This window comes from Hemitrygon akajei, chromosome 6 (genome assembly GCF_048418815.1).
Source record: "Hemitrygon akajei chromosome 6, sHemAka1.3, whole genome shotgun sequence".
Lineage (NCBI taxonomy): Eukaryota > Metazoa > Chordata > Chondrichthyes > Myliobatiformes > Dasyatidae > Hemitrygon > Hemitrygon akajei.
This window is the reverse complement of record NC_133129.1, coordinates 3,477,340-3,549,428: the sequence shown is the minus strand read 5'-3', so window position 1 is coordinate 3,549,428 and position 72,089 is coordinate 3,477,340. Positions and strand designations below refer to the sequence as shown.

Below are 72,089 nucleotides of genomic sequence, written 5' to 3'. Positions count from 1 at the left end.
TCCAGCATTTTATGTTGCTCTGGATTTCCAGCATCTGCCAAATCTTTTCTGTTTGTGCTTTTGCATGGAGCCAGCCTGAGGTCAATGGGCAGAATGGCCTTTTAAAAGGGCTACAACCAGCGCACAATGCCATCAAGCAGTGAAATCACATGTTTCAATGCATTTCAGTGGAATCTGTGACAGTTTTGCAAACATCAATGTTTAGCTTCCCCCGATCTAACCGCACGCCTGGAGTTCTTGCATCCTTTACAGATAGGGTAAATGCAAGCAGGCTTTTTCCACTGAGGATGGGTGGGACTACAAACAGAGGTCACGGGTAAAGGGTGAGAAGTAAAAATTTTAAGAGGAACTCAGAGGGTGGTGAGACTGGAATGAGCTGACAGTATAAATGGTGCACAGAGCTCGATTTCAACATTTAAGAGAAGTTTGGACAGGTGCACTGAAGGAATATGGAGCGTTATGGTCCCAGTGCAGGTCGATGGGAGTAAGCAGATTAAATGGTTTTGGCATGGCCTAGATGGGCCAAAGGGCCTGTTTCAGTGTTGTACTTCTCTATGACTCTATAAACAACAAGGCTTCATTGGAAGGTTGAGATGGGGGTCAAACTATGACCATGTCCAACAAGACAGAGTTACTTACATTCCCAGAGCAGAACTGGCTAATATGAGAGGGTCTAATTTTAAGGTGACTGGCAGAAAGTATAGGGAGTAAGTTTTCGACAGAGAGTGGTGGGTGTGTGGAACATCCTGGTGGTCGTAGAGGCTGAGATATTAGGGACACTTAGATAGACACACTGATGGAAGAGAAATGGAGGGTTATGTGGGAGGGAAGGGTTAGATTGATCTTGGAGCAGGATAAAAGATTGGAGCAACATTGAGAGCTGAAGGGTCTGTACTGTGCTGGACCGTCCAGTGTTCTCTGTGTCCTTTTGGTATTCAATAGATGGCCACAAGTGTGAAGCAGAACAAAACCATTGTTACTCTGGATCCAATGCAGCACAAAAATATAATAAAATAAAGAGCACAATAATAATAACACAGTAAATATGTACATATGATAGTTTCTATACATAGATTGATATATAGATTGACAGATAGACTTTATGTCCATAAAGTGACTCCAGGCTCAGGAGTGTCTGTACTTCAGGTGACTGACAGGAAATGATAAAGTTGTCATTCATATGGAACTTTATGTATATACAATCAATCCACGTATATAAGCTGTCTAATGTACTAATACTTAATGTGTTCTTTCGTATTATAAATTATTATGTTATTCTTATTCAACATCAATATAACATCCCAACTCTGTACTCAATATGTCTTCACCAACATCTTGTACAACTACAACATCACACAACCCAGGACAACAGTGACCACTTGAGCACCCAGTCAGTACTCCCTCCTTCCACCGCCAGTGCACAGTGGCCGCGGTGTGCGCCGTCTACAACACGCAACGCAGTTACTCACCCTGCTATTCCAGCAGCCACCACCTCTCCACATCAGGGTATCGGGTGGATGTGAACACCACCACCCGCAGGCTCCCCTCCCAAGTATATTCATTTACTGAGACACAATGCAGAATAGGCCCCCTCCGGCCTTTTGAGCCGTGATGCCCAACAACCCGAGCCTAATCACGGGACAATTCACAATGACCAGTTAACCCACCAACCAGTCGTGGCTATCCCTCAACGTCGAGGATGATGGTCTTTGTTCTGTTGATCCACAGAGCAAAGACGCCTGTGCATGTATTTGTTTAATGTAAACTTGATGTTGCACTCCAAGAAGCACACGATACTTCACAAATCAACCAACTGATTCCAGTGGCATGGAAACCACGACGATTGGAGCTGATGGATTTGTTACAGCCTTCATCCGCCTTCACAGCCATTGAGTTTGAAGTAACTTCATCCGCCTGTTCTACCAGTGAGCTCTTGGTTGAACCGTTCTTTGTCAGAGACCTCACCCTCGACCTTACCACCACGGGTGACCCTACCAGGAGCATAGCTCCAGATGGCATCGCTCTCGGGATCTCAGGGCCACACAAGCTTCTCCACCACGACAAGGTGACAATCCATGGAGAAGCACCAACCAGTAGGCTGTGGTTATTAGGTATTGCATTGTACTGCTGCCACAAAGTTAACAAGTTTCACAACATATGTCGGTGATATTAAGCTTGATTCTGATTCTGAAGACCGTCGAACAGCCAACGTGCAAAGAGGGAAGATCGTGAAAACAATAAAAATAAGCAAATAGCATTCAGAACTGAAGAACGTACAGACAGCGGCGAGAATTGAACCTGGGTCACAGGGAATGTAAAGCATCACGCTAACCACCACACTACAGCTTCGCTCCAAATTCCATACCACCCAGGCTTGGAATTGTGCCTGGCCTTTAACTGGGCATCAAACTTGGACGACTCTTCCCAATAGTACTGGGGTTCATCGTCACCAGAAGGCAGTCCACCCCAGCACTCAGGGAAGGACAGGGTCCCAACGCCAACCCTCCACTGGCAGAACCAACGTCCAAATAGATCGCGCTGCACCACAAAGTAAAATGAGCCTTTAGGAGAGAGACAACGGGGAGATAGGGGACAATGGAAACCACCTACTGTATCCCCGGACTGAGACGGACAACAGGACCGTGCAGAGACAAACCCGGAGAGAGAGCATTTCCAGCGCTTCAGTGTGGAGTCCTCTCACACTTCAGTTCTTTCTTTATTCTCTCGCTGAAATACAGAAGCTGCTCGATTTGCTGCTTCACTTCCTCAGAAAAGTTATCAGGAACTGTTGAAATTGGTGGCTGGCAGGAAGTCATTTCAAACACAGTGCATTTTCTCATGATGGTAGTTACAAACTCTTCGCGTTTACTGGAAGCAAATTTTATGCAAGTACGATGCTGTGGAAAAGTCTTAGGCACATACATATGTATAGCTCAGTGCCAAAGACTTTTGCACAGTCCTGCAGTAATTTGCAAACAGCAGATTCTGCAGATTCTGCAAGTCCAGAGCAACACACACAAAATGCTGGAGGCACTCAGCAGGTCGGGCAGGAGGGGAGTGAACAGTCGATGTTTCAGGCCGAGACCATTTCATTTCCATCCTGAAGAAGGGTCTCGGCCTGAGATGTTGACTCTGGGCTCTTCTCACTAGATGCTGCTTGATCTGCCCACATTAGGGTTAAGGTGAGGGTTGAAATGTCTAATACCAGAAGACATTGAAGGTGAAAGGGGGCTCGGCTCAAGAGGGCCGTGAGGGGTAAGTTTTTTACTCAGAGGGTGATGGGTGCCTGGAATGCCCCCCCTGGTAGGGTGGTGAAGGCAAATACATTGGAGGCTTTTAAGAGACGTTTGGATAGGTGCACGGGTGTGAGGAAGGTGGAGGGATGGTGGGGGGGGGGGTTGATTTACTTTTTAGTTGGTTCAGTGAACATTATGGGCCGAATGGCCTGTTCCTTCACTGTACTCTTCAATGTTCTCTGTTCTATGGCATTTGTGAGTGATGATAAACCTGATGCTGATAGGGGTCTCGATTGTGGACTGAGAGTGGGAAAGGGGACAGGGAGGGGGCAATCATGGCTGGGAAAAGGGGAAGGGAGCGGGAAACACCAGAGAGACATCGTGTAATGATCAGTAAACCAGTTGTTTGGAATCAAATGATCTTGGTGTCTCAGGTCTAGTTAAACTCGTAATTAAATGTTTAACTAAACCAACTAACTGCTTCTGCTACACCAAGTCTATATCCCAAACCACAATTCATGCATCAGTCCAAGAGTCTCTTAAACGCCTCTACGGAATCTGTCTCCCCCTCATCACCCCGACAGTGCGTTCTGCACACCCACCACTCTCTCTGTAAAGATAAATTTATTCCCACACCCCCTTTGAACTTACCCCCTCCCAGCTGAATCACACACCCTCTGGTATCAGACATTCTTCAGCCAGACAGTCGTGATTCTGTGAAATTCATTGCCACAGACGACTGCGGGAAGCCAAGTCACCGCGTATATTTAAAACGGAGTCTGATAGTTTCTTCATTAGGAAATGTATCAAAGGTTACGGAGAGAGGGCACGAAAATGGGGTTGAAGGGAAAACTATATCAGCCATAATGGAATGGTGGAACAGACTCGATGGACCAAATGGCCTAATTCTGCTCCTATATCTTGTGACCTTACGGTCCAATTCCTAGAGTGAACAGGGATAAGATACATGGATCTGGCAATTGCAATTAGTGGGTGAGGTCAAAGGGAAAGAGACCATAAAGTAGGGGACTGGAGGGGGAGAACTGACCAGGAGGAAGAGGTCCTGCAGGTAACTGGACACAGGAGGAGTTAGTGTCCAGGGTTTCACTGAAGGCAGTGTGACCATCATCACGGGGGCACAGGAGACTGCAGATGCTGGAAACAAAACACACTGCAGGAACCCCGGATTCAACATTCAACATTCAAATTGTTTCATATCATTTCCAGTAGACAAGTGTAAAGGAGAATGAAATAATTGTTACTCTGGGTTCGAAGCAACACAGAAAAAACACTGAGATAAAGAACACAATAATACAAAAATCCACAAAATTAGTATAAACGCATCAGATAGTTTCTATACACAGATCAATTGTGTGTCCATAAAGTGACACGAGACACAGGAGTGTGTGTACATAAGGTGACTGTCAGGAAATGATGAAGTGGTGGTGGTGGGGGTGTGGAGAGGGGAGGGGTTGATCAGACTTGCTGCTTGGGGAAGGTAACTGTTTTTGAGTCTGGTGGTCCTGGTGTGGTGCTGATGGGAGTGGGACAAACAGTCCATGAGCGAGGGGGGGGGTGGGTGTGAGATCATTCATGATGTTACCTGCCCTTTATTGGCACCTTTCTGTGTATATATGAGTTTGATGCTGGGTAGGCTGGTGCCAGCGATGCGTTGGGCAGTTTTGACTACCCGTTGTAAAGGGTTAATGTTGTTATAGCTGAGGGTGGTAATACGGACAAGCTCCCACTACCTATTAAACGCTCCCAATGGCGTGTGCCTCAAATAGCCTCTGACAACCAAGTCCAGCTCCTGGCCTTCACGTGTGGCTCAGCTACTAAACCCAGAGGAACCCTTTCTAATGACAGGAGAAGGGGCATATGTGGGTTACTGACTCTTTAAAACCAGTCACTTTGGGCAGATGGGGCCCGTCAGCCATTGTTGGCAGCTCATCTAGGAGAGGGAAAACTCTGATCTCACATCTCCACCCCTTGTGGCTGTACTCACTCATGAGGAAGGCTTCGGGAGTAAACCCCCAAGGTGAAATTCTGGAGCTGGAGTCCATCAGGCAGCTCTACATTAAGTTCAACACTGACTGGCAACTCCTGCGATGCAACTGGTGCCAAACTGTACCAGTCTCTGCCATTCCTTTGGGTTCATCAGATGCTTGGAGAGGGGGAACAAACCCCCTCTTAAATATACATAATGACTCGGCCTCCATAGCTGCCAATGGCAACATATTCTACAGATTTACCACTCTCCGGCTAAAGAATTTCCTCCTCATCTCTATTCTAAAAGGATGCCCCTCTATTCTGAGGCTGTGTCCTCTGGTCTTAGACTCCCCACCATAGGAAACATCCTCTCCACATCTACTCTATCGAGGCCGTTCACCATTCGATAGGTTTCAATGAGGTGACTCCTCATTCTAATGAATTCTGGTGAATACAGACCCAGAGACATCAACCACTCTTAATGTGACAAGCCATTCAATCCTGGATTCATTTTCGTGAACCTCCTTTGAACCCTCTCCAGTTTCAGCACATCCTTTCTAAGATAAGGGGCCCAAAACTGCTTCCGATATTCAGAGGAACAAACAGAAGATTCTGTGGATGTGAACAGAACACCCAGATGCTATGTTGCCTCCCAGGTGCCAGAGTCAGGGGCATCACGGATTGCGTCCACAGCTTTATGTAGAGGGAGGGAGAGCAGCCAGACATTTTGATACATATTGGTACCAATGACATCGGAAAGATAAGCAAAGAGAGAATTTAGACAGCTCGGTAGAAAGCTGAGAAGCAGGACCTCCAGGGTAGTAATCTCTGGATTGCTGCCTGTGCCACGCGGCAGTGATGGTAGAAACGGGATGATTTGGTAGATCAATGTGTGGCTGAGAAGCTGGTGCAGGGGGCAGGACTTTGGTTTTGGATTATTGGGATCTCTTCTGGGGGAGGTATGACACTGTTCAAAAGTGACGGGTTGCACCTGAACTCAAGGGAAGCCAATATTCTCACGGGCAGGTTTGTTAGAGCTGTTGGGGAGAGTTTAAACTAATTTGGCAGGGGAATGGGAACTGGAGTTCAGGGACTCAGGATAGGATGGATGGTAAAAAAGCAAAGATTGCATGCAGTCAGACTGTCAGGAAGGGCAGGCAGCCATCAGGGTGAGTGTCAGTGCATTAGGGGTGCAGAATCAAAAAGGGTAGCAAATACAGTAGGCAGCCGTCAATCCCAGGGGATGATGGGTTTGTGCCTCTGGTGGACTGTGTCCTCTCCAGGGTGTAAGCCTGGGTGGGAAGATTTGAAGAACTGGCTGTTTCCCATGCAGCGGGTTCCCCATCTCCACGTCACTGATGGAGTCCAAGGGAAGGGCAAACCTGATACAGCCTGGCACCAGTGTCATCACAGGGGTTGCCAGAGTGAAGTTGTAAACAACATCAAACTGCTTTAAGGACCCCGGCTACAGATTTCTTCCTCGGGGTTTACTCCCGAAGCCTTTCCCATGGGTGGGTACGGCCACAAGTAATGAAGGCTTAAAATCAGAGTTTTCCTTGTCCTCGGCAGGCTGCCGTCCAAGGCTGATGAGCCCCACCTGTCTGAAAAGCAAATACAGAACTCAAAGTGTTATATCACAATGTACTGAGAATAAGAAATAAGGTGGATGATCTTGTTGCACAATTACAGATTGTCAGGTATGATGTTGTGTCCATCACTGAATCATGGCTGAATGATGATTGTAGTTGGGAGCTGAATGTCCGAGGTTACACGTTGTATCAGAGGGATAGGAAGGGAGGCAGAGGGGGTGGAGTGACTCTACTGGTAAAGAATGGCATCAAATCAATATCAACATGTGACATAGGATTGGAAAATACTGAATCCTTGTGGGTTGAGTTAAGAAACTGCAAGGGTAGAAGGAGCCCGATGGCAGTTATATACAGGCCTCCGAATAGTAGTTGGAATTTGGACGAGTTTCTGGGAAAAATGAGGAAGGTGCAGGGTAGATGCATTCCAAAAACAAAGCAAATCTCAAACAGCAAAATAATACAATTGTGGTTGACAAGGGAAGTCAAAGCTAATGTAAAAGCAAAAGAGAGGGCAAGAGGCTGAGTACAGAGGAATGGTGGACAACTTTGTTGAGTGGTGTGGGCTGGATCACCTGCAGCTCAACATCACCAAGACAAAGGAGTTTGTGGTGGAGTTCAGGAAGGTGAAAGCACCCTGCATTCCCATCTCCATCAGGGGAACAGATGTGGAGGTTGTCCAAGATGACAATAGAAAATTAGGAAGTTGTTAAATACCTGCAGAAATCAACTAAAAGAATCATCGGGGGGGGGGGGGAGACGAAATAAAACAGCAAGCTAGCAAACAGTATCAAGGTGGATAGAAAAAGCTGTTTTCAAATACACAAAACATAAAAGAGAGATGAGAGTAGATACAGGACCGCTAGAAAATGAGGCCAGAGAGATAATAAGGAGATGGCAGGTGAACTAAATGAGTATTTTGGAAGACACTAGCAGTGAGCCAGGTGTTGAACAGTGTGAGGGAAGAGAAGCGAGGGCAATTACTATTACCAGGGAGAAGATGTTGAAAAAGCTGAGAGACCTAAAGATACATAAGTCACGTGGACCAGATGAACTGCACTCAAGGGTTCTGAAAGGTAATGGTAAAGATTGCAGAGGCATTTGTAATGATATTTCTGGCATGGTTCCGGAAGACTGTAAAATTGGAAATGTCACTCCACTCTTTAAGAAAGGAAGGGTCAGCAGAAAGGAAACAATAGACCGTTTAGCCTGACCTCAGTGGTTGGGAAGATGTTGGAGTCAATTGTTAAGGATGAGCTTATGCAGTACTTGGTGACACAGGACAAGATAGGACAAGGTCAGCATGGTTTCCTTAAGGGACAATCTTGCCTGACAAACCTTTTGGAATTCTTTGAGGAAATTAGATGTAGGATAGATAAAGTGGATGCAGTGGATGTTGTATATTTAGATTTTCAGAAGGCCTTTGACAAGGTCAAACAGTCCTTCCAGGTGAGGCTACGTTTCACCTGTGTGTCTGTTGGCATCATATACTGTGTTCGATGATCCTGGTGTGGCCTCTTGTACAACGGTGAGACCCGATGTAGATTGGGAGACCACTTTGCCGAGTGTTTACACTCCATCTGCCAGAACAAGTGGGATCACCCAGTGGCCGCCCATTTTAAATCCACTTCCCGTTCCCATTCCGATATGTCAATCCACGGCCTTCTCCACTGTCATGATGAGGCCACACTGAGGTTGGAGGAATAACACCTTATATTCTGTTTAGGCAACCTCCAACCTGATGGCATGAACATTGATTTCTCAAAATTTCAGTAATACCCCCCCCCCTTCAACATTTCCCAACCCTTTTCCCTCTCTCATGTTATCTCCTTTCCCACCCATCACCTCCCCCGGTGCTCCTCCCCCTTTTTCTTTCTTCCATTGCCTTTTATCTCTTTCACCAATCAACTTCCCAGTTCTTTACTTCATCCCTTCCCTCCATGTTTCACCTGGTGGTTCTCTCTCCCTCCCCCCACCTTTTAAATCTACTCCTCAGCTTTTTCCCTCCAGTCCCGCTGAAGGGTTTCAGCCTGAAATGTTGACTGTACTCTTTCCCATAAGATGCTGCCTGGCCTGCTGAGTTCCTCCAGCATTTTGTGTGTGTTGCTAATAATTGCAGCAGTTCTGTCAATAGCTGATAATGTCCCTGCTTGGTTTCAATCTGCAGGAATAGATCTTCTATGTACTGTATCAAGCACTCAGGTTTTGAAAAACTGTTTAAACCTTTCCGCTGAACGCTGGTGAAATATACATGGGGAATTATGGAACCCCTGTGGTAGGGTAGTCCACGTATACTGCTGTCTCTGAAAGGCAAATGCAAACTTGACCATGACCAAAATCCATTATTTATGTTTAAAACTGTGAACCATTGTGCAATTTCATTCTGTTTGACCACAGTTTCCGGGTTAGTTGCTACAGTTGGGGCTATTAACCGAGTTACTTTATTCACCTCTCGATAATCAACCTCCAACTACCATCTGGTGTCCTCACGGGCAATATGGGTGAGTTATTAGTGGAGGCTACTGGCCTCAGTACCCCTTGTTGTAGCAAACTCTGTATTCCCTTACCTACATCTTCCTCTGTTTTTTTTGGAAACTCATATTGGTTCTGTGCTTTGGGGTCTGGACCTTGGATGCACACACTGCCGACCATCTTTCCACAGTCATGCTTGTGCCTTGCAAATGCCCCCGAGTTCTGTGCAATCATTTACTGCACCTTCTGATCATTGCTCATCTCCCCCGGTTTTATCCACATTTCATCCATTGTGCATATTCTATCCAATATTCTCCTGCCGGGATCTGTATGTGGTGTATGTTATTCATGACAATTGGCATCTGACAAATCATACAATTAACTGGATCAAAGCAAAGCCCCACTTTGACCAAGTAATCAGTCCCCAGTAAATGTTCCTGCTCCCTGGGTAATTCCATCAGCACTGTTGAATGTTTCGATGCTATGTCTCCTATCCTTAACTCCAATGGCACACTCACACGTCCCACTTGTGGATGTTTGAGAATCCAATGAGGATAACTCTATCTTGTAGCTCCCAATTTACGTTATTTACATTAGTGGTGTTGACTGTGGTTTGGGATCCTCCAGTGTCCCATAAAAGGTTAATAGGGTGGCCTCCGACCCTACCAATCACTCAAAGTCTTCCGGTTTCATTCCACCTTGTGTCACACACCCATGTTGGTGAGGCCTGACACCATCATTCAGGCTCAGGGTACAATTCCCTGGATGGTGGTGTCTCCACCATGTTATTTTGTGGGCTCCATCTTTCTGGCCCCTCCAAAGACAAACTGCATTGTTCTGCTCTTTCCTGTCTCAGGTTTGGATATTCTGTCTTCATGTGTCCCTCTTGGCCACAGTTACAGCATTTAATTACTCCACCTTCAGTTCTCCCTGTTCCTGGCCCTGTTCCATTTCCTCTGCCCTTCCTTGCCCCTTGATGGTGTGGCAGGGAGGCCCTCGGGGTGGGTCCCCTACCCTTATTTCTCCAGGCAGGTGCCTGACTTTTAACAGGCATCACCTTCCCATTAGGGAGTTTAGATGGTCTTTGTATCTCCTTTTCACTCGCTCTACACATTTTCCTCAGTGACCGTGCCTCAGTATGTGTGGGTTCAGAAGGATCAAACATTTCCAGTGCCTTTTTAGATTCAATGGTATAGTGAGATGCCAGTATCTACAACTGTCTAAATGGCTGCACTCTACTGCTGTTCCTACACTCCTTGGAACACAGTCCATAAATGGGATGCAAATGCAGTGGGATGTTCACCTCTCCTCTGGTAAGATCTGTCTAGAGCGTCGACTGGGTCCCCTCTGTTAACACCCATATCAGTCAATATTGCGTTCTTCAGTTCCCCACCATCTCATTGTAGATCCGGCAAAGCCGAGTGCATATTTGGATGGGACACATTATAATCAATCTCCTTTCCTTGAAGCTCTCTCTGATGGCTAGTTGCTTGGAAAAGCTCTTGAGTATCGTCTCTGAGCACACGTGTCCTGATATCCTCAGCAATATCTTTAAGTTGCTATACACCGAACAGTGTGATGTATGTTACAGTCTGAGTTTGATTTGCTGTCCTGCTCCCTCCTCTCTGAGAGTAATGAGAGGTGCCAATCGTGCAGACAGTAGCACTGGCTCCCTATGGTAGGGGGTCGGTGAGAATTCCTAGGGAAATGGTATTTTATAATTATCCTAACCATATCTAGTAGCTTCATCTGCTGATTCATGCCAATCACTACCTCCATATTCACCTTCCACTCCCCCGCCCCCCCCCCCGGGACTGGGTTTGCTCTGAGGTGAGATCAGAGAGAGACTGGCTTTGTTTTCTGGAGTGACTGAGGTGTTTTCAGAGAGTGAGTTTGTACTGATGAGAGACTGTGGAGAGATCACAGAGACTGTGTTTGTTCTGAGTGAAGATCGGACAGACTGGGTTTGGTCTGAGGGGAGATCGGACAGACTGGGTTTGGTCCGAGGGGAGATCGGACAGACTGGGTTTGGTCCGAGGGGAGATCGGACAGACTGGGTTTGGTCTGAGGGGAGATCGGACAGACTGGGTTTGGTCTGATGGGAGATCGAACAGACTGGGTTTGGTCTGAGGGAGATCGGACAGACTGGGTTTGGTCCGAGGGGAGATGGGACAGACTGGGTTTGGTCCGAGGGGAGATCGGACAGACTGGGTTTGGTCCGAGGAGAGATCGGACAGACTGGGTTTGGTCCGAGGGGAGATCGGACAGACTGGGTTTGGTCTTATGGGAGATCGGACAGACTGGGTTTGGTCTGAGGGGAGATCGGACAGACTGGGTTTGGTCCGAGGAGAGATCAGACAGACTGGGTTTGGTCTGAAGGGAGATTGGACGGACTGGGTTTGGTCTGAAGGGAGATCGGATGGACTGGGTTTGGTCTGAGGGGAGATCGGACAGACTGGGTTTGGTCTGAGGGGAGATCGGACAGACTTGGTTTGGTCTGAGGGGAGATCGGACAGACTGGGTTTGGTCTGAAGGGAGATCGGACAGACTGGGTTTTGTCCGAGGGGAGATCGGACAGACTGGGTTTGGTCTGAGGGGGGATCGGACAGACTGGGTTTGGTCTGATGGGAGATCGGACGGACTGGGTTTGGTCTGAGGGGAGATCGGACGGACTGGGTTTGGTCTGAGGGGAGATCGGACAGATTGGGTTTGGTCTGAGGGGAGATCGGACAGACTGGGTTTGGTCTGAGGGGGGATCGGACGGACTGGGTTTGGTCTGAGGGGAGATCGGACAGATTGGGTTTGGTCTGAGGGGAGATCGGACAGACTGGGTTTGGTCTGAGGGGGGATCGGACGGACTGGGTTTGGTCTGAGGGGAGATCGGACAGATTGGGTTTGGTCTGAGGGGAGATCGGACAGTCTGGGTTTGGTCTGAGGGGAGATCGGACGGTCTGGGTTTGGTCTGAGGGGGGATCGGACGGTCTGGGTTTGGTCTGATGGGACATCGGACAGTCTGGGTTTGGTCTGAAGGGAGATCGGACAGACTGGGTTTGGTCTGAGGGGAGATCGGACAGACTGGGTTTGGTCTGAGGGGGGATCGGACAGACTGGGTTTGGTCTGAGGGGAGATCGGACGGACTGGGTTTGGTCTGAGGGGAGATCGGACAGACTGGGTTTGGTCTGAGGGGGGATCGGACAGACTGGGTTTGGTCTGATGGGAGATCGGACAGACTGGGTTTGGTCTGAGGGGGGATCGGACAGACTGGGTTTGGTCTGATGGGAGATCGGACGGACTGGGTTTGGTCTGAGGGGGGATCGGACGGACTGGGTTTGGTCTGAGGGGAGATCAGACAGACTGGGTTTGGTCTGAGGGGGGATCGGACGGACTGGGTTTGGTCTGAGAGGAGATCAGACAGACTGGGTTTGGTCTGAGGGGAGATCGGACAGACTGGGTTTGGTCTGAGTGGAGATCAGACAGTCTGGGTTTGGTCTGAGGGGAGATCGGACAGACTGGGTTTGGTCTGAGGGGGGATCGGACAGACTGGGTTTGGTCTGAGGGGAGATCGGACAGACTGGGTTTGGTCTGAGGGGAGATCGGACAGACTGGGTTTGGTCTGAGGGGAGATCGGACAGACTGGGTTTGGTCTGAGGGGGGATCGGACAGACTGGGTTTGGTCTGAGGGGGGATCGGACAGTCTGGGTTTGGTCTGATTGGTGATAATAATAATGCCAAATAGTTTCACAGCTGAAAAGACTGAACTTGCCTTTTGGGGATGTGGAAGAACAACACAGAACTATCAGTGACTTGTGCAAGATAAAGTTACAGATTGGCTTTACTTGTCACACATTCATCGAAATAAACAGCTTCTTGTGTCACAGACAGAAATGTACCACATCGAGCTGAAATGCACCCAGACAGGGTGCTGTCTATGGTGTTTGAGGTCAGTTATGTGGCAGCCTACCAAATAGGAAAGAAGAAGCAACAGAGTAAATTCGGCTTTGACTCAAAAGTCAGTCCCATGGAATTATACACATGACAAAGAGTGATGACTAGAATACACCAACCCACTCATTGTTAAATCCAAAGTTTGCAGGGCCCTGTGAAATTATAGAGAAATCAAACCCTTCAGTGTACAGTGCTGACTCCTCATGATAAAAGTGGGTGGTACCATATCAACCAGCTGAAATTGGTGGGGGAGAAACAGGAATGTTATCACCATCAGCACATAACAATTGATGTACATGGTAGTCCTGATTTGGGGGACTCGAGGATGGAACAACTGTTCCAAGAAGATGGGAACATGCCCACTCAAGGAGGTGATTTTCATTTTCCACATCCTGAGAACCAGGGGAGTTTTGTCAAAAAAATCAAAGGGAAAGGAAGATATGCCAGTGTTTGTCTCTCCTATCCCAAAACAAAATTGGATGTGGAAAAATGGGTGCCTTGAATCCAAAGACAACTGGGAGTCTGGACTGGTTTGTCTAGAAAAACAAGTAGAAAATATGCACAAAATAATTTAAATATTATGAATATTTAAATATTACAGTTTTTGTCAGTGGCCAGGCCCTTTCCAGGTTTTCAAAACTATTAGAAAAATCACTACTCCTTACCCACAGGTGATGGAAACTACACCAGAGCCTAAATGTAGTGAGACCCAGCGTAACACAAATGGGACAGGCTTAGTGTTAGGAGATACAGGGGAATTTGACACTTTGGTACCAGGGTACGAGCATTTGTAGATAATTTTTAATCTAACTGAAATAATGGTGCCTGAATAGTGCTCACCTACAACAAAACAATTATTTACTCACCCTTATGAGAGACAACTAAGCAGAGCGAGGTTAGGTCAGTCAAAAACAGTAGGAAAAGATGACTACTGGAATTAATGGGAGTAGGTTATGCATCAGGGGTAGCAACAGTCAACAGCCTCGATATAGCAGAATTAGAAAACCAGACATGGTCCCTCCAGCAGAAAATAAGGGATATTACTGGAGAGAATTACAGAGATCGGGTACAAACTAATCAGATTGGTTGAGTTGCATCCAGGTAACCCTGATACTGGTAAATTTCTGTAGCCCCTTCATGATACAACAAATCCGATTACTGACCACATAGACCTCACGTCTAAGGAAATGCAGAAAACTGAGATCCGTGCTACGTATGCTAGTTGGTTGCTCACCATGACTGGCACTAATTTGTTGCAACTTGATTCACATCAAGGAGCAAACTGGGTCTCAGATGAGCATCTAAAAGAATGGGTTGGAGAAAGGGTGCCATTGTATCATATCAGAAGCCTCACGGTAACCAACAGAGAACTCGGTACCCGTGATGATGGTAAAGGAAGGTTTTTTAATGTCAGAGCGTTATTCCATATTTTCCCGAAATGAAAATAAATCAATGTACACTTTGAAAAAATGTTCACAATGTTGGAAATTATCATCAGAATACATAGATATCCTTAAGTAACCCACTGATATATGCTACTGTTATGAATGGTACTGGGAAAGGGAGCGATTTATCAAGATGCCATCAAGGGGGAGACAACTGGTCTTGTCCAGAAGAAGTGACAAAGCAGAAACTTAAAAACTGTACTTATCAAAATTATTCATTGTCTACTTTGCCTGTGAATAACTAGGCTTTCTTACAATATGCATTGGTGGGACAGATGTATTACATAGCAACAGGGGCCACAAGTTATACCAAGGGATGGAAACAATGCCCTTTGGAAAGTCCCAATATCACGAGAGGGAATGTGACTTTAGACCTGGCCATTGGAGGATGAACTTTGCCTCAGCCAGGGGGAGAACTTCAAGACTCGATGCACAGATACAGATCAATATCTGTGGGACTGTGTTGTTACTGAGTTGCCACCAATTCCTCACTTGACTGCAGACTGGACACGTGTTGTGGCAGAGGAAACGGAGATAATCCATCGATGGACAAAACACACTAAAGTAATTAAAACACACGCTGGAGAAGCAAATGAAATATTGAGTCACCAGGCTTTTGGAGTAAGTTTTGGAATTGGAGGACAAATGTTCAAATACATCCATGGGTAAGAATTGTATCACATACCGCTGCAATACTAACTTTATGTCCCCTGATAATTGTATTGCTCAATGTATATCAACTGAGAAGATGCAATAATGGAAAAAAAATCGAGGATAAGGTTTTCATGAAAAAGCAGAGATGATTGTCAGTATAAAGTGGGTGAAGTTAGTAAATGTTAATATTATTTATAGAATGTAAGTGTTACACACCTACAAGGCAGTCCTATGGGCAGTCATCTGAATGAGAGGAGGATAATGATCTCAAGATAAATATCTTTGGATGAAGAGGAGGGAGATGTTGGCCAGAAGAAACGACAGTCTACAATTAGTGGATTTGATGAATCAAGGTCAGGGGAAGGAGACAGACCAGTTGTCTTTGTTCCCTCAGCCCCCATTTTGTGGATTCTGAACTATATTCTTGCTCTTGGATAATCTAATCAGAGCAACTGAAAGTGGACATGAGAAACATCAGGACCCGAAGGACCTGCTGAACCTGAGCCCATTCTTGGAGGAGTAGCTACTTATTATGTAAAATGCCGGACCTACCAAAGAATCAATCTGTAATCTCGTTAGACTCTGTCTGGGTCGCCTAGTTTAATGGGTTTGGACCAGACAGAGTTGAAAGACTCAAATACACAAGTCTGGGGTGGGCAGGACCAGGAAACAATGTTGGTTGTAGCCCTGTATAATGAGCAGTAAGAAGGTGACCCACCTAGGTCAGGTGACCTTGAGCCAAAGAGATGGAGATCCACCAGTTCAATTGATGAGGAACAGTATAAGATTCAGGAGCTCCAAATACGTAGGAGCCATAACTCTACTGCAGTCAGAGAACAACCATCACGGATAAGGAGGACATGTGGAGATCGAGACCATGAGGAACACCTAGCCAGCGTGGACTCATTTCCCAGATAATTGCTTTCCTCTTCATTCACTATTCATGGAGGGTCAGGGATCCCAGTAGGGTGCACACAGGTAGTTAGTTGGAGAACCCACATTCTTTTCAGTTGTGAAGTTGCTCATCAGTAAATGCAAATTCTCTGTACCACACTGATCATCGTTACAAGTGGTGCTTCGTGTAACAGTCCGTAGAGTAGACCCTGATTCTCCAGTCTCACTTCACTTCTTCCTCAGAAAAAGAGAGGGCTATGTGGAAGGGAAATTCTAGGCAGTGCTTAGAGTAGTTGACATAGTCAGCACAACATTGTGGGCTGAATGGCCTGTAATGCGCTGTAGATTTTCTATCTTCCTATGTTTCCAACACACTTTCCTCAGAACAAGCCCAGTCTGTCCAACCACTCAACAGAACAAAGCCAGTCACACTAATCTCCCCTCAGAACAAATCCAATCTCTCTAATCTCCCATAAGAAAAAAGAAATTGTCTCTGATCTCACCTCAGAACAAACCCAGATTCTCTAATCTCCCATCAGAACAGACCCAGTCCGACCAATCTTTCCTCAGAAAAAATAGTGTCTGCGATCTACACTCAGAACATACCCAGTCCCTCCAATCTCCCATCAGAACAAATCCAGTATTAAATTAATTCCTTCAGCGGTTTGATCGGGGCACGAGTGCGCAAGCGCGTGGACGTCAGCCAGTGAGAACAGCGGGAAGAGTTTAAAAGGAGACAGCTTTACAGAGCAGGCACTATAGTAGAGGGAAACAGACGAGGAAGGCTTTGACTCAACAGGGCTTCGGCAGTAATGGGTCGAGGCCAGGTAGGTTATCTGTGTAGAATACAGACAGGAAGAATGTGTGTGAAGCCGGTGTTCTGTGCTCGGTGTCAGATGTGGGAGTTCCTGGAGACTCCCAGCCTCTTGGACGGCCACATCTGCACCAGGTGTGTCGAGCTGCAGCTTCTTAGGGACCGTGTTAGGGAACTGGAGCTGCAGCTCGATGACCTTCGCATGGTCAGGGAGAGCAAGGAGGTGATAGAGAGGAGCTGTAGGCAGGTAGTTACACCAGGGCCTCGAGAGTTAGGTAAATGGGTAACAGTCAGGAGAGGGAAGGACAAGAGCCAGATGCTAGACAGTACCCTTGTGGCTGTTCGCCTTAACAGTAAGTACTCCTGTTTGAGTACTGTTGGGAAGAACAGCCTACAGGGAGAAGCAACAGTGGTCGTGTCTCTGGCACAGAGTCTGGCCCTGTGGCTCAGAAGGGTAGGGAAAGGAAGAGGATGGCAGCAGTGATTGGGGACTCCATAGTTAGGGGGTCAGATAGGCGATTCTGTGGACGCAGGAAAGAAACGCGGATGGTAGTTTGCCTCGATGGTGCCAGGGTCCAGGATGTTTCTGATCGCATCCACGTTATCCTGAAGTGGGAAGGAGAACAGCCAGAGGTCGTGGTACATATTGATAACAATGACACTGGTAGGAAAAGAGAGGAGGTCCTGAAAGCGGACTACAGGGAGTTAGGGAGGAAGTTGAGAAGCAGGACCACATCTCGGGATTACTGCCTGTGCCATGTGACACTGAGCACAGGAATAGAGTGAGGTGGAGGATAAATGCATGACTGAGGGATTGGAGCAGGGGGCAGGGATTCAGATTTCTGGATCATTGGGACCTCTTTTGGGGCAGGTGTGACCTGTACAAAATGGTCGGTTTGCGTTAAAACTGTGTGGGGAGAGGGTGTTGGGTTTGGTGTTGTCGGCACTGTATTTTTTGAGAGGGAGGGGGTTGGGGTCTTGGGGCTTTTGATCTTCTGACGATCGTCTTCCAGGTGAGCAGTCTGTTGGCTTTTGTGCAAGGGAGGGAGGTGGGGGGTTGAGGTTGTGAGATTTTTCTATTTCCTTTTCGTGTGGGTGGTATTGAATCCCATGGTTTTTCTGGATATCATGATTATCTGCAGAAGATGAATATCAGAGTTGTATTCTACATGCAAACTTTGACAATAAAATGAACCTTTGATCCTTTCCCCATAGACGCTGCCCGACCTGCTGAGTTACTCCAGTATTTTGTGTGTGTTGCTCTGGATTTCCAGCAATGGCAGATTTTCTCCTGTTTATGACCATGATTGTTCTTGGCAATTTTTCTACAAAAGTGGTTTCCATCACCTTCTTCTGAGCAGTGTCTGTACAGGATGGGTGACCCCAGTCATTATCAATACTCGTCAGAGATTGTCTGCCTGGTGTCAGTGGTCGCATAACCAGAATTTGTGATCTGCACCGGCTGCTCATATGACCATCCACCACCTGATCCCATGGATTCACGTGACCCTGATTGGGGGCTAAGCAGCGGCTACACCTTTCCCAAGGGTAAAGTGAAGGCTAGCGGAGGGTAAGTGTGTCTTACACCTCCTTTGGTAAAGACGTATCTTCACCCTGACACCCTGTTATACATTGCAATACATATTAATTAAAAACTGTAAATTTCAATAAGAAATATATACCTACATGTATAATTTTAAATTAAATAAATATCACAAGAGGGGAAAGGACTTCCGGTAAGATGGCGATTGCTTAGTCGCTCTGAACTTTTGCTCCGTTATTCTTCTTACCTTTGCACCATGTGTCTCCCTTCTTAAACCTTAGTTAGGTATTTTATTAGTTCTCTTCTACCTGCCTGCGAACACATCTATCTTATAATGGCTACCAAAAGTACTAAAACCGGGAAAAAGGAAACTTCTACGGCTTTGTCGGCTGACATTCTCGCTGTTCTGGAACAACATCGACAAGATACTTTAATGGATTTTAGAAATGAATTCAGAACTTCTTTCAACCAGCTGAATGCCAAACTGGATCAGATTAATGCTAGAGTGGATGATCATGATGAACATTTATCTCGCATTGACGTAACTTCTGAAGATTTAAAACGCCGTGTTCAATATCTTGAAACTCTCTGCTCCAACCTAGAGGAGAAGAATAGCAAACTTTTTTCCAAAATGGTGGATCTTGAAAATCGGAGCAGACGTTGCAATCTACGAATTCTTGGTTTGCCAGAGGCCACCGAAAAGGGCTCTCTTGTTGAATTTTTTTTCCAAGTTTCTCTGTGAGATTTTCGGGAAAGAATTTTTTCCGACTCCACCTGAGCTTGAAAGGGCACACAGGATCTATGTACCTCGAGCAACTCTGGGTTCCCGCCCACGGCTGATTATTTTATGCTTTCATCAATACCAGGTGAAAAACCGCTTGATGATGGAGGCACGTTGCAGAGGTACTTTTGCCTTTCAAAATACGGTCATTCGTTTTGTGGAGGATTTTGCTCCCCAGGTTCTGAAGATGCGTGCTGAGTTTAAAGGTGTAATGAAAGTGCTTTTTATTCGCGGATTCAGACCCTTTCTTCGAAACCCAGCCGATCTCCGAATTACGCTTACTACTGGGGATTATAAGTGGTTTAAATCAGTGAAGGAGGCTGAGGCGTTTGTTGGAAATCTTCCAGCCACCTCGTCTTCTTCAGAACCGGCCTGACCTTCTAAAACGGTTGATAAGTACTTCTCGAAGTAAAACTATCTTTTCCGAACTCAGACTTTACTTGAATAATTCAGTCATTATCTATTGAAACTCTTAAGGGCTGTAGTCAATCTCTCCCTGGACTTGGTGCATTTTTTCTAAATAGATAATTTAAGTTTAATGTTTCCCTGTGAACTTTTAGATTTTACCTGTGTAATGTATTTTATTTTTGTATAACCTTATCTATAGAGAACTACAATTGTCTTTAACTTGTTTTGGAGGTTTGGAGTTTTTATTGAAGGCCTCCCTGTTGGTTGATTCATAGTTTAAGTTTTGCTTTTTTTTTCTGTAAATGGTTGATAAGGACTCTCTTTGAATTTTATAATTTCCCCCTTTTCTCCCTCCTTTTTTTTCCTTTTAATCTTTTATAATTTTTCGCGGGTAGGTTAGTTTTAGTTTTCTTCTGATTTTCTTTGTATTAAGTTTTATACTTCTGTTGAAGTTGTTCCTATTTATAATTCTGTTTTCTAGTGCATAAATTAGTTACTATTTGCTATATTATTTATACAGAACTTTTGTTAACGACACAGAACTGGAAGTCATACTTGGGTTAATTTTTTTGGTAGAGCTAGCTGCTTTTTTAGGTAGCCGTCTATTTTTGGGTTGCGGGGGGGAGGATTCTCCAGTTCCAACACTACTCACTGTTTCTTTTGTTTTCCTTTGTTATTCAGGACATGTCTCTGTTTTGATTCTACGGATCTATGTTTACATTTTTGCTCCCAGACTGTTATTGTACTGTTTGATTTTTTTATATGCCTGCTACCTTCTATGCACTAACAATTGATAATGGTTAATTCACTTAAATTTGTGAGCTGGAATGTAAAGGGACTGAATCATCCTGTTAAAAGAAGGAAGGTCTTCTCCCATATTAAACAACTCAAAGCTGACATTGCTTTCCTTCAAGAAACTCATATTCGTAGTTTTGATAATTCTCGGCTTCTGTCAAAGTGGGCGGGTCAGCATTCTCATTCATCCTTTGCTGCCAAAGCTAGGGGGGTCTCCATCCTTATTAATTCAAATATTCCTTTTGAACCCCATAATAAGATATCTGATACAAATGGCCATTTTATTATTGTTTCTGGTAAATTATACAATACTAAAGTTGTACTAGCAAACCTGTATGCTCCCAATTTTGATGATGTTAATTTTTTTGAACGTTTTTTCTCCTCGCTACCAGATTTAAACTCATACTCTCTTATACTGGGTGGCGATTTCAATTGTTGGTTAGATCCTAATTTGGATCGATCGTCCTCTGTTACTAGACTACTTACTAAATCTGCCTTAGCTATTCACTCTTTTCTCTCTAATTATGGTATCTGATATATGGCGTTTCCTTCATCCCACTGAGAGAGACTACTCTTTTTTCACATATTCACCATACCTTTACTAGAATTGACTACTTTTTACTCGATAATCAATTTATTCCATCTGTCTATTCTTGTGACTATCAGAGTATACTGATTTCTGACCATGCCCCAATTACTTTGTCCTTAAATTTTCCTGGTCTCCCTCAGAGGAATAAACACTGGCGTTTTGACTCGACTTTATTATCGGATGATGATTTTCTAAAATTTATTAAGGATCAGATAACCTTTTATTTTAACACCAATACATAATCTGAAATGTCATCCCAGATTGTCTGGGATGCCATGAAAGCATATTTGAGGGGTCAAATAATCTCCTATACAGCAAATCTTAATAGTAAGTCCTGTGCAAATTGATTAGACCTCATTAATCAGATTAAAGAACTGGATCAACTGTATGCTCAAACTAATAATCCTGAATTATACAAGAAGCATGTAGAACTTCAAACTAAATTTAATCTTCTGTCTACTCAACCTGTCGAACGCCAACTTCTTGAAAGTAAGAGTCACTTCTATATTCATGGTGACAAATCTGGTAAATTTCTAGCCAATCAGCTGAGACGTTCCAAAGCCAAACAACATATTACAAAGATCCGGAAGGAGAATGGAGACTTTACTTCGGATCACTTAGAAATCGATGACGCATTTAAAAATTTCTATTCTCGGCTTTATTCCTCTGAATCTTTGAATGACAATATCTCTGTTGATCACTTTTTAAATAATCTGAATATTCCTTCGCTTTCGTCTGATTTTAAAGCCAAACTTAATGCGCCTATTTCATCAGAAGAAATATCTTTTGCAATTTCTGCATTGTCTTCAGGGAAATCTCCTGGACCTGATGGGTTCCCCGTAGAATTTTATAAATCATTTTCTTCACTTCTTTCCCCTCAGTTATTCTCAGTATTATCTGACTCGTTTAATTACGCTAAATTGCCACCCTCTTTTAATGAGGCATCTATTATTCTTTTATTAAAAAAGGGTAAAGACCCAACAGAGTGTTCCTTGTATAGGCCGATTTCTTTGCTCAATGTTGATGTTAAAATCTGGCCAAAGTTTTGGCTTATAGATTAGAAACTGTTGTCCCCTCTATTATTTCTGATGATCAAACAGGTTTTATTAAAAATCGTCTTTTTTTAACATTCGGCGTTTATTTAACATTTTATATTCACCTTCAACTGGGATTCCTGAATGTGTTATTTCCCTCGATGTGGAGAAAGCATTTGATCATATAGAGTGGAACTACCTTTTTGCAGTTTTAGAAAAATTTGACCTCGGTCAAAATTTTATCTCTTGGATCAAATTGCTGTATTTGTGTCCTACTGCCTCTGTTTTGACTAATTTTCAGAAATCCCAGTTATTTAACCTCAAACGTGGCACCCGCCAGGGATGCCCTTTAAGTCCCTTTCTCTTTGATTTGGCTATAGAACCTTTGGCGATAGCATTTTGAAATTGTCCTGAATTGACCGGGATTTGGAGAGGGGGTGTTGAGCATAGAGTTTCTCTCTATGCTGATGACTTATTACTTTTTCTTTCAAATCCGTCTACATCCTTAGTTCCAATGTTTTCACTTCTTGATCAGTTTAGCCAGTTCTCTGGCTATAAACTTAATTTACATAAGAGCAAACATTTCCCAATTAATAAAGAAGCACAAGAACTAACATTTCGTCATCTCCCTTTTAAAGTAGTTCATAATCAATTTACTTATCTTGGGATTACAGTCACAAGGAAGTTTAAAGATCTCTTTCGTGAAAATTTTGCCAATCTTTCCTATACTATAAAACAGAGTCTGTTACAATGGTCACCTCTATCTATGTCTTTGGTAGGTTGTATCAATGTTGTTAAAATGTATGTTCTCCCTAAACTTTTATATTTATTTCAATCAATCCCAATTTTTATTCCTAAATCTTTTTTTGATTCCTTAGACTCTATTATTTTGTCATATCTGTGGAAGAATAAGTGCTCTAGAATTAATAAAGTTTATCTCCAAAAATCTAAAAAAGAGGGTGACATGGCTTTACCTAACTTTCGTTTATATTATTGGGCAGCCAATATACGCTGTGCTACCTTTTGGTCTTTTTTCCATGGCCAACCCAAGTGCCCTAATTGGGTGGCAATGGAGTTGAGTTCCACTAAAGATTTATCTATCTCTGCACTCCTTGGCTCTGTACTCCCTAGTAGTTTGTCCAGACTAATTGTTAATCCTCTTGTTAGACACACTTTGCGTATATGGGCTCAGTTTAGGAAGTTTTATGGTTTCCATGGTTTTTACTTTTCTAGCCCTATCTTACATAATCACCTTTTTTTACCTACTACGTATGATTCAGCATTCCATGATTGGTATAGGAAGGGCATTAGACATTTTGAAGATCTTTTTATTGATAATCGCTTCGCATCTTTTCAACAGCTCTCTGCTAAGTTCAATCTGCCCAATGCTCATTTTTTTTAGATATCTCCAAATTAGACACTTTATTAATCCTTTAATTCCTAACTTCCCTGAAATGCCTGAGAAAAATGTTATGGATTTCTTTCTTTCTATTAATCCACTAGGTAAAGGTTTAATATCATTTATTCATGATAAATTAGCATCCTTACGGCGTGCCCCTGTGGATAAAATTAGAATGGCTTGGGAGCATGATTTAAATATCTCCTTATCTGATGAGACTTGGGATTCGATTCTCAAATCGGTTAATTCAACCTCTCTTTGCGCTCGCCATTGCCTTTTACAGTTTAAGATTGTTCATAGAGCCCATATGTCTAAATCTAAACTATCCCGATTTTACCCTAACATTAGTCCTCTCTGTGTTAAATGCAAAAGGGGCGAGGCCTCTCTCATTCATATGTATTGGTTTTGTCCTAGCTTGGAGAAATTTTGGAAAGACGTCTTCATAACGTTATCTTGTATTCTGAATCACCACCTAGAACCTAACCTTTTAATTGCTTTGTTCGGTTTTTTGGGTGAGACAGATTTACGTCTGAGTTCGATTAAGTGTCGAATATTATCTTTTGCTTCTGTCCTGGCTAGACGTTTAATCCTCCTTAGATGGAGGGATGTTGCCCTGCCCAGGCATGCTCAATGGCTTAATGATATTATGTCCTGCTTAGACCTTGAAAAAATTCATTATTCAGTTCTTAATTCGGATACAAAGTTCCATAAGGACTGGGGACCTTTTATTGAGTATTGTCATAACCTTCCTCTTAACTAAGGTTTTTTTTTTCGGTCCCTTGCTTTCAGCTCCTTTTCTGTTGGTAGTAGGCATTAATATCTTCTGTTGCCAAGTGTATTTACAGTTTTGGGGGTTTGAATGTCCTGATGTATACTCTCTAGATTGTGTTGTGGTTGGTCTGGAGTTCTTTTTTGTTGCGGGGTTTGGGGAGGATACTAATTTTACATATCTTCAATTTGGGTGCTTTCTCAATTATCTTCTTTTGTATTATATTATTATTGTATGTTTATTTTTGCACTGTATTAATGTTCTTCATTTCGATCTGGGTTTTATTTTAATCTGTAGCAATGTAGAAAATGTATAGAAAAACTAATTAAAAAAAAAAAGGGGAAAAAAGGAAACAAAGTGAGCTGGTCCTCACTTTTCTGATTGTCCATTGAGAAATCTGACAGCAGAAAGGAAGAAGCTATTCATGAAACGTTGAGTGTGCATCTTCTCTGGGAAGCTTCCTGATCCTCCGTTAGAACTCCACTCATTCCTCCCAGGCTCAGACAAGGCCCTGGAGGGACGCTGTTTTGTTTTGCTGTATGTACGTGTGGCTGATTGACAATTAAACTTGAACTTGAATGTGGCGACGGGTTCTTTTCCGGGTCTGAGCTACAGTCAGATCTCACTCGGGGACAGACAGATAAACAGGGGAGTGGGGTTGATTAGAGAAAGGATAATGGTAGCAGGCTTCACTTGCTGCCCCCAAAACCCACCCTGTCCCCTCCAGAACGTATCAATGGTCTCTTACCTGCAGCCGGATCTCACTCTGGATCACATGGTTAAATGGGGGTTTGACGTAGGATGAGTAATCATGCTTCCCTTTCCCGAACTCAGCCAGACGCAGGTGGCTGTGACTGTCTCCCTCACTCAGCTGCTTTATCCTGATCAAGATGTTTCCCCCCTCTGGGTCCCTGACAAGCTTGTACCGAGTCACTCCATTTTCCGCTGCCCACGATCCATTTCGAATACGCCCGAAGGTGACGATGTGTCGGTAGGGATTCTTCCTCATCCACGTCACCGTGTGTGCGGTGAGGCTCTGCTGAGGCCGTGTGAACACACAGGGTAACGTGGCCGAAGCTCCCTCGGTTCCAGTCATCACAGAGACACTCTCACTGGGAGCTGAGAGAAGGACAGGCGATCTTCCGTGAGTTATATATACACATTCCTTATGGACTGTTTGTCCAACTCCCATCTTTAATTTTTTACCATCCATCCTTTCCTGGGTCCCTTTAATCCGGTTCCCACTCCCCTACCAAGTTAGTTTAAACCCTCCCCAACAGCTCTAACAAACCTGCCCATGGGAATATTGGTCCCGTTCGGGTTCAGGTGAACTCATCAATTTTATGCAGGTCCTGCCTTCCCCCAGAGGAGATCCCAATGACCCCAGAACCTCAAGTCCTGCCCCCTGCGCCAGCTTCTCAGCCACACATTAATTTGCCAAAACATCTTGTTTCTACCCTCACTGGTGCATGGCACAGGAAGCAATCCTGAAATTATTACCCTGGATGTCCTGCTTCTCAGCTTCTACCTAGCTCTCTAAATTCCCTTTTCAGGACAACTTTGCATTTTGTTCCTATGCCATTGGTACCAATATGTACCAAGACATCTGGCTGCTGTCCCTCCCCCTCCAAAATGTTGCAGACGCAATCCGAGATGTCCCTGACCCTGGCACCTGGGAGACAACGTACCATTCAGGCATCCCGTTCACATCCACAGAATGTTCACCTGTTCCCCTGACTAATGAGTCCCCTATCACTACCGCTGTCCTCTTTCCCTTCTGCACCACAGACCTATGCTCAGTGTCAGTAACCCGGTCTCCGTGGCATTCCTTGGGAAGTCGTGTGCCACAACAGAATCCAAAACGGTGTACTTACTATTGAGGGGAATGGCCACAGGGGTGCTCTGCACAAACTGCCTGTTCACATTTCCATTTCTCCTGACAGTCACCCAACTACTCACTTCCTGCAACCTAGGGGTGGCTACTTCCCTATAACTCTCAAACAAGAGAAAATCTGCAAATGCTAGAAATCCAAGCAATGCTCTCAAAATACTGGAGGAACTCAGCAGGACAGGCAGCTTCAAATGTCTAGTTGACATTTTGGGCTCTTACTCTATCCTGCAGCCACCTTATCAGGGATAGGGTTCCTCTTGTCCTCACCTACCACCCCACCAGCCTCTGCATCCAGCATATAATTCTCTGGAACTTCTGCCACCTCCAACAGGATCCCACAACCAAATATACCTTTCCATCTCCCCACCCCCCCACTATCCAAAGGGATCAATCCCTACATGACTCCATTGTCCATTCATCCATCCCCACGATCTCCCTCCTGACACTTATCCTTACAAGCAGAAGCAGTGTTACACCTGTCCCTACACTTCCTCCCTCACTACCATTCAGGGCCCTAAACAGCCCCTCCAGATGAGGCAACACTTACCTGTGAGTCTGTAGGGGTGATATACTGTGTTTGCTGCTCCTGATGTGGCCCCCTACATAACCTGACGTAGATTGGGAGTCCGCTTTGCCGAGCACCTATGCTCCATCTGCCAGAAAAAGCAGGATCTCGCAGTGGCCACCTATTTTAATTCCATTGTGTCCATCCATGGCCTCCTCCACTATTGCAATGAGACCACACCTAGATTGGAGGAACAACACCTTATATTCTGGTTGTGTAGCCCCCAACCTGATGGCATGAACATTCTGCAGTGGCTCCCACCCTACCCCCTCCTTCACTATTGCCCATCCCCTTTTCCCTGCCTCACCTCATCTCCTTGCCCGCCCATTGCCTCCCTTTGATGTTTCAGGTTCTTGAATCATTGGGATCTCTTCTGGGGGAGGTATGACCTGTTCAAAAGAGACGGGTTGCACAGGAAAGAGGAAGAAGAGGGCAGCAGTAGTGATAGGGGACTCATTAGTCAGGGGAACAGGTGAACATTCTGTGGATGTGAACGGGATGCCTGAATGGTACGTTGTCTCCCAGGTGCCAGGGTCAGGGACATCTCGGATTGCGTCTGCAACATTTTGGAGGGGGGAGGGACAGCAGCCAGATGTCTTGGTACATATTGGTACCAATGGCATAGGAACAAAATGTGAAGAGGAGGTCCTGAAAAGAAAATTTAGAGAGCTAGGTTAGAAATCTGGATTAAATCTGGATATAATTTCTGGATTGCTGTCTGTGCCATGCGCCAGTGAGAGTAGAAACAGAATGTTTTGGAAAATTAATGTGTGGCTGAGATGCTGGTGCAGTGGGGCAGGACTGAGGTTCCTGGATCATTGGGATCTGGGGGAGGTATGACCTGCATAAAAGTGATGAGTGCACCTGAACCCAAATGAGAACAATATTCTCATGGGTGGGTTTGTTAGAGCTGTTGAGGAGGGTTTAAGTTAATCTGGCATTGGGGTGGGAACTGGAGTGAAGTGACTCAGGAAAGGATGGATGGTAAAAAAGCAAAGATAGAATTCAGTCAGGCTGTCAGGAAGGATAGGCAGATGATAGGATGTAATTGTAGACCAGCAGAGTGAGTATCGGTGCATTTGGGATGCAGAATCCAAAATAGTAAATATGATACTCAAAGTGTTATATCTCAATGCACAGAGCATAAGAAATAAGGTGGATGATCATGTTGCACTATTACAGATTGTCAGGAATGATGTTGTGGTCATCACTGATTCATGGCTGAAGGATGGTTGTAGTTGGGAGCCAAATGACCAAGACTACACATTGTATCAGACGGATAGGAAGGTAGGCAGAGGGGGTGGTGTGGCTCTGCTGGTAAAGAATGGCATCAAATCAATATAAACATGTGAAATCGGATCAGAAGATGTTGAATCCTTGTGGGTTGAGTTAAGAAACTGCAAAGGTAAAAGGACCTTGATGGTACTTATATACAAGTCTCCCAACAGTAGCTTGGATGTGAACAACAGATTACAATGGGAAATAGAAAGAGTATGTCAAAACAGCAATGTTATGTTTATCATGGGAGATTTCAACTTGCAGGTCAATTGGAAAATCAGGTTGGTCATGGATCTCAAGAAAGTGAGTTTGTTGAACACCTAAGAGATGGCTTTTTAGATCAGTTTGTCATTGAGCCTAATAGGGGATCAGTTATACTGAACTTGATGTTTTGTAATGAACTGGAGGTGATAAGGGCGTTTAAGGTAAAAGAACCCCTCGGAGACAGTAATTACAATATGATTAAGTTCAACTTGACATTTGATAGGGAGAAAGTAAAGTCTGATGTAGCAGTCTTTCAGTGGAGTAAAGGAAATTACAGTGGTATGAGAGAGGAGTGGGCCAAAGTAAAGTTAAAGAATTTGCTAGCAGGAATGACAGCAGAGCCACAATGGTGTGAGTTCCTGGAAAAATGAGGAAGGAGCAGAATAGATGTATTCCAAAAATGAAGAAATACTTAAATGGGGAAATAGTACAACTGTGGCTGACAAGGAAAGTCAAAGCTAAGGTAAAAGCAAAAGAGAGGACATACAACAAAGCAAAAATGAGTGGGAAGACAGAAGATGGGGAAGCTTTTAAAACCCTACCAAGATCAACTGAAAGAATCTTTAGGAGGGAAATGATGAAATATGAAAGCAGGCTAGCAAGCAATATCAAGGTGGGTAGTGAAAGCTTTTTCAAATATGTAAAAATTAAAAGAGAGATGAGAGTGGATTTCGGACCGCTAGAAAATGAGGCTGGAGAAATAATAACGAGGGATAAGGAGATGATTGATGAATCATCAGGCTTCACTGTGAAAGACACTCACAGTGTTCCAGATGTTGAAGGGTGTGAGGGAAAAGAAGTGGGTGCAGTTACTATTACAAGGGAGAACTTGCTCAAAAAGCTGAAAGATCTAAGGGTATATTAGTCACCTGGACCAGATGAACTGCACCCTAGGGTTCTGAAAGAGGTAACAGTCGAGATTCTGGAGGAATTTATAACGATCTTTCAAATCAATCATTGGACTGGCATGGTGCCAGAGGACTGGAAAATTGCAAATGTCACTACACTCTTTAAGAAAGGAGGAAGGCAGCAGAAAGGAAATTATAAATCAGTTGGCCTGACCTCAGTGGCTGGGAAGTTGATTGAATGAATTGTTAAGGATGAAGTTATGCAGTACTTGGTGACACAGGACAAGAGAGGACAAAGTCAGCATGGTTTCCTTAAAGGAGCGAGTGGGAATAAAAGGATCTTTTTCTGGTTGGCTGCCAGTGACTAGTGGTGTTCCACAGGGGTCAGTGTTCAGACCGCTTCATTTTATGCTGCATATCATTTTTTTTTCAATCTGGGGTGCCTTAAGGCAACTTGTGTGGCAGCAGAACTCTCATTGGATACGATTAAATATTCTCTTTTCAGCCTGATACAGCTAAAAACACAACCGCTTCCACGGTCAGTGTAGTCAACAAAGATGTCTTAATGCGGTTAAATGAACTATTGCTGCTTGAAACAGACAGAAACAATACCAATTGTGGATGCATTCCTCGCTGGATTCCACACAGGAAATGTGGCTGCAGGTCAGGAACACAAGTACGTTTAAGGAAACGGGGATTTAAACACCCTCTACCGACCATCTTGCTGGTGAACGTGCAGTCTCTGGTGAATAAAATCGATGATCTCAGAGTTAGGGTACTGAATCAGAGGGACATTAGGATCGTGTGTGTCCTTTGTTTCACAGAATCCTGGTTAACCCTTTCTGTACTGGATGCAGCGATCCTGATTGATGGGTTTCCTATACACTGTCAGGATAGATCTGTAGAGTGTCTCAAAAGCAGAGGTGGAGGAGTATGCCTCATGTTGAACTCCTCTTGGTTCACAAATATATCAGTGCTGTCCCAATTCTGCTCACCAGACCTGGAATAGCTAGTGGTTAAATGTTATCCATTTTAGCTACCACAGGAGTTCTCCTGGGTCATTTAGTTAGCAGTATACATTCCACCTCAGGCCAATGTCAATCAGGCTTTAGATGATCTGGGCATTGGGATTAACATGCATTAAACAGCACACCCTAATGCCTTCACCATCGTTTTGGGGGATTTTAACCAGGCCAGTCTAAAAAAAACACTCAACAATTACCATCAACAGATCACTTGCAATACCAGAGGAAACAACACACTGGACCATTGTTACACCACCATCAAGAATGGTTACGGTGTTATTCCATGCCCTCACTTCGGGAAGTCTGATCACCTGGCTGTACTACGACTCCCTGAGTACAGGCAGAGGCTGAAGACTGCTGCACCAGTAGTGAGGACCAAGAAGGTACGGTCAAGGGAAGCCCAGGAGCCTTTGTAGGACTGCTTTGAATCAGTGGACTGGACTGTATTCAGGGATTCATCTTGGAATCTGGATGAGCATGTATCCATTGTTACTGACTTCATTGAAACGTGTGTGTGAGTGTGTATGAGAGTGTATGTGAGTGTGTGTGTGTGTGTGTGTGCACGTGTGTGAGTGTCTGTGTGTATGTGTGTGTGTGTGTGTGAGAGGGTGTGTGTGTATGAGTGTGTGTGTGTGTGTGTGCGCGTGTGTGAGTGTGTGTGCGCGCGCGTGTGTGAGAGTGTGTGAGTGTGTGTGCGCATGTGAGAGTGTGTGAGTGTGTGTGAGTGTGAGTGTGTGTGTGTGTGTGTGTGTGTGTGTGGTGCCTGCAAAGACTCGCTTTACATTCGCAAACCAAAAGCTGTGGATGAACCAGGAGGTACATCATTTGCTGAAGGCTACATCTGTGACATTCTGGACTGGCAACCGAGGTCTGTTCCAAAAAACCAGTTCTGACTCGCGGAGGGCTATTTTAAGGGCAAAGAGACAATTTTGAATGAAGTTGGAGGTGACATTGGATGCACGGCAACTCTGGCAGGGTATGCAAGACATTACTTCCTACAAAGCGAAACCCAAATAGCATGAATGGACACGATGCCTCAGTACCAGATGAACTCAACACCTTCTATGCCCACTTTGAAAGGGAGAACACAACTACAGCTGTGATGATCCCTGCTGCACCGGATGACCCTGTGACCTCTGACTCGGAGACCAGTGTTAGGCTATCTTTAAAGAGGTTGAACCCTCGCAAGGCGGAAGGTCGGGAGCATTCAAGGACATTTTCAAACTCACTGCTACAGGCGGAAGTTCCCACTTGCTTCAAAAAGGCAACAATTATACCGGTGCCTAAGAAGAATAATGTGAGCTGCCTTAATGACTATCGCCCAGTAGCACTCACATCAGCAGTGAAGAAATGCTTTGAGAGGTTGGTTATGACGAGACTGAACTCCTGCCTCAGCAAGGAACTGGACCCACTGCAATTTGCGTATCACCACAATAGGTCAACAGCAGATGCAATCTCAATGGCTCTTCATACGGCCTTAGACCACTTGGACAATACAAACACCTATGTCAGGATGCTGTTCATCGACTACAGCTCAGCATTTAACACCATCATTTCAACACTCCTGATTGAGAAGTTGCCGAACCTGGGCCTCTGTACCTCCCTCTGCAATTAGATCCTCGACTTTCTAACCAGAAGACCACAATCAGCGTGGGTTGGTGACAACATATCCTCCTCACTCACATTCAATACTGGTGCACCTCAGGGGTGTGTGCTTAGCACTCTGGTTGGTTGATGCTTTTGTTGTTGCCTCTGAGTGAGTGGGCAGTGGGGGTCTTTGGGATTCTGGGATTTTCTATCGTTCATTCTTTGAAGGCTTTCTTTCTGCTTCATGGATGTCTTCAAAGAGAAAGAATTTCAGGTTGTATAGAAACATAGAAAACTTGCAGCACAATACAGGCTCTTCGGCCCACAAAGTTGTCCTGAACATGTCACTACCTTAGAAATTACTCGGGTTACCCATAGCCCTCTATTGTATGCGGAATACATTCTCTGATATTAAATTCAACCATTGAACCATTAAACCATTGGATCGCTGCATGAAAGTGAACCTTGGGGTTGTATGTGGTGATATATACGTACTTTGGTAATTAGTTTGAACTTTGCAGGGAATCTGGAAGCACAGACTCAAGTCATCTGCAATCACCTCAATTCAGATTCAGATACAATTATGTATTAATTACACGTGAAATGCACCATTAGCGTAAGGAATCTATGTGCTGGGAGGCAGGCAGTGTACAAATGTCCTTACAATTGAAGGATCTATCCTTCCCATGAGCTTGGCCTGACACCAGAGTCCATTTCACAGCCTCCCTCGCACCTCACATGTACCCCAGCTCTACCTCCCTGATTCTGTCTCAGGAATAGTCCCTCCAAAAACCATTCCACAGCCTCACCATCACTCTGCACACCTCCCAGCTCCACCACCCTGTTTCCCTCTCAGGAACAGTCCCTCCTCTTCATCCACCCCCCACCCTGAGCCCAGTTAACAGATAGGGGGCATTCGGTTGTCCTGCCCTGCTCCAGCTGTCAATATGACCATGGCTGACCGTCGACTTCAGGATCCTTAACCACAATACCTTTGGCAGTGAGACATTATTTAGGAACTCAGCAAGTCAGGCAGCATCTATGAAAGGAAGTCGACGTTTTGGGCCAAGATATTTCATCATGACTCAGGTGTTTATTCCTTTCCATTGATGCTGCGAGACCTGCTGGGATCCACCAGAATTTGTATGTGTTACTCTAGATTTCCAGACCCCCTTTATTTATGATTTGGCATTATGAAATTGTTCCTTTTTTTTATAAACTTTTTTTATTGTGTTTTCAAATAGTTACAGAATAAAAGTGTGTGAAAAAGAAAATATGTGTTACCCATCCCCCCTCCCCTTAACCCCTGCCCCCCTAACATCCCTATAGAAAAAACGAAGAAAGAAAGAAAAAAAAAGGAATGCCTGGATATTGGAAGATCCCCACATGCTCCATGGAGTTCGTAATAACTTTAGTATATCTATTTATTTCTTTCCCCAAGTAACCAATTATTTCATCTTCGGAGCATCTATATATTTAATCCTATCTTTTGTAAATAAGGGCGCCAAATTTTCAAAAATGTTTCATATTTATCTCTTAAATTATAAGTAATTTTTTCAAGTGGAATACAGCCATAAATTTCTTTCTTCCAACGATCTATACTTAAATATGTATCTGATTTCCAAGTAACTGCAATAGCTTTTTTGGCTACTGCCAATGCAATTTTTATAAATTCTTTCTGATATTTATTCAATTTGGATATCGGTTTTATCCCTTCAATATCACCTAGTAAAAGTAATATTGGATTATGTGGAAGTTGTATTCCAATAATTTGTTCCAATAAAACTCTTAAATTTGTCCAAAAAGGTTGAATTTTAGAACAAGACCAAGTAGAATGTAAAAAAGTAACAATTTCTTGGTTACATCCTTCTTGAAAATATTTTGGGACTCGGCCGCCTCTGCATTCTATGCTGGAGACAATTCTGTAATGTTCACTTCACTTGGAGCTAGGGAAATTTAAAGTATCTTCGGTGTGGTACCACGTGTGTCCCATGGCTGTGGCCAGAGGTCTTGTACGTCACATTGAGTATGAACAACTAAAGTGAAGGATGAATCTGCTATTGGTACCCTACCCTGACACTAACTACAGGAAACTGCAAAGACAACCCTAGAGTCCTTCACCCTCTCCTCAGTGCTTTGGACTTCTCACTCACTGCACTTTACTTCCTGACCCTGAAATACTGACTTTTTATTCAGTTGCTATAGAATATTGAGGAACAGTCAAACTGCACTTACGACTCACAGGAACCACACTGTTGACCACTGAAAAGAAGAAGAGGTGGAACAGAGGGTAAAGTTATTCTAAGAACTTAAGGCAACAACTGCAAAGTGTGCCTCAATGCACTCACCATATTCTGTGTAAAACAAACCTGCCCTGCTCTTTAAACTGCACACCCTCCCCAACCAACACACATACACAAAGCTTAAGGTAGTGCTTGTGCTATTTGTAGCAATGGAGCAGTTTGGGAACAGTTTGTTCTCCTTCTCTGATGAAAGCCCTGCTGGCATTGGGGGGGACCTAGAGGAGGGTGACAAGAAAGATTCCAGGAGTGAAATGGTTAACACATGAGAATCGTTTGACAGCTCTGGGCCTGTCCTCACTGCAGTTTGGAAGAATGAGGGGACATCTCACTGAATCCTGTTGAATATTGAAAGCCTGAGATAGAGTTGAAGTGGGGACGATGTTTTTAATGTGGATGAGTCTAGGACCAGAGGGCAAGAATCAGAATTGAGTGATTTCTATTTAGAACAGAGCTGAGGAGGAATATGGTTTGGCAGGTGGTAATGAATTGTGGAATTCATTGGCACTAACGGTTGTGTATGCCAAATCATTGAGCATATTTAAAGTTGAGGAGGATAGGTTATTGGTGTCAGGGCATCAAAGGTTAGGGGAAGAAGGCAGAAGAGAGGGATCCAGTGGGATAATAAAATAGTCATGATGACATAGCAGGGGATAGTCGATGGGTCGAACGGCCAAATTATTCTCCTATGTGTTGTGGTCTTAACTACAAAAGCCTTTACAAACTCACTGTGAACTAAGTCGTGTAAACACACTGGCAAGAATATGACAATACCCTATCACACACAATTTCATATAGAGGAAGAGGTACAACAGACATGAAATGTGACAGATAATCAAACATTCCACAGTCAAAGGCATTTAGATCACGTCTTCCCCATTCCGAAGTTTGTTCTGAGCAACAACTGAACCTTTCAAACATCTCTGCATTGGGCTGCTGCCACATGAGTGATTGAAGGGGTTTAATTGAGCTGGAGCTCTGTAATTAGGGATGTTTCATAGGGTTTTGTGTTGGGACCTCTGCTGTTTGTGATGTACGTAAATGACCTGGATACAAATGTAGATTGGTGGGTTATTAAGTTTGTAGATGACACTAAGATTAGTGGATTGTGGGTTGTGTAGCAGACTGGCAAAGAATACAATACGATATATATCAGTAGTAGATCTGGACAGATGGAGTTTAACTCAGATAAAAGTGGGGTTTTACACCTTGGTAGGGAAATTGCAAGGAGACAATACACTGTCAGGCAAGACTGTCAACAGGTGCGTTTTGCACCTTGGACCCAGAGGAACACTGTTTCATTTGATTGTTTTCAAGTGCACGGGTGAATGACAATTGAACTTGAATGAAATTAACATTTCACACTACAGCCACATGTCTCTCAATCCTGTCTGGGAAAAGGCACCAAAGCATTCGGGCTCTCATGACCAGACCATGTAACAGTTTCTTCCCCCAAGCTATCAGACTCCTCAATACCCAGAGCCTGGACTGACACCTTACTGTCCTATTGTCTTGTTTATTATTTATTGTAATGCCGGCACTGTTTTGTGCACTTTATGCAGTCCTGGGTAGGTCTGTAGTGTAGTGTAGTTTTTTTTCTGTGTTGTATTTTACGTAGTTCAGTCTAGTTTTTGTACTGTATCATGTAACAGCATGGTCCTGAAAAAACATTGTCTCATTTTTCCCATGTAGTGTACCAGCAGTTATGGTCGAAATGACAATAAAAAGTGACTTGACTTGACTTGATATCTTTCTACGCCTTGCCTATCTAGGTACCTGTGTCAATGCATCAAACACATTCCAGAGATTAAACAGTCCATGTGTAAATTTTGGTTCATGCAAAAACCCTTTCTCACTCTCACTGTATTAGCTCATATTGTATTGTCTTCTGTGTAACGTTTGTTGGAAATTGGAAACACTCCGACAAACAGCAGATCGAAACTTCATCAATAAATGGCAGTCAGAGAAGATCTGTTTTCTCTAATAATAATGAGAGGAAATACCGATGCCCAAGAATGTAAAACCGACAAAGAGTGATGTATACAGCCCTGTCCGTCACACGCAACGTCCTCCCCACCATAGAGCACAGAAAATCATATGTTGGAAGACATCAATGCTCTCCTGCATGAAAAGAAATAAACAAAAACCCACAAACCGCTAACACCCCAAACCCTCCCTTACACAAAAACTACAGATCACCCAAACCCCAGCCCGCCAATCTGCAGCAAGAAATAATGGGCGAGACCACGAGAAAAAACATAGAACTGTAAGAGGCCAATATGAACTACAGTCCAATCCATAAATCTCAGAATATCGATAACATCTCCAAGAAAATCAGGAGTGGTCTCAGGATGCAAGACATAATATGTCCACAAGACTATAAGTCATAGGCACAGAATTTGGCCATTTGGCCCATCGTCTGCTCCGCCATTCAATCCTGGTCAATCCTTTCTCTCCCTCCTCAGCCCCGCTCCCCAGCCCCTTCCTCGTAACCTTTGATGCCCTGTCCAGTCAAGAACTTATCACTCACTGCCTTAAAAAACCCAGTGACTTGGTCACTACAGCTGCCTGTGGTGACAAATTCCACAAATTCATCACCCTCTGACTAAAGAAATGTCTCCACATCTCTGTTTTAAATGGACACCCCTCTATCCTAAGATTGTGCCCTCTTGTTCTAGACACCCCCACTATGGAAAACTTCCTTTCCATATCTTCTCTGTCCAGATCTTTCAACATTTGGAAGGTTTCAATGAGAACCCCCCCCCCCATCCATCTAAATTCCAGTGAGTACAGTCCCAGAGCATCAAACGTTTGTCATATGATTATCCTTTTGTTTCCAGAATCTTCCTTGTGAACCTGCCCTGAACCCTCCCCAATGCCAGCACCTCTTTTCTCAGATGAGGAGTCCAAAACTGGTCACAATACTCATGATGAGGCCTCACCAATAGGTTCAATAGGTACATTTAATGCCAGAGAAATCTATACAATATACAAATTCTTTTTCTTCGCTAACATCCATGAAAACAGACGAGTGCCCCAAAGCATGAATGACAGTTAAACGTTAGAACCCAAAGCCCTCCCCGGCTCCCCCCTCCCTCGCACAAGCAGCAGCAAGGCAAAGCCCCCCCCCCCCAGCAAAGCATCAATAAAGACACAGACTTGCAGTACCCCAAAGACTATCCATTCCCCTGGTAATTCGACATACCACAGGTTCCCTCTCCCACTTATAAGGGAAAAAGAGATGTTCCCATATCTCAGCGAGAGGGGATGCATAATGAACAACTGATTTATGATGTTAAAAGTTTGCTGCGTCGCATTTTCCGAGCTCTGCGCCCAGAGAATCGGCCCCGAGGACCACGTCTTGGACACACAATAGACAATAGGTGCAGGAGTAGGCCATTTGGCCCTTTGAGTCAGCACCGCCATTCAATGTGATCATGGTTGATCATCCATAATCAGTACCCCATTCCTGCCTTCTCCCCATATCCCTTGACTCCGCTATCTTTAAGAACTTTACCTCACTCTTTCTTGAGAGCATCCAGAGAATTGGCCTCCACTGCCTTCTGAGGCAGAGCATTCCATAGATCCACAGCTCTCTGGGTGAAAAGGTTTTTCCTGAATTCTGTTCTAAATGGCGTAACCGCTTATTCTTAAACTGTGGCCTCTGGTTCTGGAACACAACAGGCAGCTAACCCACTGCTCCTGATGTTCCATGTTCTCCCGCAATGCCTCAGTCAGGGGCACCGGCCTTGAATTCCCCGTCTCCAGAACCACGAAAATCCGGCACCCTGAAGGCGAGCTTGCAGGCCTCGTCCTTGGGGTATCAAAAAGCGCCGGTCGTGAGGCCCTGAGAGCGGGTCCCATTCCCGCAAAGAACCAAAGTCAGGGTGTAACTCTGGGTCAGGGTCTTAAAAAGATCCTTCAAAAGCGAGAAAAGACATATCAAAGATAGAAATAGAGCTGTTTTGGAAGATGCAAGCAAAAGAGTCGCCATTTGGCGCCATCTTCATTTTGCTCCACCCTTCCAGTGCCTTATAAAGCTTCAGCATCACATTTTGTCATTTTGTCACTCATAGTTCAGTCCCTCCCCACCTACATCCAGAATACATCCCATGCCCTCCACCACTTCAATAACTTCCAGTTCCCCTGTCCTGACCGCTTTATTTTCACAATGGATGTCCAATCCTTATACACTTCCATTCCCCATCTAGAAGGCCTCAACCCCCTCCGCTACTTTCTGGACAATAGACCTCACCAGTTCCCCAACACCACCACACTCCTCCGGTTAACGGAACTGGTACTCACACTTAATAACTTCTCTTTCGACTCTTCCCACTTTCTTCAGACCAAGGGTGTAGCTATGGGCACTCGCATGGGCCCCAGCTATGCCTGCCTCTTTGTTGGTTATGTGGAAGAGTCTATGCTCCAAATCTATACGGGCGCTGTTCCCCAACTTTTCCTTCAATACATTGACAACTACATTGGTGCTGCTTCCTGCACTCATGCTGAGCTCATCAATTTCATCGACTTTGCCTCTAACTTCCACCCAGCCCTCAAATTCACTTGGTCCATCTCTGACACTTCTCTCCCCTTCTCGATCTCTGGAGACAGACTGTCCACTGACATCTTCTATAAACCGAAGGACTCTCATAACTACCTCGACTATCCCTCTTCCCATCCTGCCAAATGCAAAAATGCTATTCCCTATTTCCAGTTCCTTCGTCTCCGCCGCATCTGGTCCCAGGTTGAGGCTTTCTGTTCCAGGACATCTCAGATGTCCTCTTTCTTTAAGGATCGTGGATTCCCTTCTGCCGTCATCAATGATGCCCTCACCCGCATCTCCTTCATTTCCCGCACTTCGGCCCTTACCCCATCCTCCCGTCACCACAACAGGGACCGAGTTCCCCTTGTCCTCACCTACCACCCCACCAGTCTACAGATCCAGCACATTATCCTCCACCACTTACACCAATTTCAACAGGACCCCACCACTAAGCACATCTTTCCCTCTCTACCCCTCTCTGCTTTCTGTAGGGATCGTTCCCTCCGCGACTCCCTGGTCCACTCATCCCTCCCCACAGATCTCCCACCTGGCACTTATCCCTGCAAGTGTAAGTGCTACACCTGTCCCTACACCTCCTCTCTTACCACCATTCAGGGCCCCAAACAGTCCTTCCAGGTGAGGAAACACTTCACTTCTGAGTCTGTTGGGGTCATCTATTGCATTCGGTGCTCCCGGTACGGCCTCCTCTACATCGGAGAGACCCGACGCAGATTGGGGGACCGCTTCATTGAGCACCTGCGTTCCATCTGCCACAAGAAACAGGATCTCCCGGTTGCCACCCACTTCAACTCTGCTTCACATTCCCATTCGGATATGTCCATACATGGCCTCCTCTACTGCCATGAAGAGGCCAAACTCAGGTTGGAGGAGCAACACCTCATATACCGTCTGGGTAGTCTCCAGCCCCTTGGTATGAACATCCAATCCTCCAACTTCCAGTAATTCCCTCCCTCTCCCTTCCCCCATCCCACTTTCACTCTGCCTCCTCTTCCAGCTGCCTATCACCTCCCTCATGGTTCCGCCTCCTCCTACTACCCATAGAGCTTTCCCCTTACGTTCCTTCTTCACCTTTCCTGCCTATCGCCTCCTTGCTTCCCCTCCCCCGCCCTTTGTCCTTTCCTCTTACTGGATTTTCACCGGCACCTACCAGCCTTCTCCTTCCCACCCTCACCTCACCTTCTCTATAGGGCCCCTGCCCCCTCCCTCTTCAGTCCTGACGAAGGGTCTCGGCCCGAAACGTTGACGCTCGTTTCCACAGATTCTGTCTGACCTGCTGAGTTCCTCCAGCGTGTGGTACGTGTTGCATCAATCCGCCAAATGCGCACTTGCCACATTCCTGCAAAATTCCTCATTCTCACAGAACTCGAGGGCACAGCCTCAAAACTGAGGAGCGACATTTTAGAACAGAGGTAAGGAGGAATTTTTTTAGCCAGAGATCAGTGGATCTGTGGAATTCTCTGCAACTGATATAGGTAGTGGTGTTGATAGGAAGCTGAATGGCCTTAGGCTATAGGATAGTATTGATCGAATAGTATGGTTCTTAGATTAAGACCATAAAAGAAAGGAGCAGAAATAGAAGATTCAGCCATTCTATTCTGCTCTGACATTCGACTGTGGTTAATTTACTATCCCTATCAACCACACTCTCCTGCCCTCATCCCGTATGATTCTGCCTGACCAAGACAGACAGACAGACATACTTTATTGATCCCGAGGGAAATTGGGTTTCATTACAGTAAGTTCCACAGATTCAGCCACCTGTGGTGTAAGGAAATTTCTTGTAATCTCTGATCTAGAGGGACGTCTTTGTGTGAATGGCAGAGTGAAGTAATCCTGGCTGTGATGCAATTTCTAGGACAAAGACATTGAGTGTTGGGTTTCCGAGGATTATTCGGCAACAGAAGGAAGTGGGTACAAAAATCCTAGGTGCTACGTAAATGCAACGTACTCTGTAATGGATCAAGGTTGTAAATTAAGGAGGAACCTGATTATCAGTAATATAAGAAAAAGTTACGTGAGTTGAATCACTTTTCGATTGTTAATATGTTTGAAGCGGTTATGACGACAGTTTAAACTGGATTACGGTGAAGGGAGATATGGCAGAGATTCAGTCAGGAGCCAGATCTCTGAGAGATTTGCCTCGTGGGCGAGCTTTGTGGAGAATGAGAAGAGCAGAATCACCTCGGGTTGACTGAGTGCCCTGATCCCAGAGCACGTGGGATGGCGGGAGTCGAGACTTTCCTGTATTGCTTTTTCTGCGGAGGTCCGGGGTGACATTTTGTGCACATCAGAGATTAGATTTGTAGTTAGAACATAGAACATTACAGCAGAGTACAGGCCCTTCGGCCCACGATGTTGTGCCGAGCTGTCAGCCTTCTCTAAGCTCAAGCTATTATTTATTATGTGATGGTTTACAGACACAGGGCTGAACAGTCCCTACCAGCCCACCCACCGAGCCGTGACACCTAGCACCTCACCGATGTAATCCCAGCCTAACCACCGGACGATTTACAATTAACAATTAACCTGCTGACGTCTTTAGGTTGTGGGAGGAAACCGTAGCAGCTGGAGGAAACCCACCCGCACACGGGAAGAACGTACACAGTTCCTAACAAAGGACACCAGAAATGAACTTCGAACTGACGCCCAATGTGTAATCGCATCGTGCTAACCGCTGCGCTACTGTGGCGTCCTAACCCATCCCTCCTGCAGATCCTCACATTTGTCTCTCATTCAGTAGGTATTTAGCGGGTACATTCAATCCAAAAGGTATCTCAAAACGCTAAACAGCTTACAAACACTTCTGAAGCAGTCACTCTTATGATGTAGTAGTCACTCTGATGAGTATTTCTGCGGAGCTCCAACAAACAGCGATCGGGCAGCGAGATTTTGTTGACAACTAAAGACTGGGACGCTTCAAGTGTTTGAATCACGTCCCAGCGCCCACCGACTGTCCCAGTGAATCGGATTACAGTCACGTCACGGCATGAGCCTTCAGCATTATTACATACAGTACCCGAGTAGATCACAGTAGAGAACGGCGCCCATCAATAAAAAGCCGAGAGTTTTCAGTCCGAGTGGGAGACACAACATCAGCACGGCAAAAGTGTCTGTCCCTGAAGAGAAAGTGAGACAAGTCAATCCAGACTCAGGGAAAGGGGGAGAAACTGACTGAAATCTGTAGGTGTCGAGACATACATATAATGTAGCAGATTTACCCTGACGGAGCTACGGAAGATAACGTGTATGTGAAGGAATAAGAAAAGGATATTGCTAAGAATGTGGAGATCACAGTGACAGGAATTAAACATTAGAACAGGAAGTTTAGCCTGGAGTCAGATCATAGATTATAAGATATAGGAGCAAACCTGTCCATTCGGCCCAACACGTCTGCTCCCCATTCCATTATGGCTGATTAGTTATCCCTCTCAACCTCATTCTCCCGTCATCTCGCCGTAAACCTCCGCAGTCATCTACGTCAATGTATTCCACATATCCACCACCATCTGGCTAAATAAATTCCTCCTCATCTCCGTTCTAAGGGACGTCCCGGTTTCTGAGGCTGTGCGCTCTGGTTCTGGACTCCCCCGCTATATGAACACTCTCCACATCCACTCTATGCAGGCCTTCCAACATTCGATGTTTCAATGGGATCCCCCCCCACCCCCCCATTTTTCTAAACTCCAGCGGCAGGCCCAGAGCCGTCAGATGCTCCTCATACGTTAACCCTTTCATTCCAGGAATCATTCTCCTGAAACGCCCCTGGAGATAGATATATATAGTATATACTGTACTCCAGTTTTCAAACACTCCCTTATTTAAAACCATGACAAATTATTGTCCTTCTGCTCTACCATATTCCGACTGATTTTCAGATCTTCTGCATATTACCCCACTGGGTAAAGTTCCCTTTCATTTGTAATGACCAGTGTGTGGAAATTTTTTCTTTGGCCAGTGACGGCAACCTGTGCGCAGTGAATAATTTCGTCAATAAAAATAGTACAACTAAGCCCGTTCTAAAATCTGGAGATAAATAATTGCAAACTCCACGTTGTCAACTCCGTCCACCTCAGAAATTGGAAAAGGAAATGTGACTGTGTATGATCGTGAAATATACTTAACATGCCAACAAGGGAGAGGGTGACAACCTCTTGAGCGCAGTTTGAATTCCTCTGTGTGTCAGTAGCAGAAGATGTGTGTGCGTGGACACATGCACACGAGGGGGAACATTATACCCCAGATGAACACTTGACAATCCCTCATAACTATAGTAAGGGATCTTTACTCCATTAGAGTCACAGAGTCATAGAGAAGTACAGCACAGAAACAGGCCCTTTGGCCCATCTAGTCCATACTGAAACCATTTTAACTGCTCATTCCTTTCGAGTTGCACCGGGGCCATCAGCATCCATGTACCTATCCAAACTTCTCTCTGAAACATTGAAATCGCGGTTGCATGCACCACTTGTACTGGCAGCTCGTTCCACACGCTCACGGCCCTTTGTGTGAAGAAGTTTCCCCTCATGTACCCCTTAAACTATTCACCTTTCACCCTTAAACCATGATCTGTGGTTGTAGCCCCACCGAACCTCAGTGGGAAAAGCCTGCTTACATTAACCCTGTCTATACCCTCAAAATGTTGTATACCTCTATCAAGTCTCCTCTCAGTCTTCTACGTTCTAATGAATAAAGTAACCCATTCAATGTTTCCTTATAAACCAGGTCCTCCAGACCTGGCAACATCTTTGTAAATTTTCTCCGTATTCTTTCAACCTTATTTACGTCTCTCTTGTAAGTAGTTGACCAAAACTGCACACAGTACACCTAATCAGGCTTTACCAAATACTTCTACAACCTCGACATAACATTCCATCTCCTGTACTCAATACATTTATGTACGAAGGCCAATGTAGCAGAAGTCTTATTTACAGCCTTTATACCTGTGACACTTTCAATGAATTATGGACCAATATTCCCAGAATCTTTTTTCAAAGATTTTTTTGCAAGCCCTGATAACTTTCCCCACTGTCCACTACAACCCCATTCTTGGTGTAATCCGCAAATTTGCTGATCCAGTTAACCACAATACCATCCAGATCACTGACACAACAAAGGGACCGGCACTGAACCCTGCGGCACTCCGCTACCTACAGACCTCCAGTCAGAGAGCCAATCATCTACTACAACTCTCTGCCATCTGCCTCAAATCCAATTTACTACATCATCTTGGATGGACATTGACTGTACCATTTTGCCCAGTCTCCCATGTGGGACTTTGTCAAAGGCTTTACTGAAGTCAATGTAGACAACATCCAATGCCTTGCCTTCTTCAAATTTTTCAGTAACTTCCTCAAAAGACTCGACTAAATTGATTAGACATAACCTACCATGCACGAACCCGTGCTGACTAACCTTAAACAGTCCATGTCTATCAAAATACTTACATGTCCGGTCTCCTTAGAATACCCTCCTTTAGCTTTCCCACAACTGATGTCAGACTCACTGGACTATAATTTGCTGGTTAATATTTGGAGCCTTTTTTTAAAAAGCAGTGGAACAACATAGGTATCCTACAATCCTCTGGTACCTTTCCTGACACTAATGATGATGTAAATATCTCTGCTAGGTCTCCGGCAATTTCTGCATTTGCATCCTTAGGGTCCAAGGGAATACCTTGTAAGGCCCTGGGGATTTATCCACCCTGATTTGCCTCAGGATAGCAAACACCTACTCTGCAATCTGTACAGGACCCATGAAGTTAATGTGTTTTGCTTCACTTCTATAGAATCTGTGTCCGTCTCCTGAGTAACTACAGATGCAAAAAAGAAATTAAAATCCCCACCATTTGTTTTTGCTCCACAGATTGATTAGCAATCTGCCCTCCAGAGGATCTCTTTTGTACATTGCAATCCTTTTGCTTTTAACATATCGCTAAAACCCCTAGGATTTTGCTTCACTATTCCTGCTAGAGTAACATCGTGCCTTCTTTTAGCCTCCCTGATTACTTGCTTATGTGTCTCTTGCATTACTTCTACTCAATAAACTTCTCACCTGTTCCTTCCTTGTCATACGGGGGGCGTTGGGAATGGACCCAAATGCAGGACACAGACACTGAAGTACTAGGAACGGGACGGGACAAAACTAAAACACAGGACAGGTCACAGACTAGGGAAGCAGGACCAGGACGAGGGACTGGGAACAAGGAGCCTGCACATGGTCTCCTAGCCCAAAACTGGACAAGGACCCAGAACCTGGATCTTATCTTGGGCTTGGACCCCTGGACCCCAAACCAGATGAAGACGTGACGAGGCCTGGGTTCTTGGAGCTTGAGGCTCGAGGCTGTGGTCTTGAAGGCAGACTTGGAACCGTACGTCAATATAAAGCCAGGGTTTATCCATCGACAAGCCGGGACTCATCTTTAACAAGACACTAACATGAGATTGGACAGTACATAGACACAGAGCCGGGACTTATCCTTCAACAAGCCAGGACTCAACTTTCACTCCACACCAAGGTGGGACAGGTCCACCCATCAGATAATGGCAGAACAGCCTGACTTACCCGATGGAGGCAAAGACAAGGCAAGACAGATTCCCCCTGCAGGGCAACAACAGAACAGCCTGACTTACCCCACAGAGGAGAGAACAAGACAGATCATCCCACAGGGTAATGGCAGAACAGCCTGACGTACCCCACAGGGCAAGGACAGGAAGAGACAAACATCAAAGAACAACAGACAGTTCCATCTCTGCATCAGGGTTGCTCCAAGTCCCAGTTACGGCCATCAACCTCGGCTAGCTACTGAAACAACCAGATCCCCACCTAGCTCGGAGAGGCTGACGGCCACCCAGTTGGCCCAGGAAACAGCTGAATCCATACCGCAATGACAGCTCCAACTACTGACAGCAAGACTCCCAGAAGCCATGGTTCTCCAAAGCAGCCTAAAGCTGGCAAGTGGCTGTTCTAGCCTTCCACCAGCCATTTGCTCCCAGGGAATCTTGACAAGACAACCCCCAACCACACTCAATCCCAGGGCCACTTATATACCCAGCCCCAAGATGAGCATCAGGTGCTTATGGTTAAGTCCAACCAAAACAAGGGACAGCCGGAGGACCCAGAGTCCGGAGTCCGCGGACCGGACCGTGAACCGGAATGTGGACTTCGGACCGGACCGTGACATTCCTGCCTTTACCTGCTATGCACCTTCTTTCTTTCTCTTAACCCGGGCCTCATTATCCCTTCAAAATCAAGATTCTATACATGTGTTCTCTTTACCTTTTATTCTGACTGATACATTCAGTCTTTGTACTCTCAAAAGTTCGCTTTTGAGCCCCCCCCCCCACCTCTCACATACCAAGTGCACATTTGCTATAAAATACCCTGTCCCAATCCAGACTTGCCAGATAATTTCTGATACAATCAAAATTGGGCTTACTCTAATTTAGAATCTCAATCCATGAACTAGACCCATTTTTATGCATATTTACTTTGAAACAAGCTAATGGCTTTAAGGTGGCTAAATGCAGTGTTCCCCTACAGAAACTTCTGTCACCTGCCCTATCTCATTCCCTAACAGCAGATCCTATCACACGCTCTCATTGGGACTTCCAGGTACTGATGAAGGTAACTTTCTTGAACACAAACTTTATCCCATCTAGTCCTTTTATAGCCTGGGATCCCCAGTCAATAAGTGGAAAGGCAAAATCACCTCCTATACCAACCTTATGTTTATTGCAACAGTCTGCGATCTCTTTACATCTAAATCCCGCAGACTGTCAGATGGTCTGTAATATCGCCCCATTAACGTGGTAATAACTTTCGTATCTCTCAGTTCCACCCATAACGCCTCTCTAGACCAGTTCAGCAATCTATCCTGACGTCCCGCTGCCGTGACATTTGCCCTGACTAGTAACTCCACGCTTCCTCCTTTAACCCTTCCTGCTCTGTTACATCTAAACCAACAAAACCCCTGAATATTAGGGTGCCAGTTCTGCCCCTCCTGCAACCAAGTTTCTCTCATGGCTACAATGTCATAATTCCAGGATCTGATCCATAGCCTGAGCTCATCCACCTATATTATGATATTTCTTGCATTGAAATATACACAGCTCAGGACATAGTCACACCATGCTGAACTTTTTGATTCTCGACTTTGAGTTTTTTCAACATCTGTTTCCACAACCTCTCCACTAATTGTTCTGGCACTCTATTTTCCATTCCACTGCAATTCTAGTTTAAATACCACTGTGCACCATTAACAATCCTTCCCGCTAGGATGTTAGTTCCACACCAGTTTAGGTGCCAACCCTCCCTTCTATACTGATCCACTTTCCCTCGAAGACAGCCCAGTGATCCAAAAATATTATGCCTTCAATCCTACATCAACTCCTTACCTATGGGTTAAACTGTATAATCATCTAGTTCTGGTGTCACTAGCCCGTGACATGAATACCAATCCTAGGATCACAAACTTGGAGGTCCTGCCCTTTAACTTAGCAATTAACTTTCTGAACCCCCTGTGCAGAACTCATCACTCGTCCTTGGTACCTGCATGGATCACAACCTCCGGGTGTTCACTCTCCCAACTGAGATGCCCCGGAACCTGGCAGCCGGGAAGCCACATACCATCGGGAATCTCGTTTTTGCCCACAGAGTCTCCTGTCTGCTCCACTAACTAACAAATCCCTAACAACACAGGGTGCCTTTTCTCCATCCAACCCTTCTGGGTGACAGAGCCAGACTCAATGACAGAGAAACGCCCACTGCGAATTTCCACTGCGAGGTCATATTCCTCCCCCACCCCGCCCCCATAGTGTTCAAATTAATATACCTGATTTTGATGGGGATGGCCACAGGGGTACTCTGCACTGGCTCCTTAACTCCCTTCTATTTCCTGACTGTCACTCACTTCCCTATGCCCTTGTGTGTAACTACCTCGCTACATGTCCTATCTATCATCCCTTCAGCCTTCCGAATGATCCAGAGTTCATCCAATTCCACTCCAACTCCTTAACACGGATTGTTAGAAGCTGCAGCTGGCTGTACTTGTCACAATTGTAATGATCAGAGATACTGAAGGACACCCTGCCTTCTCACATCCCACAAGAGGACCATTCAACTGCCCTGCCTGGAATCTCTACAGCCCCAGCTGAGCTAATGTAAAGAAGGGGTGAGGGAAATGTTTCTTTTTCACTTTTTCTGACTGAGGCCTCGAAGAGATAAAGCCTCAGGATCACCACTCTGACTCTGTCCACTCCGACGATCGCTGCTGTGCTTGCCCCTGCCTTCCTGTAATTTGCACTTGCTAATCAATTATTTAGTCAGAGCTGCAAATAAATTACCGTGACTTGTGGTCTTTTCTACACCGTTAGCGAGCCTGAGTGAAATTCCCTCTTTTCAAGCTGCTGATCTCACGATCGGTCACTGTTCAAAGATGCAAAAAATACTGTCGCGTGTTGCCACTCAAAATTCTGAATTCCAACAAACGTTGTTAAGTGAAGGCAGTTCTGACGGAATGCTTTGCTCATCCCCAGGGCTGAGGGGTTTATGGATGGTGGTAATTAGTGTCAAGTCTGGCTGGGGTTGTCACGATTCTCCAAATCTGTCATTGTGTGATCTCAACCTGGCTACATTGTCTCCCTCATATATCTCCAAACCAATTCCCATGATGAGCAAAATATAAGGGGTGGGTCAAATTCAAATCAGCAAATGAATTATGCATAGATAAAAGAAGTAAAATGCATAAATTAAATACTGTAGTGTGATATAAAATGAAGGTGATGATATAGAAATCTTTTCTCATAACAACATGCAGGCATTCTGGAGGCAGACGCAGTAGAATATCACAAATCCAAAAATACATCACATTGATATACCCTGAGGACCAAAGAGATTTTGACACGTTGGTCCTCATAAATCAAAGTATTGAGTACAAGAATTGGCATGTTATGTTCAAGTTGTATCAGATGTAAGTGGGTATTTGTGCATTTCTGGTCACCCTCCTGCAGCCAAGGTATCAATAAGTTTGAAAGAGTGCCCAAAAATGTGACGAGATGTGTTGGTCTTGGGGACCTGAGCAACAGGGAAAAGTTACAGACGTTGGGACCTTATTCTCTGAAGCGCAGGAGAATAATAGGACATTTGATGGAGCGATACAAAGCTATGAGAGGAATAGAGAAGGTCCATCCATCCGCCAAAAGCAGAACCTCCAAGTGACACAACATTTGAAATCTGATTTCCAACCCGTTCTGACACCTCAGTCTATGGCCTCCTTTTCTGTCACAATGAAGCCACCCTCAAGGTGAGGAGCAACACATTATATTCCGTCTGGGAAGCCTCCAACCTAATGGAATGAATACTGATTTCTCCTTCCGGTACAAAAATTCCCCCATCCCTGTTCTTCTATTCCCCAATCGGAACTCTTACCTCTTCTCAATTTATCTATCACTTACCCCTGGTGTCCTTTCTCCTTCCCTGTCTCTTATGGTTCACTCTCCTCTCCTGTCAGATACCCTCATCTCCTGCCCTTTGTCTTTCCCACCCACCTCGCTTCACCTATTACTTTCCAGTTATCCTTCTTCCCCTCAATCCACATGTTCATTCTGGAGCCTTCCATTCCCGTCCCAAAATGCCGACGGTTTGTTCATTTTCACGGACGATGCCTGTCCTGCTGTGTTCCTCCTGCATTTTGTGCATGCTGCTTTCGATTTCCAGGATCTGTGAAATTCCAAGTGTTCTGGATAGGGTAAATGCAAGGAGGCCTTTCCCCCTGAGGATGAGCGCGATCAGAACTAGACGTCAGGATACCGGGTGAAGGGTGAAATGTTAAGAGTGAATATGAGGGAGTGTTTTTTACTCAGTATGTGGTGAGAACGTGGATGGACTGCCAGCATAAGTAGCAGATGCGGGGTCGATTTCACCCCCTTATGCGGATGTGAGGGGTGTGAAGGGCTCTGGTACTACTGAATTTCCATGGGACTAGGCAGCATAATTGTTCAGCATAGACTAGATGGACCGATTGGCCTGCTTATGTGCTGTACTGTTCAACTGTTGTAAGGGCAAGAGGCTTATTTCACAATAGGTCCATTGAAATGTCCCATCGAAGCTGACCTTGAGCCTGGTGGTCGGTGCTTTCAGGCTCTGGCATCTGGAGAGGACAGATGTGAGGACCTCCGGGGTATTCGGGCTGTTTGGTTATGCTGGCTCTTTACCGAGACAAAGTCCGCAGAGGGGAAGCTGGTTCCTGAGATGTGCTAAGCTGTGTCTATGGATTCTTATGGTTTCGTGCAGAATAGTTGCCATAGCAAGGCATTATATATCCAATGCTTTCTATCGTGCATCGATAAAAACTTGTAATCTGCATCGCGAGCACGCAAACATTCTTTGTTTGTGCCCTGCATCAGGGTCCTTCCCCAGCAGCCTTGCCCCTACATTGTGACAGAGCGCTCTCGCCGAACATGGACCCAGCAGACACAAACACTGTTTATTCAAACTCCCGTTAGCCAGAATCCCGCACAGAGTGCAATTTAGAAATTCAAGATAGTGACTCAAATTCCCAGTTATCAGTTTAGGGGGATGGGGTAAATACGTCAGTTATATAAGGTCAAGGTGTTGTTCTGTTTTGCTCGCCGACCAAAACCCCCTTCACCACCCGGGTCATTGATAATACGGGCAAACCTGTTGGTCGCCTGGAGGCTCCCATTGGGGGGGGGGGGGGGGGGGTGGATACTGTCATGGTCCGGATTGGGTTCCCTTTAAATTTACCTTGTCTGTGTTACGATCCGACCGTTGGATCCTTGTTTCCCTTTAATTCCTGGTTTTCCCGTGTCCCTTGGGCTTGGTGATTAAAGGCAATTTACTCGCGACTGAACCGGCAGTTTATAAGTTTCCGGCTTCAGCCGTTCAGCGAGTGAGCGTTAACGAAGCTGGTGCGAGTCAAATTCATCTATCCGGAGCCAACTAGGTTTCTTGCCGGAGCAAGCCAAGTCTCCTCCCGAAGGAAGGACCAGCAAGCCGCCTTCCCTTGCCCGAGCAGGTCCGGCAAGGTTAACCCGCCAGGGTGAGTCAAGAGCTCCCGCTGCTTGGGGCAAACTTGTGCCCAGTTATAGTACCGTCTATAGTTGTGTGGTCTCCGTATCCATGTCCTGTGTTTAAAAGGGGTCCCGGCCCTGTGTCAAGAAGAGTCCCGACTCCGTCCTGTTCCTAAGGAGGATTCCCGGCTCAATGCTTTCTATCCTGTGTCTGAGTCTGTCCGGTGAATAAGAAACTTAGAAAATAGGTGCAGGAGTAGGCCATTCGGCCCTTTGAGCCTGCACCGCCATTCAGTATGATCATGGCTGATCATCCAACTCAGAACCCTGTACCTGCTTTCTCTCCATACCCCCTGGATCCCTTTAGCCACAAGGGCCATATCTAACTTCCTCTTAAATATAGCCTATGAACCGGCCTCAACTGTTTCCTGTGGCAGAGAATTCCACAGATTCACCACTCTGTGTGAAGAAGTTTTTCCTCATCTTGGTCCTAAAAGGCTTCCCCTTTATCCTTAAACTGTGACCCCTCGTTCTGGACTTCCCCAACATTGGGAACAATCTTCCTGCATCTAGCCTGTCCAATCCCTTTAGAATTTTATATGTTTAAATAAGATCCCCCTTCAATCTTCTAAATTCCAGTGAGTGTAAGCCTAGTCGATCCAGTCTTTCTTCATATGAAAGTCCTGCCATCCCAGGAATCAATCTGGTGAACCTTCTCTGTACTCCCTCTATGGCAAGAATGTCTTTCCTCAGATTAGGGGACCAAAACTGCTCACAATAGTCCAGGTGTGGTCTCACCAAGGCCTTGTACAACTACAATAGAACCCCCCTGCCCCGTACTTGAATCCTCTTGCTATGAATGCCAACATACCATTTGCCTTTTTCACTTGCTGTACCTGCATGTCCACTTTCAAGGACTGGTGTACAATGACACCCAGGTCTCGTTGCACCTCCCCTTTTCCTAATCGGCCACCATTCAGATAATAATCTGTTTTCCTGTTCTTGCCATCAAAGTGGATAACTGCACATTTATCCACATTAATTTGCATCTGCCATGAATTTGCCCACTCACCTAACCTATCCAAGTCACCCTGCATCCTCTTGGCATCCTCCTCACAGCTAACACTGCTGCCCAGCTTCGTGTCATCTGCAAACTTGGAGATGCTGCATTTAATTCCCTCGCCTAAATCATTAATATATATTGTAAACAACTGGGGTCCCAGCACTGAGCCTTGCGGTACCCCACTAGTCACTGCCTGCCATTCTGTAAAGGTCCCATTTATTTCCACTCTTTGCTTCCTGTCTGCCAACCAATTCTCTATCCACATCGGTACCATACCCCCAATACTGTGTGCTTTAAGTTTGCACACTAATCTCCTGTGTGGAACCTTGTTAAAAACCTTTTGAAAATCCAAATATACCACATCCACTGGTTCTCCCCTATCCACTCTACTAGTTACATCTCCAAAAAATTCTATAAGATTCATCAGGCATGATTTTCCTTTCACAAATCCATGCTGACTTTATCTGATGATTTCACCTCTTTCCAAATGTGCTGTTATCACATCTTTGATAACTGACTCTAGCATTTTCCCCACCACCGATGTCAGGCTAACCGGTCTATAATTCCCCAGTTTCTCTCTCCCTTTTTTAAAAAGTGGGGTTACATTAGCCGCCCTCCAATCCTCAGGAGCTAATCCAGGATCTAAAGAGTTTTGAAAAATTATCAGTAATGCATCCACTATTTCTTGGGCTACTTCCTTAAGCACTCTGGGATGCAGACCATCTGGCCCTGGGGATTTATCTGCCTTTAATCCCTTCAATTTACCCAACACCACTTCCCTACTAACATGTATTTCCCTCAGTTCCTCCATCTCACTAGACCCTTGGCCCCCTACTATTTCTGGAAGATTATTTACGTCCTCCTTAGTGAAGACAGAACCAAAGTAGTTATTCAATTGGTCTGCCATGTCCTTGTTCCCCATGATCAATTCGCCTGTTTCTGACTGTAAGGGACCTACATTTGTCTTAACCAATCTTTTTCTTTTCACATATCTATAAAAGATTTTACAGTCAGTTTTTATGTTCCCTGCCAGCTTTCTCTCATAATCTTTTTTTTTTCCCTTTCCTAATTAAGCCCTTTGTCCTCCTCTGCTGGACTCTGAATTTCTCCCAGTCCTCAGATGTGCCGCTTTTTCTGGTTAATTTGTATGTTTCTTCTTTGGACTTGATACTATCCCTAATTTCCCTTGTCAGCCACGGGTGCACTACCTTCCCTGGTTTATTCTTTTGCCAAACTGGGATGAACAATTGTGGTAGTTCATCAATGCACTCTTTAAATGCTTGCCATTGCATATCCCCTTTAAGTATCATTTGCCAGTCTATCATAGCTAATTCACATCTCGTACATTCAAAGTAACCCTTCTTTAAGTTCAGAACCTTTGTTTCTGAATTAACTATGTCACTCTCCATCTCAATGAAGAATTCCACCATATTATGGTCACTCTTACCCAAGGAGTCTCGCAAGACAAGATTGTTAACTAACCCTTCCTCATTGCTCAATACCCAGTCTAGAATGATCTAGTCTCTAGTTGGTTCCTCAACATGTTGGTTCAGAAAACCATCCCACATCCCTTGTTCACCCTGGAGCTATGTCTCTGTGATCCCAACTATATCATATTCATTAATAAATATCTGCACATTCAATTCATCCACCTTGTTACAAATGCTCCTCGCATTGACACACAAAGCATTCAGGCTTGTTTTTACAACACTCTTAGCCCTTATACAATTATGTTGAAAAGTGGCCCTTTTTGATATTTGCCCTGGATTTGCCTGTCTGCCACGCTTACTTTTCACCTTACTACTTTTTGCTTCTACCCTCATTTTACACCTCTCACTCTCTCTGCACTTGTTCCCATCCCCCTGCCACATTAGTTTAAATCCTCCTGAACAAGAGTTCTGGCTCCATGTCCTGTGTCTAAGGAGCAGTCCTGGCTCGGTGTTCTATGTCCTGTGTTTAAGTATCGCGTCCTGGCTCTAAGTTCTGCGATCCGAGTCCTGGCTGCGATGTCCGAGGTCCAAGTCCTAGCCCAGACCCTGAGTCCCAGCCTAGCCCAGACCCTGAGTCCTTGTCCATTACACCTATTCCCGGTTCCACTTTGCTCTCCTTGTTCTATCCTTGCGTCACGGCTCTCCTTGTAAGTAGTAATAAACTCTATTTAGTTAACCCTACAAAATGTGTTTGTGTCCTGCATTTGGGTCCTTCCCCAGCACCCTTGCCCCCACATTGTGACACCCTCCATGACTTCCTCCTTTTCTGCAGCCGTGCCACTATCTCCGATCAGCAGTGTCACACCTTCATCTCTTTTTCCTCCTTCCCTGTCCTTTCGGAAACATCTAAAGTCTGGCATTCGAAGTAGCCATTCCTGCCCCCGAGCCATTGAAGTATCTTTAATGGGCACAACATCACAGCACTGATCCACACTCTCAGCTCAGCCGCTGTGTTTGTGAATCGTTCATTAGTGGAAGGGAAAATACTGGAAAACATTTTACAGGACAAAATTTATTATCAGAGATGAAACAATAGTGGTTTGAGGCAAATTTCTACCCCTGAAGTTTACCATCGTAAAGTTCCTCTTCTGGCGGATGGAGCGGAGGTACTCGATGAAGCGGTCCCCCAATTTACAACGAGTCTCACCAAAGTAGAAGAGGCCACATTGGGGCCACACTGGACACAATAGACAATCCCAGCAGGTATTCAGGTGAAGTGTTGCCCCACCTGGAAGCACTGCCTTGGGCCCTGAAGGGAGGTGGTATATGGGCAGGTGCAACACTTAGGCTGCTTACAGGGATAAGCGCCAGGAGTGAGATTAGTGGGGAGGGAGCGATCCCTACAGAAAGCGCTGGGGGGGGGGAGGGGAGCTAAAGATACGTATGTTTAGTGGTAGGATATTCAAATGCATGTTAGTTTTTTTCCAACAAATGACGCCTCTGATAAAGCAATGATCCCTAATTACTGTGTCACAATGTTCTGCCGAGTATAGCTCACTGAACTGGGGTTTTCTTTTCATCTTGTGATGGAAAGGCTTCAAGCAGATTAATACTAAAGGTTCAGTTCATTGCAGTGTGCAAATAGATTGAATGGACTTCCGAACCAATAGTATAGGCTGCTGGCAACGGTGGTGGAGATGGATACGATAGGGTCTTTTAAGAGACTTTTGGATAGGTACATGGAGCTTAGGAAAACAGAGTAAGCCTAGTAATCTAGTAACTTCTAAGGTAGGGACATGTTCGGCACAACTTTGTGGGCCGAAGGGCCTGTATTGCGCTGTAGGTTTTCTACGTTTCTATTATATGGCAGACCAGGAAGTGCGACTCCATGACAGGGTGAATTGTGAGATCAAGAAACCATCTAAACTTACAATTATCAACAGTCTTATAACATTGAGATACTGTAGCGTGCAAAAGTCTTATACCTGGGATGCTGAAAACTTTAGCGCAGCACTGTGTTTGACAGCATGAAGCAGAAAGTGAGTTTGTGAATCTGGCAGGAGCAAAGTATGTTTGAAATGTCGTGGGAGGGGTGGCCGAGAAGGAATGCGACAGGTGGTGGGGGCCCTGCAGTTTCCATACCATGCAGTCGTGTAACATGTTAGGATGCTCTTTATTTCACATCTGTAGAAGGGCGTAAGTATTGCTGTGCGTAGGCCATCTCTCTTCAGCCTCCGGAGAGAGAGTTATCTTGACTTCCATTCTCGATGTCGTCACTTGCAGAGCTCAGTCATTTTGGATCGGCAACAACAACCCCTCCGCGGTCTCCATCAGCACAGGTGCATCACGAAGCTGTGTGCTCAGTCCCCTGCTCTACTCGCTTTGCACTCATGACTGTGTGGCTCAGCACAGCTTCAGTGCGATATTCAAGTGTGCTGACGACACCGCTGTCACCGGCTGAATCAAAGGTGGTGGCCAATCAGCATATAAGATGGAGACTGAAAATCTGGCTGAGTGCTGCTGTAACACAAACCTCTCACTCAATGTCAGCAAGACCAAGGAGCTGAGTGTTGACTTCTGAAGGAGGAACACAGAGATCCACAAGCGAGTACTCATGGGAGGATCAGAGGTGGAGAGGGTCAGCAACTCTAAATTCCTCCGTGTTTTTATTTCCGAGAATCGGCCCTGGACCCGCCACCTATGTGCAATTGCAAGGCACCTCTACTTCTATACAAGATATTTAGAGGAATAGACAGAGTGGACAGTCAGCGCCTCTTCCCCAGGGCACCACTGCTCAGTACAAGAGGACATGGCTTTAAGGTAAGGGGAGGGAAGTTCAAGGGGGATATTAGAGGAAGGTTTTTCACTCAGAGTGGTTGGAGCGTGGAATGCACTGCCTGAGTCAGTGGTGGAGGCAGATACACTAGTGAAATTTAAGAGACTACTAGACAGGTATATGGAGGAACTTAAGGTGGAGGGTTATATGGGAGGCAAGGTTTAAGGGTTGGCACAACATTGTGGGCTGAATGGCCTGTACTGTGCTGTATTGTTCTTTGTTCTTTATGAGTTTGCGAAGATTTGGCACGACATCTAAAACGTCGGCAAACTTCTACAGATGTGTGGTGGAGAGTACATTGACTGGGTGCATCACAGCCTGACATGGAAACACCAATGCCCTTGAACGGAAAATCATACAAATGTAATGGATACGACAGAGTCCTTCACGGGTACAGCCTTCCCCACTATTGAACACATCTACACAGGAGGCTGATGCAGGAAAGTAGCATCTGTCATCAGGGACCCCAATCACCCAGGACATGCTCCCTCTCACTGCTGCCATTGAGAAGAAGGTACAGGGGTCTCAGGACTGACAGAACGAGGGTCAGGAATACTTATTACCCCTCAAGCATCAGGCTCATGAACCAAAGGGAATGACTTCATCAACTTCACTTCATCATTAGATAATAGGAGCAGAATTAGACCATTCACCCCATTGAGTCTGCTCCGTCATTCCATCAAGGCTGATCTGGATACACTTGCCTTCTCACCAAATCATTTGATGCCCTGACCGAGCAGGAAACGATCATCCTTTGCTTTAAATATGCCTACGGTCTCTGCCTCCACCGCAGTCTGTGGCAGAGAATCCCACAGGTTTATACTCTGGCTAAAAAATTCCTCCTTATCTCTGTTCTAAAAGGTCACCCTTCAGTTTAGAGACTGTGCCTTTTAGCTCTGGTTAGCTGCTACAGAGGAAACATCCTCTCTGCATCCACACTATATAGTCCTTTCAACATTCGTTAGGTTTCAATGAGATCTGCTCGCATCCCTCGAAATTCCAGTGAGTACAGGCAGAAAGCTGCCAAACAGAACTCATATGTTAACCCCTTCATTCCCAGAATCCTCCTCGTGAACCTCCTCTGGACTCTCTCCAATGAAAGCACATCTTTTCGGAGATATAGGCCCAAAACTAGGGAACTTAAATAAGAGGAAAGTGTGATGATTCTGGGTCTGTTCTCGATGGTGTTTAGCAGAATGGGAGGGGGTGAGCTCACTGCATTCTGTCAAAAGGCTGAGACAGAGGAGATGGTGAGAGGATGTTTCCGATAGTGGCGAGTCTAGGACCAGAAGGGACAGTCTCCGAATAGAGGGGTGTCCTATTAAAACAGAGATGAGGAGGACTTCGCTAGTTAGGGTATAGTGAATCTGTGGAATTCATTGCCACAAATGACAGTGGAGGCAATGTCATTGTGTATATTTAAAGCAGAGGTAGGTAGGTTCTTGATTAATGAGGGTGTCAAACATTGCTGTGTAAAGGCAGAAGAAAGGGATTGAGGGTTAAAACAATTAATCATGACGGGATGGCTGACACGTCATGTGGGTTGAATGGCCTAATTCTGCTTTTGTAATTTGTGGTTGTAATTGAGGATGTCTTTACAAACACTCTGAGAACTAAGTAATACAACTCCATATCCAACAATGGGAAAATGGTCCATCACACACAAGAACACTTCCATACACAGGAAGAGGCAGAACAAACGTGAAATTCTACAAGATATCAAACAATCCATGGCCAAAGTCACTCAAATCTCATGTCTTCCCCATTCTGATATGTGCTCTGAAAAATAGCTGAAATTCTTGACCATATCTGCATGCCCTTTTGCATTTAGTTACTGCCATATGATTTGCTGATTAGGTCATTGGATTAACGAGCAGGTGTACCTAGTAAAGTGGCCAGTTGTATAAGTCACTCATAAGAAATTTGACTGGATGCTTGACAATATAAAAAAAAGAAACTCATTTCTCATTTCCTGCATCTGTAGTGTTCGGATTTCCAGCAAAAATCTCTGCCTTAGGCTATGGAAGCTTTCAATGGTACCGAACGTTTCTTCAGATATGAAAAGTGTAAAAGAGAAGTAGGAGTGGATCTCGGACAACTGGAAAACAATGCTGGAAGACACTAGCACATGGCGGAAGTTCCAGGTTTCAGGGGTCATGAAGTGTGTGAAGTTACCATTGTTAATGAGAAGGTTCTTGAGAACCGAAAGGTCTGAAGGTAGAAAAGTCATCTGAACCACATGGTGTACACACCAGAGTTTTGAAAGGGGTGGCTGAAGAGATCTTTGAGTCATTAGTAATGATCTCTCAAGAAACACCAGGTTCTGGAATGGTTCCGGAAGACTGGAAAATTGCAAATGTCACTCCACTCTTCAAAAAGGGGAAGAGGCAAAAGAAAGGAATTTATAGGCCACATGATAGCATAGCATGTAGTCAGCATAGTTTCCTCAAGGTAAAATCTTGCCTGACAAGTATATTTGAATTTTTTTGAAGAAAGAATAAGCAGGATAGACAACGGAAAATTGGTTCATCTTGTGTACTTGGATTTTTGGAAGTCCTTTGACAAGATGCCACACACGGAGCTGCGTTACAAACTACTCGCCCATGGTATTACATCAAATATCCTAACATGGATAAAAGAGATCAGGGTATGAAGGGTCCCGGCCCAAAACATCGACTGCTTACTCTTTTCCTTAGATGCTGCCTAGCCACTGAGATCCTCTCGCATCTTGTGTGTTGCATGAAGGGAGCCTTTTCTGGTTGGCTGCCGGTAACTCGTGATGTTGCACAGGGGCCTGTGTTGGGACCGATTCTTTGTACATTATACGTTAATGATTTGGATGATAGAATTGTTGGCTTTGATGCAGACTTTGCAGATGATACGAAGATACGTGGAAGGCAAGGTGGGTTTGAGGAAGTGGAGCGACTACAGAAGGACCTAGACAGATTAGGAGAATGGGGAAAGAAGTGGAGATGGAATGCATTGTCGGTAAGTGTATGGTCGTGCACATTGACAGAATAAATGAAAGGTTAGCTATTTTTTTAAATGGGGAGAAAATACAGAGTAAATACAAAAAAATACAGAGGAACAAAATGACTTGGGAAACCTTGTTTAAGATTCCCTCAAGGATAATTTCCAGATTGAGACTCAGAAAAGATGACCAGTGCAGGTTGACCTCACACCTACTCATTGTCTTCTCCTGTCCATACTACACCAACCGCTGCCACTGGGCTATAAACGTGCAGGAGCAGTGTGGGGTTAAGTGAGTTGCATGCTGCCTCGGCTGGGGCTCGAACCAATGACCTTCAGATCGCTAGCCCAAAGCCTTAACCAATTGGCCACACGCCCCACTCACTGTCCTAAGTCCAATAGTGATTGCTGTCTGTGCGACGTTTACCGCCGCCTTAATTAGGCCTCTATCTACGATCATTCTCTGGTTCTACATATTTGGCATGTTCAGCCCAGAATTGTGCAACAGGTTGTAGAGTCAATGTAGGAGGAGGTCAATTAAAAACAGATAACATTTCTTCACGTGGAACATGGTGTTCTCGTTGGATCTCGTTGCGTCTGCACCTTGTGGTTGGAAAACCGATCTTCTCAGTCTCCTGCGGTGGATCAGTCTTGTCGCTTTCTGTGGACAGAACGAAACGGTTAACACAAATCTAGATCATGCAATGACACCACATCCGACTCCCTCCCCCCAATTCACTTAGAACCTTTGAAGGGATTTGGATTGAGATATGAATGGGATTTCCCACAGAATAAATTTTGTCGTTGGTATCAGTGTTTGACAACAAAACTGGAGATGAGCCCAAACATTGATTCAGTTATTCAGTTGGAAACTTTATGATGACGTAACAATATAGGTCGTGTTGTTGACAGGAAGATGGTATTAGGCTATAGGATAATATTGATAAAGTAGTATGGTACTTAGATTCAGACCGTGAGCATATGAAATAGCATCAGACTTTCAGCATTCAGCCCTTCTATTCTGCTCTGCTATCCCATCGTGATTGATTTATTATCCCTAACAACCCTGTTCTCCTGTCCTCATCCCGTCATCTTTGACACCCTTACTATTCAGGAACCCATCAATGTCTGTTTTAAGTATTGCCACAGGCATTTATGGCTGTAAATTCCACAGATTCAGCATCCTCTGGCTCAGGAAATCCCTCGGAATATCCGTTCTAAAGGAAAATCCTCTATGAATGGCAGAGTGAATTTAATCCTGTCTGTGATTCAGTTTCTAGGATACAGGTATTTGAATATCAGATTTCTTAGGATGAATCTGGAAGAGAGGGAAATGGATACAAAAATCATAGAAACTAAGTAAATGAAACGTGTTGGGGACAGTAACAGATCGAGGCTTTAATTTAAGGAGGAACCTGATTATCAATGATATTAGAGACATGGAAATCATTTGAATACTTTTCAGTGTTAATATGTTTGAAGTTGATACACTACAGTTTAAACTGGATTATTGTGAAGGGAGATGGCTGCAGAGATTCAGTCAAGAGCTAAATCTCTGAGGGATTTCGCCTCATGGACTAGTCTTGTGTAGACCAAGAGACCAGATTCATCCTGGGTTGACTACACTACCTGATCCCAGTGCATGTGGGATGGCTAGAGTCGAAACTTTCCCGTATTGTTGTTTCTTCTGGGTTCCAGAGTGTCCTTTTGTGCACATCAACATTCGATTTGTAATTAGAATGTAGAACATTCCAGCACAGTACAGGCCCTTCGGCCCTCGATGTTATGCCAACCTGTCAGCCTTCTCTAAGCTCAATCTATTATTTATCATTTTGTTATTTACAGAGACAACGACCCACTGAGTCGTGACACCCAGAAACTCAGGGATGTAATTCCAGCCTAATCACAGGACGGTTCACAATGAACAATTAATCTGATAACTGGAACATTTTTGGACCGTGGGAGGAAGCCAGAGCACCCGGGGAAACCGACGCTCACATGGGAAGAGGGCACATTCTTTCTAACAAAGGGCACCAGATGCTCTAACCCTTTCCTCTAGTTCTGCCGAAGGGTCTCTGCCCGAAAGGTCGACTGTACTTTTTCCATAGATGCTGCCTGGCCTGCTGAGTTCCTCCAGCATTTTGTGTGTGTCGCTTTAATTTACACAATCTGCAGGTTCTCTCTCGTTTGCTCCTACACATCCATACATTTGTCTATCATTTAGTGGCTGTTTTGCGGGTACGTTTAATCCGAAATGTATCTCAAAATGCTAAATAGTCCACAAACACTTCTGAAGGAGTCACTCTTATGATGCAACGAGTATTTTCTGCGGTGCTCCCACAAATAGCAAACAACAAGTACTGACTGGGATGCCTCAAGTGTTTGAGCCAGTTCCCAACGTCCCCCGACTGTCTGAGTGAATCGGATTTCAGTCACGTCCCGGCAAGAGCCTTCAGCATTAGTACATACAGTACCTGAGTTTGTCACCGTAGAGAACGGCACCCATCACTAAAAGGGCGAGAGTTTTCAGTCCGAGTGGGATACACAACATCAGCACGGTTTCAGAAGCGCCTGTCCCTGAAGTGAAAGTGAGAGAGGTCAATCCAGACTCAGGCAAAGGGGGAGAGACCAATAATGTAGACTGATTAAAATCTGTAGGTGTGTAGATGAATTTATCATTTAGCAGATTTTTACTGAAGAAGCTACAGATGATAACGTGTGTGAAGGAATTTTAAAAAAAAGGGTGTTAATAAGAATGCAGAGATCAGAGTGACAAGAATTAAACATTTGAACAAAAAGTTTTAACCTGTAGTAAGCCCATAGATCATAAGGTACAGGAGCAGGTATGGGCCATTCGGCCCATCGAGTCTATTCCGCCATTCCATCATGTCCAGTTTGTTATCATGTTTGCTGTTGTGTGCTGGGGCAGCAGGCTGAGGGTAGCAGACACCAACAGAATCAACAAACTCATTCGTAAGGCCAGTGATGTTGTGGGGGTGGAACTGGACTCTCTGACGGTGGTGTCTGAAAAGAGGATGCTGTCCAAGTTGCATGCCATCTTGGACAATGCCTCTCATCCACTCCATAATGTACTGGTTAGGCACAGGAGTACATTCAGCCAGAGACTCATTCCACCGAGATGTAACACTGAGCGTCATAGGAAGTCATTCCTACTGGTGGCCATCAAACTTTACAACTCCTCCCTCGGAGTGTCAGACACCCTGAGCCAATAGGCTGGTCCTGGATTTATTTCCACTTGGCATGATTAACTTATTATTATTGAATTATTTATGGTTTTATATTGCTATATTTCTACACTATTCTTGGTTGGTGCGGCTGTAATGAAACCCAATTTCCCTCGGGATCAATAAAGTATGTCTGTCTGTCTGTTATTCTTCTCAACTCCATTCTACTGCCATCTCCCTTAAAATTTGATGTCCTTTCTAATCAAGAAGTTCTCAACCTCCACTTAAAGACCAAGATTTGACCTTCACTGTCATCTGTGGCAACAAATTCCTCAGATTCACCACCGTCTGGCTGAATAAATTCCCCCCAACTCTGTTCTAAAGGGACGTTGTTCTATCCTGAGGCTGTGTCCTCTGGGTGCTCCGGTTTCCTCCCACAGTCTCAGGATGGACCGGCTCGTCGGTTAATTGGTCATTGTAAATCGTCGTGGGTTCAATAGGTGGGTTTCTGGGTAGTGTGGCTTGTTGGGTTGGAAGGGCCTGTTCCGTGCTGTATCTCTAAATGAATAAGCAAATAAATAATGAGGTGGAGAGCCCATCTTATCGTACTGGGGGACCACTCTGTAGTTATAACTGTAGGATAAAAGCTGTCCTTCAGCCTGGTGGTCCATGCATCCAGGCTGTTGTACCTTCTGCCCAGTGGGAGAGGGCCGAAGAGAGAATGTCCAGGGTGGATGGGAGGGTCTCTGATTCTGCAGTCTGTTTCACAGAGACAGTGAGAAGTGTAGACAGAATCCATGGAGGGGGCTGGCTTCTGTCTTCTGCCCAGCGAAGTAACTGTGGTTTCTTCAGTAAATATATTTAAGAAACAGTTAGAAAGGTTTTTACATAGTAAGGGAATTAAGGGTTTTGGGGGAAAAGGTAGGGAGATGGAGCTGAGTTTACGGACAGATCAGCCATGATCTTATTGAATGGCGGGGCAGGCTCGATGGGCCGGATGGCCGAATCCTGCTCCTATTTCTTATCTTCTTATGGATCAATGTGACAGGTTGAGCCCTGTAATCGTGTCCTGTCTGCCTCCTCCCCCTGACATTCTGCAGAATCACAATCGGGATTAGGATAATTTCACCGGCTTGTGTTTTGTGCAGCAGTACATTGCAATCATCATCATCGGTATGTGCTGTGTTGTGTGATGTGGGCAATCACAGTCTCTTAACCATGATGAACACACACAAAATGCTGGAGGAACTCAGCAGGCCAGGCAGCATCTCTGGAGAAGAGTAAACAGCTGACGTTTCAGGCTGACCCCTTCATCAGGACTCACACCCTGCAGAACAGGCCCTTTCATGAGTTCTGATGCAGAGTCTCAGCACAAAACATCGACTGTTTACTCAATTCTGGTGGGAGGAATGTTTGAAATTCTGAGATTGATGTGACTGTTGGGCTGTAGTTTATTTTGCTCTCCTTCCGTTTCTGTTTTCTTTCTTGTTGCCGATTGGTGGGTTGGGGTTCTAGAGGGACGATGTATTGTTTTTTGTGTGAGGGAGGGGTTAGGGATTGGTGTCTGATGTTCCTGTTGCTGATTGGTGGGTTGGGGTTCTAGAGGGACGATGTATTGTTTTTTGTGTGAGGGAGGGGTTAGGGATTGGTGTCTGATGTTCCTGTTGCTGATTGGTGGGTTGGGGTTCTAGAGGGATGATGTATTGTTTTTTGTGTGAGGGAGGGGTTAGGGATTGGTGTCTGATGTTCCTGTTGCTGATTGGTGGGTTGGGGTTCTAGAGGGATGATGTATTGTTTTTTGTGTGAGGGAGGGGTTAGGGATTGGTGTCTGATGTTCCTGTTGCTGATTGGTGGGTTGGGGTTCTAGAGGGACGATGTATTGTTCTTTGTGTGAGGGAGGGGTTAGGGATTGGTGTCTGATGTTCCTGTTGACTTTTCTGTGTGGGGAGAGGGTGTTGGGTTTGGTGTTGTCCGCACTGTATTTTTTGAGAGGGAGGGGTTTGGATTCTTGGGGCTTTTGATCTTCTGACGATCGTCTTCCAGGTGGGTGATCTGTTGGCTTTTGTGCGAGGGAGGGAGGTGGGGGGGGGGGTTTGAGGTTTGCGAGATTTTTCTTTTTCCTTTTCATGTGGGGGTATTGACGTCTTTTCTTGTAACGAATCCCATGGTTTTTCTGGATATCATGGTTATCTGGAGAAGATGAATATCAGAGTTGTATTCTACATGCAAACTTAGACAATAAAATGAACCTTTGATCCTTTCCCCATAGACGCTGCCCGACCTGCTGAGTTCCTCCAGTATTTTGTGTGTGTTGCTCTGGATTTCCAGCAATGGCAGATTTTCTCCTGTTTATGACCATGATTGTTCTTGGCAATTTTTCTACAAAAGTGGTTTCCATCACCTTCTTCTGAGCAGTGTCTGTACAGGACGGGTGAGCCCAGCCATTATCAATACTCTTCAGAGATTGGCTGCCTGGTGTCAGTGGTCGCATAACCAGAGTTTGTGATCTGCACCAGCTGCTCATACGACCATCCACCACCTGATCCCATGGATTCACGTGACCCTGATCGGGGGCGAAGCAGGGGCTACACCTCGCCCAAGGGTAAAGTGAAGGCTAGTGGAGGGTAGGAATGTCTTACACCTCCTTTGGTAAAGACGTATCTTCACCCTGACACCCCATTATACATTGCAATACATATTAATTAAAAACTGTAAATTTCTATAAGAAATATATACCTACATGTATAATTTTAAATTAAATAAGTAGCACAAAAAGAGGGAAAAAAGTGAGCTTTTTTTCTTCTCATTTTTACTTTTCTGATTTTCACTTTTCTGATTGTCCATTGAGAAATCTGACGGCAGAAAGGAAGAAGCTCTTCCTGAAACGTTGAGTTGTGTGTCTTCTCTGGGAAGCTTCCTGATCCTCCGTTAGAACTAAACTCATTCCTTCCAGGCTCAGGCAAGGCCCCACCAGGGGGCCCGTTGAAGGTCTGGGGGCCACCCTGTGTGAGGGACCGTCTGAGATGGAGATGTGGTGGGGAAATGGAACTCATCACCAGCTGAGGTTGGGAGTGGCCAACATAACATTCATCCCCAGAGTCTGGACACAGAATACAATGGGTGCTGGAGGTTCTGACCCATCCCTGAACACTGCAGAAGATGCCGAGATGGTGTGGGAGAGAGCAGAGGCCTCTGTGGACGTGCTGGAGTCTGTCGTGGATTGGGGACAGGCCCCTCCCATCGGTGCTGCCTTCCTCTTTTGCTCAGTGCTGCCCCCCAGTGTTCACTTAGTGAGAGACAAGCTGGACCAAGACAATATCCAATCTACCATCCAGCTCCAAGCCAGACCACTCAGGAACTTGGGCTATATTATGTCTTTTTGTGACTGTATGCTTTTCTGAGATCGTAACGATGTGTACTGTGTGCTGTTGCTACTCTGCTTTACACCTTGTCCTGGAGGAACGCTGTTTTGTTTTGCTGTATGCACGTGTGGCTGATTGACAATTAAACTTGAACTTGAATGTGGCGACGGGTTCTTTTCCGGGTCTGATCTACAGTCAGATCTCACTCAGTGACAGACAGATAAACACGGGGGTGGGGGTTGATTAGAGAAAGGATAATGGTAGCAGGCTTCCCCCCACCCACACCTAAAACCCTCCCCATGCCCTGCAGAATGTGTCAATGATTTCTTACCTGGTCTGACCTGCAGCTGGATCTCACTCTGGATCACATGGATATACGGGGGTTTGATGTGGTCTCCGTTGGGCAAATGATAATAATAATGCTCGCTTTTCCTGAACTCAGCCAGACACAGGTAGTTGTGACTGTCTGACACTCTCAGCTGCTTTATCCTGGTCGAGGCGTTTCCCAGCTCTGGGTCCCCGACGAGCTCGTACCGAGTCACTCCATTTTCTGCTGCCCATAATCCATTTCCTCGGTGCCTGAAGGTGACGATGTGTCGGTAGGGATCCTTCCTCATCCACGTCACCGTGTGTGCGGTGAGGCTCTGCTGAGGCCGTGTGAACACACAGGGTAACGTGGCCGAAGCTCCTTCAGTCCCATTCAGCACTGGAACACTCTCGCCGGGAGCTGAGGGAAGGACAGGTGCCTGAATATATCAGTTAACCCCCACCAAACATGTTTAACCACTGACAAAATTTCCAGCCAGCAAAACAATAAATACTCCCCTCAGTGACCACCAGAATGAAAAGACCCCCACATGTGTCTCACTCATTGCAAACCATTCAAACTGGGGAAACTCTTTCGAATATAAAACAGTCCCATCGGACTGGAGGCAGAGAAGCCTAAATCTCACACCACCGCGTTCAGGAACAGCTAATTGCCTTCAATCATTCAGTTGTTGAACCAATTGACACCAACACTAATCAGTGGAGTGTAACAAGACCAATCAGTACAGTGTAACAACACAGATCAGTACAGTGTAACACTGGCCTTTACAGTGAAACAGCACAAATCAATACACTGCAACAACACCAATCAGTACTGTGTAACAACACTGATCAGTGCAGTATAACAACACAGATCGGTACAGTATGACAACACAATCACCACAATGAAACACCAGTCAGTATTGTATAACAACACTGTACTGTAACAGCCTAATCAATACAGAGTAATAATACTGATCAATACAGTATAACAACGCCAGTCAGTCCTGTGTAATGGCATTAGTCACTAACTTATTAACTTAGCTGTGGGAATATTTTGCATTATGAGCTGTGTGTGATGTGATACTGTAGATGTTTTCTGGGTGCACTGTGATCCAGAGGAACGCTGTTACATTTTGTTGTGGAGATGTACACTCAGATGACAATGACAGTGAACCCTCTCCAATATAATATTTACTATACTGAAAATGTTCAACAGCCTAAGCTGGTGTGATTGACAGGGAATTCTGCAGTGAACCCTCTCCAGTGTAATACTTACTATACTGAAAATATTCAACAGACTTAGCTGGTATATTTAACAAGGAATTCTACAGTGAACCCTGCTATCTTCCTTTAAGCCAATTTTTTATCCAAACAGCCAAGGTTCCATTGACTCCATGCCTCATGACTTTCTGGATGAGTCTCTCGTGGGGGACCTTGTCAAATGCCTTGTTAAAATCCATGTAGACTATATCTACCACCCTACCCTCATCAATTTCTTGTGTTACCTCTTCAAAAAACTCAGTCAGGCTCGTGAGGCACGACCTTCCCTTCACAAAGCCATGTTGACTATCCATGTAGACTGTACTTCTCCAAATGCTCATAGATCCTATCCTTAAGAATCCTTTCCAATAGATTCAGAGCACTGACGTACGACTCACCAGTCTCTAGTTCACAGGATTCTCCCTATTAACATTTTTAAACAAGGGGAGCTACATTTGCCATTCTCCAATCCTCCGGCACCTCCCCTGCAGCCAAAGAGGATTCAAAGATCATAGCTACTGTTCCAGTGATTTCTTCTCTCACCTCCCACAGCAACCTGGGGTATATCACGTCCGGTCCTGGGGACTTATCAATTTTGATGTTTTTAAGAAGATCCACTACTTCTTCCTTAATCTCCACATTGTCCAGCACACAGACCTGCTCTATTTCGACCTCACCCTGATCAAGGTCCTTTTCACTTGTGAATACTGAAGCAAAATATTCATTTAGGACCTCCCCAACCTCCTCCACCACCAGGCACATTTTGCCCTTTTTATCCTTTAGTGGCCCCACCTTCATTCTTGTCATCCTTCTGTTCTTCACATACACATAGAACGCCTTGGGGTTCTCCTTAATCCTATATGCCTAGGCCTTCTCATGTCCCCTTCGAGCTCTCCTAAGTCCTTTCTTAAGCTCCTTCCTGGCTACCCTATATTTCTCATGAGCCTCTCCTGCTTCCTGCTTCTTATATCTAACATATGCTTCCTTCTTCCTCTGGACGAGTTGCCTCACGTGTTTCGTCAGCCACGGTTCCCTTTTCCTACCATTTTTTCCTTGCCTCAGTGGGACAAATCTATCCTGAACCCAGCACAAGTGGTCCCTAAACTTCTCCCACATTACTTCTGTGCTTTCCCCTTTAAACATCTGTTTCCAATTTACTCTCGCTAGTTCCTGCCTCATCCCTTCATTGTTAGCCCTTCCCCAGTTAAGCACTTTCCCATTTTGTTTGTTTTTATCCTTTTCCTTAGCTATGCTGAAGCTAAGGGAGTTGTGGTCACTGTCACCAAAATGGTCCCCCACCAAGAGGTCTGTCACCTGACCAGGTTCATTACCCAGAACCAGATCCAGTATGGCCTCTCCTCTCGTCGGCCGGTCCACATACTGTGTCAGGAATCCTTCTTGAACACTCCTGACAAATTCAGCCCCATCTATCTCCCTTGCAGTCAGGAGATGCCAGTCAATATGAGAGAAGTTGAAATCACCCATAACTACTACCCTGTATTTCCTGCACCATTCTAAAATCTGCCTGCTTATCTGCTCCTCAGTGTCCCGAGGGCTATTTGGGGGCCTATAGATTACTCCCAGCACAGTGATTGATCCCTTCCTATTTCTAACTTCCACCCAGACTGACTCAGTGGACACTCCCTCTGCAGCGTCCTCCCTTTCTATAGCCGTGATACTATCCCTGACCAGTAATGCTACTCACCCCCCCTTTCTACCTCCCATCCTGTTCCTTTTAATACACCTAAACCCTGGTACCTGCATCAGCCAATCCTGCCCTTCCTCCAGCCAAGTTTCAGTAACAGCCACAACATCGTAGTTCCATGTACAGATCCATGCTTTAAGTTCATCCCCTTTATTCCTAATACTCCTAGCATTGAAATAGACACATTTCAACCCCTCTAACTGGCTACATTTATGTTTTGTCCCCTGCCTGTCCTTCCTCACCAACTCAGAACACATAGTATCATGCCCTTGTCCTTCTACCCTAATCACTGCACTCACATTCTGATTCCCACCCCCCTGCCAAACTAGTTTAAACCCTCCCCAACAGCTCCAGCAAACCTGCCCACCAGGATATTGCTCCCTTTCCAGTTCAGGTGCAGCCCATCCTTTTTGTACAGGTCAGACCTTCCCCAGAAGAGATCCCAATGATCCAGAAATCTGAACCCCTGCCCCCTGCACCAACTCTTCAGCCACGCATTCATCTGCCATAACTTCCTGTTCCTACCCTCTCTGTCTCGTGGCACAGGCAGCAGTCCCGAGATTACCACCCTTGACGTTCTGTATCTGTGTACAGTCAGATGGCAATAAACTTGACCTTGATTGCTGCTTTTCTGATGCAACGCTCTGTGCCTGTGTTGCTGCGGCAACTGGATTTTCACTGCACCTGTGCAGACACGTAGGCAGACGTGCAATGAAAATTGAACCTGCAGCAGCAAGTAAGTTCAGTTCCACTCACCTCATTATAGGAAGGATGAGGAAGCTTTCGAGAGGATGTAGAGGAGATCTACCAGGATGCTGCCTGGACCAGAGAGGATGTTTAATGAGGAAAGGTTGAGCGAGCTGGAGACTTTCTCTTGGGAGTGAAGAAAGATGAGAGGTGACTTGATAGAGGTGAACAAGATGATAAGAGGCATAATCGAGCAGACAGCCAGAGACTTCTCCTGGAAAGTATTGGGGGGATGTCAGAGGTCAGAGGCAGGTTCATTACACAGAGAGTGGAGGGTGTGTAGAACAGATGGAGTTCAACCCAGATAAGTGTGAAGTGATTCATTCTGGTAGGTCAAATTTGAATACAGAATATATGAATGGTAAGACTGGTGGCAGTGTGGAGGATGAGCTGGATCTTGGGGACTCTGTCCATAGGACACTCAAAGCTGCTGCACAGGTTGACAGTGGTGTTAAGAAGGTGTATGGTGGACTGGCATTCATCAGCTGTGGGACTGAGTTCAAGATCCCTGAGGTAATCTCTCTAGAGTAGGTTACATGGTCAGCACAGCATTGTGGGCCGAATGGCCTGCAATGTGCTGTAGATTTCTGTTTCTATATTCTCTGTAAGAGAGGATCACTGATCCTCCAGGTTCGGGGGTTCAGCTCAGGGTAACAACCCTGATGGGTAAAACAATGTTGTTATGGAAACAGCAATGGAGAATCCTTCGACATCTGAGTGTGACGGTATTCCTGAGTCCCACTCGGGAATTGTATGACTGACAGCAGTGAAAACCGAGAGGAAGCTACTGACACGATGAAGGAAGCCCTGAATGCTGCCAGAGATGGAGGCCCTTCATTGCTGACTGAAATGGCAGCAGCGTCACGGACCGGGGAGAGGGGGAGGAGGAGAGAGGGGGGAGGGGGAGGGGGAGAGGGAGAGGGAGGGGGGAGAGGGGGAGAGGGGGAGAGGGGGAGAGGGGGAGAGGGGGAGGGGGAGGGGAGGGTATAGGGAGAGGGGGAGAGGGAGAGTTGGAGAGGGAGAGACTCTTAGACACACGGATGTTGTAGAAATGGAGGGGTATGTGGGAGGCAAGGGGGCTAGATTGATCTTGGAGCAGGTTTAAGGGTCAGCACAACATTGTGGGCTGAAGGGCCTGTACGGTGCTGTTGTTCGATGTGATACTGCACATGACAATCACATCTATTTGACATGATCATCCTGCAAAATATACTTGTAAATTATGAATAAAATGAGTTTTCAGGGAGATAAAATGTGAAATGATTAGTGTAGTTTTACAACTCAATGCTTAAACGTCGGTCCTCACCTCTCACAGACAGATTTGTTAGAACGGCCGTTTGAATTTTGCCAACATTGAGCTCCACCCGGCACCGATACCGACCACCGTCACTCTGGTTCAGACGCTCCACCATTATCGAGGCATCTCTCCGACTGAGGTTCCCCACGAATCCGAACCGCCCTCCTCCAGCCTCCTGTGTCGTTGTATCGCACCCGGAGGGGCCGGGGCCGGAACCGGGATATGTGCACTTAAACACCGGTTTTATAGCACCTGGTTTCTCCCTGTACCAGATCACGGAGCCGGACGGGACGACATCAGGAGGTGGGTGGGTGAAAGTACACGGTAACACAGCGGAGGCTCCTTCCACCGCAGAGACCACATCAGCGCCGGACATTGACCAACCATTTAACGAATAGTCTGCAGAGAGAGAGAGTGTGAGAGTGAGTGAGTGAATGAGATAGAGAGAGAGAAAGTGAATGAGAGAGAGTGAGAGGGAGAGAGAGAATGTGAGTGAGAGAGAGAGAGAGAGAGAGAGAGAGAGAGAGAGAGAGAGAGAGAGAGAGAGAGAGAGAGAGAGAGAGAGAGAGAGAGAGAGAGAGAGAGAGAGAGAGAGGAGTGAATGAGAGAGAGAGAGGTCGATATTTGAACAACAAACGATCTGCTGAAGGAATTCAGCCGGTCGGGCTGCATCTGTGGGTGTGAAAGGACGTTGAAGTTTTTGTGTTCATTGGGACTGATAGAGGAGTTGAGAGGGGTGAGACAAGTCTGAGGTGATTGATGGATTGAGGAGGGTAAGACAGGAGACTGAGGTGATTGAGGATTGTGGAGGAGTGAGACAGGAGTCTGAGGTAACTGATGGATGAGGAGGGTGAGACAGGAGGCAGAGGGGATGAATGGACTGAGGAAGGTGAGGTAAGAGTCGCAGGTGATTGAGGAGAGTAAGACAGGAGACTGAGGTGATTGAGGATTGTGGAGGAGTGAGACAGGAGTCTGAGGTAACTGATGGATGAGGAGGGTGAGACAGGAGGCAGAGGGGATGAATGGACTGAGGAAGGTGAGGTAAGAGTCGCAGGTGATTGAGGAGAGTAAGACAGGAGACTGAGGTGATTGAGGATTGTGGAGGAGTGAGACAGGAGTCTGAGGTAACTGATGGATGAGGAGGGTGAGACAGGAGGCAGAGGGGATGAATGGACTGAGGAAGGTGAGGTAAGAGTCACAGGTGATTGAGGATTGAGGAGG

The 72,089-nt window shown here is 45.3% G+C and overlaps 1 protein-coding gene across 1 annotated transcript; it reads right to left on the bottom strand.

The window, feature by feature from the left end:
• Positions 1-59,133: 59,133 nt before the first annotated feature.
• On the bottom strand, positions 59,134-71,053 carry LOC140728686 (uncharacterized). The gene is made up of 4 exons (XM_073047648.1): positions 70,878-71,053; positions 65,882-66,277; positions 61,478-61,580; positions 59,134-59,664 (listed from the first exon to the last, which is right to left on the bottom strand). The coding sequence occupies exons 1-4, from the start codon at positions 70,981-70,983 to the stop codon at positions 59,649-59,651; spliced, it is 621 nt and encodes a 206-aa protein (XP_072903749.1). The 5' UTR covers positions 70,984-71,053; the 3' UTR covers positions 59,134-59,648.
• Positions 71,054-72,089: the final 1,036 nt, after the last annotated feature.

What these genes read in the sequence shown, in the direction of transcription:
- LOC140728686 (XM_073047648.1), bottom strand. Translation starts at nt 70,983, where the DNA reads ATGGTGGAGCGTCTGAACCAGAGTGACGGTGGTCGGTATCGGTGCCGG. An exon ending in AACAAATCTGTCTGTGAGAG is followed by an intron (nt 66,278 to 70,877) that starts GTGAGGACCGAC and finishes TCCTTCCCTCAG; the next exon opens with CTCCCGGCGAGAGTGTTCCA. An exon ending in CCAGCTGCAGGTCAGACCAG is followed by an intron (nt 61,581 to 65,881) that starts GTAAGAAATCAT and finishes CTTTCACTTCAG; the next exon opens with GGACAGGCGCTTCTGAAACC.